Source organism: Lissotriton vulgaris, chromosome 3_1 (assembly GCF_964263255.1).
Source record: "Lissotriton vulgaris chromosome 3_1, aLisVul1.2, whole genome shotgun sequence".
NCBI classification, from domain to species: Eukaryota; Metazoa; Chordata; class Amphibia; order Caudata; family Salamandridae; genus Lissotriton; species Lissotriton vulgaris.
In genome coordinates this window covers 454625215-454697303 of record NC_141689.1, presented here as the reverse complement: position 1 = coordinate 454697303, position 72089 = coordinate 454625215, and positions in this window count along the sequence as shown.

Here is a 72089-nt window from a genome sequence, read left to right as displayed (position 1 = left end):
ATTTTACCTGCTGCAACTCAATGACCACTGTGTATTCCACGCAGTTGCTAGCTTCTTGAAATGTGTTTTAGCCAAAAGAAGAATCATGTTGTTTTGATGAAAAAGTTGTTATTTTACATTTTATAAAGTGTTGTAGGTCTTGTATTGTAAAGTGTAAGTTTGTCCCTCGCATCTTACTTTTTATCCATCTTGTTGTCATTTTTAGTTTTGATGCCCTTGGATTCAAAACGTATTCTATAATTTTTTGTCTTTTTGCATATGTGTTTTATATTGCATGATTATTTCTTATTGTATGCATTTTTCATGATCTGCCTTTGGGAGATGAAATAAAGACGAATGCGGTGCAAGTCTTCCACTCATTACTGAGCTTTACAAGTACTCATTGGTCCATTCATTGATTCACACTTTCAACTAAGTTACAGAAAGGAAAACTGTAATCGAGTCTTGGCTTGCACCACATTTGAAATGGAAAGGGTGTTCTCTGTTGACTGTGCTATATGGACAAATGAAAACAAAAACCATGAACAGGTAAAACCAAAGGTAGCATAATAATGCCAAACAGCTAAAACCAAGGCTTGCTTAAAGGTTTGAAACATAAATAAGCAATCTGTCCAACGAAAAATTATATTTTCTTACACTTTCAGCTCTTTTACTTTGGCTTTATCATTTACTTCCTTCCTTTCCATTCTTTTAAACCTATGCATTAACTTAAAAAGAAAATGCACTTTTTTTGCTCTAAACTGGGTGCCGCAGCTGCTCTATTTAATCTGTACACCTAGAATAACAATGTTTTACATTGTTTTTACTGTGTAGCAGCTGCAGAAATGTGCAAAGGTATTAGGGCAGCCTCAATTCAGATCAGTAATCATTCCTTTGTATATCTAATCCTAATTTATACCATTCTCATTCAGGTGGAAAATAAGTGGAGCTGGCAGTACAAGAAAGAATCTTGAAGGTGGAGCAGGTGCTATAGAATGGCAACGTGTGGGTTAATCACAGGGAGACAGTAGAGTGCAAGACAGCAAATGCTATGGACCAGGGGGCAGATTTACTAATATTTGAAGCAATGTAATGCAGCAAGACAACTGCACTGCATTAAATGGAGAGGACAACAATGTGTCTTTCCTTCTCTTCTACTGCACTGGCGCACATGTGGCTGCCAAGTGAAAATGCAGCACCTGTGCACAATGGGGCAAGAGAGTCTGTGTTACAGCCATGATTGTTTTTAAGCAGGAAGGGGCCCCTTTCTACACGAAAACAATCCTCATAGGCTTTTACCTTTCTCTAGCAGGTGTAGAAAGAGGAAAAACAAGGAGAAATACATATATTGTTTTCCTTGTCTCGCCTCCCCTGGGAAGGTGTAGCATTTTGACACATTCCCAGATTTACTGTTGTTAGTCAATCTGGAAATGCACCAGAAACCTTGGGTGGATGTGTGGAAACACCCACGTTGAACTCATAGAACTCCTTGCCAGAGCAGAGAAATGCAAGACAGCAGATTTACTATGCCACTCAATGTGGCTCTGAATGGCAAAGCAAATTTAACTTTAGGATTAGCTTTGCCCTTGCATCACCTTGCGTGATGCAAGGGCAGAGCAAGCCCTTGAAAATGTAGCCTCAGATGCATTAACCACTGATCACAAAATACCAGTTGCTAATAGTGACCAGTATTTTTTCGACCAATGTGGAATTTTGTGAGCCAACCTGTGTACTCAGTTCAAAAGAATTTTATTGAGGTATATAATATGAAAGAATGCAAGGTACAATATTAACGATGGTATGATGAACATAAAATAAAAGATATGAGATGTAGAAGGGATAAATAAGTCAAATATAATAAGACAATATGCAGTTAAAATCAAGAATCAATAGGATAATAAACAAGTAGGTATAAAACATACTATACATGCAAGTCAATATTCATAGGGAGTAAAAGAAATATAGCAACCAAAAGGAAGTTATGGAGGCTTTGCAACTTCTTGTTGTAAAGGAGTTAGAGACAAGGAACGCCTAGCATTCAAATCAAAGAAGGATGTAATGGGGTCCCATAATTGTCTTCTTTTTGTGGCTAAAGCTAGTGGGTACACAAATGTTGTGTCTTCTATGGTTATAACAGACAGCATGCCACCATGCCTGATACGAAAGTTTAGTGTGATCTTTCCAAAGTTTAGTGATTTGCTGGAAGGCTACCGCTAATAGTAAGTCATTTATCTTGACGTTAGGTGTGTGATGGACCCAAATCGGAGATATGCTTACTAAGAAAATGTGAGTAATAGAAAAAGGGTGATTGGAGGAAAGAATAGTATTCATTTGGGACCAAACCTTATTCCAAAATATATGGACTGGAGCACATTTGAAGAGTAAATGCACCAAGTCAGCATGTGGTGAGGAGCATGTCCAACACGCATCAGAAGAATCCGAATGATATCTGCTAAGGGCAAGTGGCTATTATTAGGAGTCTATTATAAATAAAAAATAAAGTCTGAGTGGTGTTTGCAGCCCTAGAAGATTTGCGTAATTTTGGCCAAATTTTATCCCATATCTCAATAGACCATGAAACATCAAAATCCTCTTCCCATAATGTTTCTGTCCTTGTTTTGGCACGGGGTAGTGGTGGAGCGTGAAGAAATGCGTAAATCTTGGAAGCTCTGCTACCCTTAGTCAATAAGGTCCGTGCCAACCTGTGTACTAATAGTTCACTTGTCAATATTCTGAAATGCATTGGGTTGCAATCCAACCTACTTGATCAATATTTTTGAGTTAGTTTCCCAACTGCAACTCATTTGATTTGATGCCAACACTGGGATTGTGGCCTGTTAGGGTCAGCTGAAAACCATGTCTTATATCCCATTTTAATAAAGTGCATTAATTTCTAACACTGCCCGTTGTCATTAGAGGAAAATGGGATGTTTAAAAAACAAAACGAAAAGTTTCATGAACTTTTTTTTAAGGGTAAACAGGGAGGACCACTGCCTATCCCTAAAACATATTTTGTCAACATTAACGAAGAAGAAGGGGATTTGCGAATGGGCGTGTAGCTTGTGAAATATTAATGTTTTAAGACCGGAGTTCAATACTAGTTGTAATATGTTACTGACTTACTATTTGGATTTCGAACACACCAAAAAGTTATTTTATGACCACTAGGGCTCCGACTTAGCGAATCTGAACCTTTGCAACCACAACATCACTTACTACATCTATCACCCTATATGACAAAATAGCTAGCTGTTAGAGATGAATGAAGGACTGCTTGGACCCTGCAGAAGAGAGCACGCACATGGGATTGAAAAACAAAATGCACCATTAAAAAACTACTAGGTAAAGAGATTTAAACAGTAATATGCGCAAGTGGGACAGAATAAAAGTAGCCTCCGGGGCATATTTTGCATTATGTTCAAGACCATGCACTTCAAGAGTTCTCCTACCTCAAAGCTAAAACAACGTTTTTACTTCGGTTATAAAACACTTATTGCAGGTGGGACCTGATCAACGAGAGACAAGAAAGCTTTCTGCCACCTTCTGTAGTCAAGGTGGAGATTACATAAATTGTGCCATGTGATGGTAATTTCCTAATCTGTTTTAAAGCAATCCATGTTCATGTTTTGTTCCTTCATCCTTCTTTTTTTCTCCGCATTTGGAGTTCTATGTCTTATTGCTCTTGTGACATTTGCGCATGTGGCAATTTCTCCTAGCGCCATAAGGCTTTTCCCTAATTATTACAGGTTTAGTTATAATTTAAGATTGCCACTAGAAAAGGGCAAACCATATCCAAGTGTATGGTAGATCACTGGTACAATGAAGAATTTGTGTTAAACAAAATCCTCCCTTTAGTGGCCTGAATGTCTTTTATGAAGATGCTGGGACCTTGAAGTAATGCAGGCGTGAGTCTCAGGCACTACCACTCCACCTGCCCTCCCAAATCCCCCTTTTCTGCATTTAACTTATATCCCTTTGTCAACAGTGCATTGAGGGTAGTGATCGATTTGTGTATGGGGAATCGAAGTGCAAGTGTATGAAATCCCCATAGACATTTTCTTAAGCCCAGGCAGGAGTGTTTTGTCTAGATCATGTTGTACTACCCTAATTTGCCACCAAGCTGTTTCCCCAACTTTAGTTGGCTGCTGTTTTTCAGAGCTGTACCCATGACTTTCTCTCTCACTCCAGCCAACTGACCCACTTACTGTATCTTTTCTTTTCAGATGGATAGTTATTTTCAATGAGTAATTAGGTGCTGAGAGTAGTGCTTCTATCGACAAAGGCAGAATTATGACATTATATGAGTTTATCATTTTAAAACCGCATATCCTCTTACGCCATTTTTGCCTGCAATATTGTAATATTATAATGTTTATACTTGATAGCACTGTGTGTAGTCCACTAAATGTTATGCGGGTTTATTTGGAGCACTCTCAACCTATGTGCATGAAAACCAAGGTGCCTCACACTACTTTCAATGTGATTAAACCCGATATATCCACAATCCACTCCCTCATTTGGAATATATTTTGTCTGATGTTGTTTTTTGATCTCTTCTATGTCATCCCAAGTCCTTAGGATATGGATAACCATTTGGCCCAACTCCCAGCTCTGGAAGGGAGATTGGCAAGGAAGGGACATTTTGGGAGGTGATGTCATTGTCAAACTAGGTGATGCCATGTTTGTGTTTGGTATCTTCAAACCCGGGTCCTAGCTCTTTAGGCAAATAAGTATAGCTTGACTATAAAAGTAGGGCTCAGAATGGTTAATATCAGACATGATGTACTAGAACAAAGATGTTTGTTGATGGGACTTCCCATGCTCATCAACCATTTCCTGGTTGCAATTCCAGTTTTGTTCTCTGTGCAGAATCATGCAAGTGGAGTCACATCATTTTCCAAAGTTCCCATTTCTGCTTCCAGAAGATTCTTCCCTGCAGGGTTCTAAGTATCTCCCTTACACCCATGTGGTATAGCCAGCTATCCCTTCCACAGACCTAAGTTGTTATTGAGTGTGAGGCTGTTTTAAACATTGTCCTCCAACATCCCTACTTACCACCAGCCTTCTCAAAAACATGGTGTTGTTGAGTGCCCCATATGAGTTTATGTGCTAAGTCATGTGGAGTACATGACGTGACTAGAATGTGAATAAGACCAAATTCTACCAGTGGCTCTTATGAGGCATCATAGGGGAAGGAGAGGAAGCTTCAGGTTGACAATAGACTCTAAGGTCCCGGCATGCAGAAGCTACAACACGCAGCGGTCTTGCTTTCCCTTGCAGGGTATCCAACTTAAGACCAAGAAAGGGGGCCTTCGTTCTTTCCCATCAGGTAATGAAGTTGGCTCTTTCCTAGGGGATTCTTGGCTTTACACCCACATACATGCTAGGTACAACTAGGTAGGGTTTGCATCATAGGAGTTTGCTTGATTACCGGCATGTATCTATATGTTGCATATATTCACTCTTTTAGCACCATAGTAGAATTCTACCTTTTGATTACTCTATTGGTGCTTGTTATCTTTTTTGTTTCTGTCTAATGATTGTTCCAGCAAACATGTTTTATACTAGAATGACGCTGGTTCAATAAATACTTATTGAAAATGCCCCCATTGTTTATTATGTGTATCTCTCTGAGACTAAGTGTGTCCTATTGACTGAGCGAAAAGTACTGCACTGTTTCCACGATCCCTTCAGGATGAAGTGTTGTCATATTCGAAAGTTGCCAGAAAATATTCGCTCCTAGGTAAGGTTAGGGAGCTTATGGTAGCACTGTGAGGTAGTTGGTCTAAAGGCTGACACATCCTTTGAGGGTGTCTGGGATCAGTGTGGACACCAATCCCTCTGTTTATGTTGTCTAAACGCGCGGATCATATGTATGTTTAGGAACTACATAACATGACATCAAGCCCCACAGCTCTGACTGGCTGCTACATCTTCATCCTAAACCTACCTGAACAGCTGCATCACCTTCGAGCAACCACCCAGACACCTCCATTCCGTAAACATAACATAACATAACAGAACCCTGGTAGCCCTGCGCACGGATACATTCCTGGTGTTGGGTGATCTCAACCTACACCTGGACGACCCTGTGGATAAGATGGCTGGGGACCTCTGCAAAGCGATGAGTGCGCTTCAGCTTGAGCTGATAGGCAAACTTCCCACCCACATGCGAGTCCACTTATTGGACCCCATCTTTGCTAATTGGGAACAGGTGGAGGTTGCAGCCCCCGTACCCATTCCCTGGTCGGACCACTACCTGGTGCCCTTCTTGATCTACACTCCGGGAGCTAGAATACCGGAAAAGGTAGTATTACATCACCCAAGACAGAGATGGGCTAACTTCTCCCAAGTCAGGTTTAATGAGGCACTTATGACGGGGTGACCCGGGGGGTGAGGATGTGGAGAAAGCTAACAATAACTTGAACCAGCGCATTTTGGCTGCCCTGGACCAGGTTGCCCCGCTCGCCCTGATTAGAACGGAGGGACGTGCCCTGAAAACGGCATCTTGGTATACAGAAGAGGTGCGAATGGCCAAGAGCGCATGTAAATGCACAGAAAGGCAGTGGAGATTAGATTTTGCTGCTCAAACTAGGATGGACTATGTTGTAAGTAGGCGCAACTACCATGTATTTTGACACCAGGATCAAGGAAGCAGAAAATTCCACAAAGGAACTGTTTTTAATTTACAAATCTCTCTCGGTCGGGAAGCCTGCAGCAGTCCCAGAAGAATTCTGTACGGTGGATAGCTGTAACCGAGTAGCAGAGTTTTTTGCTAACAAAGTCGCAACTATTTATTCGGCCTTTCCTAGTCAAGCCACCATAGACTCCGAGACTGTAGAAGAATGTGGGGTAAGGGGAGGGCACCAGATGTTAACTACATTTGTCACCCCGCCTACTGAAAAACTTATTCAGATCTGTGGTTCGATAAAATCAGGCTCCCCAAGAGATCCCACTACTCCTAGGCGCCTGATGGGCAGTTTGCATATTTTGGAGCCGTACATCCACCACCTCCTGAACATCTCTTTTGGGACCCATACTGTCCCTGAGGCCTGGAAGCGGGCGGTAGTCCTTCCTCTTCAAAAGAAGCCCAATATCAGCTATGATAGGCTGGACAATCTTCGCCCTATTTCTCTTTTGCTATATATGGCAAAGGTTGCTGAAAAAATTGCAAACATCCAGCTGATGGGCTTTGTAGAGGAAGCCTCCCTACTCCATGACTCTCAGTTTGGCTTCCGCCCACGGCATTCGACGGAGTCAGTGCTGCTAATGGCAGTAGAGTCCTTTTGTCAGGGAGTGGATGAGGGCCAGACTATGGCTATGATCCTCTTGGACCTAAGCGCAGCATTCGACACTGTAGCTCATTCAGCCTTGCTACAGTGTCTGAATGATGGATGAGTTTCAGGGGCTGCGCTTGGGTGGATCCAGTCTTTCCTGACAGGCAGATGCTTTCAGGTCCGCCAGGGAGAGTGTTACTCTAGGGAGATTGAGTTGGGCCAGGGCGTGCCGCAGGGCTCGTCCCTGAGCCCGACTCTGTTTAATCTATATGTCTCCCCGCTGGCGGCCATAGTTGAAAGCTATGGACTACGCCTGGTGTCCTACGCCGACGACACGCAGCTGGTCATCTCCCTCTCACGCGTACCTGGTCTGATGGCCGACAATTTCAGAGTGTGCATGCAAGAACTGGCAACCTGGATGTCCGCCAACTGCCTGAAACTTAATGGCTGTAAGACCGAGGTGCTCGTGGTTGGGGGATGCCCATCTGTATGGACGTCGGCTTGGTGGCCGCCCTGCCTAGGAGAGACACCTGTTCCCTGCCAGGAAGTAAGGAATCTTCGGGTGTGGTTGGACGTTGACCTTGCCTTTGGCCCCCAGATTGGTCGAGTGGTGGGGGCATACTTCGGAGTTTTAAGAACTCTGAGAAAGGTCTTGGATTTTCTGCCCATTACTGCTCGCCGGACGCTGGTGCATGCCTTAGTCACCTCACGCCTGGATTACGGCAATTTGCTGTATCTGGGGGCCATGGGAAAGGTTCTCAATCACCTCCAGGTGCTGAAAAATGCTGCCGCTCGCCTTATTCTGAGGCTTCCAAGAAGATCATCCTCAAAGGCAGCACTCCAGGCCTTGCACTGGCTTCCTGTTAGGAGCAGGGTGAAATTCAGAGCTCTTGCCACGTGTCACCGCATTCTGGGTGGCAAAGCCCCTGCCCCGTTACAGAGTCTGATCACCAGGTATGAGCCCACAAGGACTCTGCGCTCCTCCTGCACAGACCTCCTGAAAATTCCAAAAATTAAGAAAGTGCTTATGGGGGGAAGGTCTTTCAGATATCTGGTAGCAAAGCAGTGGAATGACCTTTCGTCAGAGTTACGCCTGGAGTCCTCTGAATCCATGTTTAGAAGAAAACTTAAGACTCACTTATTCAGACGTAGACGGTTGTGCAGGCTGCTTGGACTGCTTACCCCATTTTTCATAGCGCGGGGACACGCCTGTAGGCGTAAACCAGGCGCTTTACAAATTTCCCTAATAATAATAATAATAATAATAATAATAACAGTTTAGGAGGAGGGCCCAGCAGAGGACTTGTATGTCCCAGAAGAAAATAGAAAGCCCAAGTTTACTCTTGGATATATGTAATAAACTGTACACAAAAGAGGGGTTATTAGAACATGTTAAGGAGTGGGCTACCGCCTTGACCATTCCAACTGATGTTTGAGCATGCCTAAAGGAATGTATGAGTAGAGCATTTTGCTATATCTGATTAGAAGAAATATGGTCCCTGAAGTGTGTACCACTCTCACTTACATTTATTACTCAACTAGGCCTTTGAAACCATAGATTAAGCCATGTTGTTGATGGAAGCGGACCAATTAGGGTCGCCCAGGTCACTCACGACCACCTCTCAGCCTTCTAAACCAAATGAAGAGTCGGTCAGACAGTCAAGAATACAAACCAATATCAATATTATTTGAGAATAATAGGGATAGTACTTCTGTGGGGGTAGTCTGGGATGCATTTAAGTCGGGGGTACGGGGAGAGACTTTAAGCTTTAGCTTATATAGGAGAAAGCAAGAGCAAAGGAAGAATGCGGAAATAGCCGAGACAGTACTAAAGGCTGAGGAGGGTTTAGAGGAATGTATTCTGAGTGGAATCCCTGTAGAAAATGCATATTTGAAATTGTTAAAAGTGAAAAGTGAAGCCGAAGGAGACATTGCTAGAAAAGCTGCAAAACTTTATACTAGCAAAAGAGAAAAATGTCACGAGCTTAGTGAAACAGTAGGAAGAACTTTAGCAGTTCGTACAAGACAACAGGAAGCATTAGGTAGTGTAAGGGAGATTAAGGATTCCTCTGGTACGATACATACAGAGACGGAAAAAATCAGGGAAGTCTTTAGATCTTTTTATGAAGAGCTATATGAGGAGCTGATAAGGACCGATCTCGGGAAAATCAGGGACTATTCACATGATATTCCGGTGGCTAGATTCATGGATGAGGAAGCAGATGGGTTAGATGAGATTTTTGTGGAGGAAGAAATAAAAAATGCTATAGCAAACCTCCCATCTGGAAAGGCAGCTGGCCCGGACACGATCCCAATAGAGTTCTATAAAATATTTTGGGATGTTTTAAAAATAGATATGCTTCTGACAATGCTAAAAGCACAAAGTGGGGATTCAATACCTAAGACTTGGGGTGGTGCCGAGATAGTCATAATTTAAAAAAAAGGGAAACCACCAGAAGAACCTGGCTCATACAGGCCTATCACGTTAATGAATACGGACACAAAAATCTTCTCCAAAGCATTAGCGACAAGATATGCTAGGATAAAAGATAGGGTGGTGAGCAAAAATCAACATGGTTTCATACCAGGGAGAGGTACCACCCACCACACGCGCAAAGTGATTACATTGCTTGATGCCGCAGCAGTCTCAGGGGATCCGATAGCAATTATGTTATTAGATGCAGAAAAAGCATTCGATCGGGTCTCCTGGGGCTATCTGTGGTTTACATTGGAAAGGGTAGGAGTCAAAAAGGGCTTCCTTAAGGCAGTGCAAGCGCTATACGTAAAACCTGTGGCTTCGGTTAGGGTGAATGCGGGGGTCACTACCCAATTTGCGATAATGAGAGGTACAAGGCAGGGCTGCCCTTGCTCCCCATTGTTATTCGCAATGTATATGGACCCTCTAATCCGAAGAATAGAAGCGAGTCCTTTAATAAAACCATTACTCACTCGGATATGCCGATGATGTTGCAGTTATTACACCAGATCCAATGGAGGCTATACCCCAAGTAGAAGCGGAAGCCCTGAAGTTTGGAAGAATTTCAGGTTATAAACTCAATACTGCTAAGACGCAGATTATTAAGAACTGCCATACCCCCTGTACAGATGGGCGAGTAATTAAGTCTGGAATATATTTGGGGGTGAGCATATCGGCTGAGTTAGATAGCTTAGTAGAAACAAACATAAATCCTTTAATAAATAAAGTACGAAAGGACCTAGATAGGATAGATAATTTGCACTTAACAATTTTGGGGCGGACTAATGTGATAAAAATGCTGGTGTTGCCAAAGTTTTTGTATTTTTTCAGAGCAATCCCTTTATTATTTGAGAACAATTTGTTTAAGAGAATAGAAAATATGATTAATAGGTTTATATGGGCAAAGGGGAAAACCGGGAGAGCTCTCAGATTCATGGTGTTACCAAGGGAAAGGGGAGGTTGGGCATTGCCAGATATAAGGTTTTATTATTGGGCAGCAGTTTTTCAGAATATGGTGGGTCTGGTGGGTGGGGGAGAAGATGAAGGAGGGAATGAGTTAGGCTCACTGGCAATATATGGTTTGTTACTAGGACCAGAAGTGGAAAATGTTTTTTTGAAGTTCACTGAACCCAGTTACTACAAAAGGACACGCTTTAAGACACTCATTGCCGCATATACTGTATGGAAAGCTTTTACAAAAAAGTTTGGGTTAGGGCGATATAATGCCTATACAAGATTGAAAGGAAATCCGAATCTATCCGAGGAAATCACTTCAGGGACTATATTGGGAGAATGGGAACGAAAAGGGCTTAGAAAGATGGGAGACATCTTGGGACAACAGGGAGTCTACCAGTTTTCTGAACTACAAACTAAATTTGCATTAGATAGAAGACAATTTTTCAAATATTTACAAATCAGGAGTTTTTTACATAATAAGAAGGGTGGTCCGCTAGGATTTAATAAAAATGCAATTATGGAAGTGATACAAGCAGGAGAGGATTGTACCATTAAGAGATTCTATGCAGAACTACTAGCCTCAAGAGAGGATGATATAGAGAAATGGGCAAGTAAGTGGAAACATAGCTTGAACATTAGTGAGGAAACTTTTGATATCTCCTTAGAAATGGGATGCACATTGTTATGCTCAGCGCCCTTACAGGCACAACATTATAAAACATTATTTCATTTATATCATACGCCTGCAAAAATAGCTCAATGGGGTGGCATAACGGGAATTAATTGTTTCAGATGTGGGGACTCCGAAGCAGATTTACTACATATTTTTGCAATATGCCCATATTTACAGCCATTGATAAAAAGTATTGAGGGTTTTTTCCAAAGCTTAGGAATAGATGTGACTCTTACAGCGTCAATTATTCTCTTGGGGGTAAAAGAAGAAGGAGATGATCAACAACAGAGTAACTTCAGAGTAGGTGAGAGATGGGAATACTTTTTGTTTATGGCTATGGCAGTATTAAGACTTACTATTGCATCGGCATGGCTGGACCCTAAAGTTCCATCATACCACCAATGGCTGGCAAAACTGCTTTCAATTTATAATTTGGAGATAGAGATCTACGCAAGAAAGGGGAAAAAGGGTAGGAAAACTGGTAGGCAGATTGGGGACCTGTTACTCGCTGGAAGGAAGAGAGTCTGGATTGAAGATGTGATTTAAGCATTCACTTGGTTAGAAGGAATCGGATAGGAAATGTTATTACTGTTTGCTATGTATTGAGTTTACAAAACATTGTATTTCTTGTTTCATCTTTTTTTTTCTTCTCTTTTCTGTTTGTCAACATGATTAGATATTTGTAAAGTAAATGCTATTGTCGTGCCCTGTATGTACGGAAAAATATGGGAAAAATTTGCTAATAAAAAAAGTTTAAAAAAAAAAAGAAGAAAATATGGTCCCTGAAGTGTGTACCACTCTCACTTACATTTATTACTCAACTAGGCCTTTGAAACCATAGATTAAGCCATGTTGTTGATGGAAGCGGACCAATTAGGGTCGCCCAGGTCACTCACGACCACCTCTCAGCCTTCTAAACCAAATGAAGAGTCGGTCAGACAGTCAAGAATACAAACCAATATCTGTTTTTTCAGGTACACTCAGAGTGGAACCCAGTCTGCCCAGTCGCTAGGAGTGCTGGGGAGGGACTGACATCAGCAAGCATAAAGAACAATTATATACATTTTAGAACCAATGAAAACACGCTCACAAGGGACTTTTTCAAGCAGTGCAGAAAATACGTTTTGATTCTTAGGCCGGGCACACACTATCTGCTACTTAAGTCGCTGTGCCCGTGCCCGCAACTAGACAAGTGGGAGAAGGCCTCTATCTAAAGGGAAAGGTATGCGCTAATAAGAACAGTGCATTGGTTAGTGAAGCAAAACTTAGCCTTGGAGAAACACAACTCAAGAGAGGCATTTTCTAGGAAATAGCGAAGAATAAGCTTCGATTATAACTCAAAATATGCCGACAAAGAAAATGGCGCTGCGAATGCTAACATATGTAAAACATTTCGCAAGCATGAATTTTCCATTCTAACAGACCCTCCTTTAGCATGACCTAAACATTTTCTAATAATAGCAAAAGACACATAAATCAATAAAGAGAAAGTCATAGGTAAACTTCTTAGGAGCACTCCATATTGTCAGCATTAGGAAGGCAGACCTTAAGGAGGGAAGAAGCCTCGAAAATGCCCTCATCTATCTGCATGAGGTCATGGACTTCTTTCTGGACCATAATTGCAGCATTGGTGAATTGAAACAATATTTACCTCTTAGGAGTGAGAAGAGTTGTGCAATAAGAACAGAAGGGAAGGCACAGAACAAAGACACAGCAAGAGACCAAGATCACAATAAAATAAATCACCTTTTCAAGGATTCAACCCCAGCTGCCAAAAAGAGACCAACTGCAGTTCCCACTTTCCAATCCTTTAACATTTTCTGGGATGTCTAAAATGTTTTGGGTAATATTCTTTTCCATATTTGTGATCCTGACTACACACTGGTCTCCAGCTCATGCTACAGCGCACACACCACCACTCTTAGCTAGGATGAAATCGACTGCATATCTAGTCTTCTCAGAATATATTTGCATACTTTACAATTGAGTGGTGATGTCACGCAAAGCTGCTACTGTGGAGTTAGACAATATTTGCAATGTACATCTTAAATATTCTCTAGCCTTCTCACCCCTGACCATAGCAGTACCACCAAATGTAATTATGGAGGAAAGAATGTATCCAAAAGTAATACCATTACTATAATTATTGTCTTCGAGATATGTCACTCCTTCGCAGAATTCTTTGGCAAATGTACTTTTGACTAATCTTAGTTTAGGCTTTGCATGTTTGCAAGGTACACCCAAAGGCAGTACCATCCCAAGTGCCACATCATTCATACCATTATAAATATAAGAATATATCCCATTGGGCAAAAAGAAAAACCCAGGATGTGCATAAATCAGTCTATCATAATTCACTGCGGAATACCTGGAATTCTTCCCAAAGGTACTGGGGTCCTTTGCATTTCCCAAAGAGTATGTGCCCTTATCCCATACCAATTTACATAGAATATAGTGTTCGTAAAATTGATAATTGGACAACAAGCAGGGTAATAACCAGCTTCCTTATACTGGTAACCCACCAGCGTTACATTCTGTTTTTTCATATAGAAGTTGTTGCAATATGTTGTTGTCGCACCCCAGATAAACCATGCCTTATGGCTTACTATGAAATAGACACGGACCAGGATATCCAAATCCAAATACTCCTTGCACTTCTTTGAAGTCAAGCGGCAGATTATAGGTATAATTGACAATTGACAATGAATATGCTGTCCATAGACTAGTGGCAGAATCAATGGGGTAACAAGCAGTGGAGCTCGCTCTGTCCTAAGCTTGTATCTCATGTCGGCCAGGATAATATACCCCCAAAGGTTACTTCGATTTATCCTGTCCAATGTTCAAACAGTGCACAGAACTCTCATCACCCTGAACTAACTCCATTAGTACTATAGCAAAGTATGTCCTGACGTACACAATCCATCCCTAACTAATCTTTCTTCTCTTTTGGTGCACTGTCCCCCGGCCAAGGGTACAAATTGCACCTAGTGGCCCCAGGCATAGAATGGTCAAAACACAGGGGCTCCTGGATAGTTAGTAGTTACGGAGGAACAGCCGCATTCAGCACATGTTTATTCTCCTTAACAGTTCATGTCCAGGTCAGTTTGGCATCACTGAAGGGGACAAACTGTCTCGCACTCAGAGTCTCCGGTCCTATCCCTCACCCACTGGTCTTAGGGCAGGGGCATATGAATTCTACGACAATGAGTTGCATGAATCCAATTCTTAAAGCCAGCAACCTTTACTGCGATGCGCATTGCCAACAGGACTTGCTCTGGCCCCCTCCACTGCAGCTCCAAACTCTTCTTTCACTGAAAATTCCTAATCAAGATAAAATTACCAGGCTGAATCTCATGGCTGGGTCCCTCTGGCATAGGAGGGAGGGAATACCGGACCTGTTGTTGAATAGAACATAAACCTTCGGTTAACTGGCCAAGATAGGCAAGTAACAGTGGGTACTCATTATCAGAAAACTGTCTAAGGTGCGGGACGCCCCAGACATTTGCTGGGCATCCGAACACGACCTCACACGGTGACAATCCTGTTCTAGAATGTGCTGTCCTTCTTGTTGACAAAAGAGCTAACGGTAAAGCATCGGTGTACTTTAAGCCTGTGGTCTCCTGAATTTTCGCCAGTCTGAGCTTGAGATTACCATTGTATTTCTTAACCAAACTGCTGACTGTGGATGATCAGCATGGAACTTTTGCTTTATGTGTAAACCATTACAAAGCAATTGGATCACTTTTGCCTTAAAAAGACTTCCGCTATCACTCCAAATCAATTGGGGCAAGCTGAAACGAGGAAAGAACTCCTTCAGGAGTACCTTTGCAGTCATAACGGCTGTATTGTCCGGAGTGGGGTGAGCCTCAACCCATTGACTGAATGCACATACAACCACCAAAACATACTTCAAATTGTGGTAACGCACTAATTCTATATGATACATTTGAAGGACCTCAAAAGGAAAGGTGGGCGGTGCAAAATTACCAGGCCGTGTAGGGGTACCATTTCCAGGACTGCGCATCATGCACACCATGCAGTACTTCACTAAATGTGCAGCTGTCTTAGGGATAATGTAATTCTGCCATACAGGATCCAACAACTTAAAAACACCCTTAGCACTAATATGAGCTGGACCATGGGCCATCATAACCACAGGGAGAACATATGCATCGGGCAACATCCAGCTCTGCTTCCCTTACTTATCGGTCCAACATCCCTCATCGTTCAATTGTGCTGTTCTTTCCTGCCATACTGCTAACTCTTGTACCGTGCCTTTGCTTTGTATCTCTTTTACATTCTCAAGGGTGTCCTCAAACATGACAATCTCAGGCACCTACCTATTATTTATTATTTATTCATTATTTATCCCCAAATTTTTATGTGGGGAAAGAAAGCACACAACCAGCCATCTCATGGACATACAACACAAACGGTTTAATGTAATTAGGGATGCCAAGTACGGGAGCCAAACAAAGCACAGTTTTAAATTTCTCAAAAGACTGCTGACTTTCAAACGTCCAAGGCAACGGCTCATGCACTTCTTTTGTTGTTAGTGTAAGCAAGGGCTTGATTAGTACGGAATAATTAGGTATCCACTGCCGACAGTAGGAAGTGATACCTATAAAAGCACACACATCTTTCTGAGTTTGTGGAACGGGCATTTTAACAATGACACTGATACTCTCCGAGGTCAGTCTCCTACCCTCAATAAACATTAGGTGACCTAAATAGGTAACCTACTGTCGACAATACTGAAATTTAGAAAGGCAAACTTTATGTCCAGGCTGAGCCAAATGCAACAATGATTTAATTGTACTATCTTTACACCCCTGCTCTGTATCAGAAGCAATAAGGAGGTCATCAACATACTGAACAGATACATTACCTGCAGGAAGCAAAATGGAATCCAACTGACTTTATAATGCTTTGCTAAAGATGCTCGGACTCTCTGTATAGCCCTGAGGTGCTCGACATAACCTTAAGCTCCAACCAGCTAGGTTGAACCCCAACAGATATCTGCAATCTGGATGAATAGGAATACTGAAGAACGCGTTTTTCAAATCAACGACAGAAATGAATTTAGCAGTGGAAGGAATCATGGTCAAAAGTGTAGTAATATCCGGAAGTACTGGAAACTGTGGAACCACTATTTTGTTAACTTCGCGCAAGTCAATCACAAAATGGTAAACATCTTCGTGATCTTCAAGAGAATCTGAGGGTGTCCGTTTAAGAATCGAGAGAATGGGTATATTACAAGTATTTGCAGAGGTCTCCTCAACTACTCCTTTCTTGATCAAATCCTGAATAATTTGTAAAAGGGCCCGTTCTCTCACCTGTGGTATTTTATAGTGAGGAATACAAGGCAAAACGGCATTAGCTTCAACCTGAATCGAAACTGGCGGTATACGCAGCAGTCCCACATCTGTATCACCCATCGCCCATAAAGTGGATGGTATGTCAGCAAATTCAGCAGGAAGAGGGAGAGACAGGCATTGTCTAGTAATCACATTTGGGCCCATTGTCATATAAACACCTTCCAGGAACAATAAATAGTAGCATGCAATTTCTTCAACAAGTCCAAACCCATCAAATTTTCACCACAATTGGATGTCAACAAAAATGGAGAATCCATAGTGCACAAAAGTCAGTGCAAGGGGTGTTGAAATGGGGCTCACAATCGGTACACCTGAAAAACCTACAAAAACATTATTATGGCCAGACAGAGCTGCCCCAGGGACCATATTTCGAAAAACAGAACTTTTTGTCGCATCTGTGTCCACCGAACATTCCTGAGCCGAAACTTGCAGTTTCGCTGTTACATAAGGACCACACTAGTCTACAGGTATCGGAACTGGTCCCTCACTCTATCCCTGACTGTCCTAGCTATAAGATATTCCTGTTGCCTCATCCATATCATAATCGTCATGATAATATTGTCCATCACGAGGGTCATCAAAGTAATTATTATCCGAATGACCTTGTGACGCTGCAGCAGATTGAGCCCAATCTGTCCCTCGACGTTGCCCTCATGGAACCGCTACCATCTGCAGAAGCACAAGACACTCGCAATGCCAATGACCCTCTTCCTTACTGTAGGTAAGCAGGATCTGCTTCTTATGATTACGCCCACTTTTTGCTTCATCTTGCACTGTTTTTGACTAGTCTGACTGGGATCCTGCTAATCAGGACAGCAGTCTATCTGTTTTCTCCCTAAAATGTTATGTTATGTGCTTAGCTACACTCCAGATTGTATTCTGGGGTAACCTTGTCAGTCTGTAGTTTATGGTACCCATGTACCCAGGGCATAGGTACTCCCATGGGCTGAAGCACATATTTACCACCCATGAGAGGCCATGCAAAATGAATCTACATGCCTGTCATTGCAGTCTGTTTAAGTTGATGTATGCACCACTTACTTAAGATATAGGTTTACTATATCTAATGGTCACTACACTTAAAACCTATAAGTCACCCCTATAGCAGGTCTTGACAATCCTGAAAGCAGGGTTCTTGGTTCTAAGTGAGAGGGCGCCACTTCATGAGCTGAACACCCCTGCAGCCTACGGTGCCCATTCTCCTGGGTTGTTAGTACTGCAGCAATTTACAGCATATAGATTGGCATTATGCGACTGCGTGGTGATCAACTCTAAAACGGCTGAAAGTAATGCTGTCATGTTTGGTATCAAACCAGTGTACTGGGCTCCGAGTAGCCCGGACCTCTGGCACCATTTCCATCAAAGCACTTTGGGCTCCTCGCAATGAGTGCTCCGTGGGCTGTTGCTTTGTAATTCTGCTCGAGGTCCCCTCGTGACTCCGGTGAATCCCATGCCTCCGGCCTGTGGGTCCTCTTGAGGGTCAACACTGCTTTTCTTGGGCTCCTTGACCTGCCTCTCCTTTGTTTGGTGAGTCTCCTGGATCTTGCTGGTATGAACCATAACTTGGCTTGACCATCTTTGTGGGTTGCTGCTGCCAAGGCTTGTTGCTACTCCAGCCGGACACTACCCTTCAGCACTCAACATCCTTCATGAGACAGCTCCTACCCAGCTTCTGGTTGTCCTCGATGCCTCCTGGTCCCGGTGGCTGCAGAGTCAAGAACCTCCTCAATGTACCTGAAGCACCCGACCTCGGGCCCCTGGTCACTCCTGAGTGACCCAGACTCTGTCCCCTCTGCTTTCAGGCACTGTTCATCAAGAATCCACCTTTGGATTCCTTTGAACACTTTTCTTCTTTCTCACAGTGGCGTTTCCTTGAAGGCCCCTATTGAAATCAACGGCGGGTTTCTGATACAACCTCTGCCCTATGCACCTTGCTTGCCTGGGATAGGTAACTCTGGTACTACGGTATCCACGGGTGGGATGGCTCTTCAACCTCCTGTGATCCAAAGGGCTTCATCATAATCCACTGGGAAGAGTGCTTACACTTTAAAACTGCAACTGCAACTCTCTCTTAGAATTGTTTGCGCCCATGGTTGTCTTCTGCAGTGGATTCATCCTCCGTGGGGTCCTTACTTACTCACATTGGGTGATTCCTTGGGGCCCCAGCTATTTTACAAACTCTAGACACTGTCTTGACTTGCTATAGCTTGGTCCCCCTGGAGCCCACTGTGTATTAATGCTACTTACAATTGTTTCTGTGCTACACTATTCTGTGCCTTGTGTTTATCTGTGTGTTGAAGATACTGTGAAGAATTTAGAGTGTATTATAACAATACATACATATTTTTTTAAATTACTGTTTGGTTCTCCTTTCATTTAACCAATTCAATAAGGTTGCATTCTGGTAAAACAAGCTGCTTACATTCCTTGTAGACTAAGACTGAAGGCTGCTCTCCACAACTACCACTTGGATAGCTTTCTAAGGTTATCTTTGACCTCTTAAAACACCTACAACACCTTTGTCTTTAAATCCTTATTCCTCTTATCTATCTTTTCTTTCTCTTCTTGATCACAATTCTCATATTATTGAGCCATATCAAAAATAACAAAGGGAGAAGAGATGTTCCAAGTACTCTCAGACGGTTTCAAATGAGTCGTAATTTCAGGAAGCAAATTAGAAACAAACCTGTCAACATACAATCAAAAACCTCCCTCAATAGACATATCCTGCCTACTATAATCCAGAAACAAATCTTTAAATCGAGTAGAAAAATTAGACACACTTTCATCCTTCTTCTTTTGACAAGCTGTCAGCTTGTCCCAACTTACTTTCTTTGGGGGTGTAAGAGAATGCATGTATGTAATAATGCAAAAATAATATTATACAAACCTCCCACTTGACCTCTGTTTCTTTATCATATGATCTAAATCTGCTCCACTGGGCTATCCATATGTATTTTGAGACATTAAATATAAAACACCATCTTTTTATTCTGAAATATTTTTTATTGATTTTTCTAGAAATTTGTACTTACCTAAAATTTATAATATCCCAAAAGCTATATATTTTTTTTAAAGATGCATATTAGTAAGAAATCTTTTTATCATATTTTTCGTAGTTTGATGTTTTGGCCGCTTCAAACTACGTGGTCCCTATCCAGGAAATCTATTGTGATGAAATAAACAATGAAAGATCAAGTTTAAAAAAATCTTCTGTGATCTTCGCTCATGGAAATATAATAACAGATTTTAACAGTAGACATGCCCAGTGTCCGTGGGTCAAATTCATATAAAAGGCAGCCCATTAACAGAGGTGCAAACCCTTCGATAATACTTGGATGAATACTCACAGTTTTTAAAAAAGAAGTATTAGTGGTGTGGTTCTCCCTTGTAAGGTATAATTGAACCTGTTTGGAAATGAGAAAATCCTATTTGATAGAGAGAATTCAATAGAAGTTGGGCAGCGGCCAAGTAGAACCATAAAATAACCCCATATTGAATTCTATTGAACCCCTACCACTAGATAAAAATGTATGACTTTGGAAGGTTCTGAAGAAGGTGGTCAACACAAGGCTCTTTCCACCGAAACGCATGTCGACCTAGTTTTATGCGCTTAGCCCACAACATCGTCATGGAGACCCAAAACATCTTTGTCTCCTTCTGACCAGGATATGAATGTGTTTTAAGATTGAGTGCCAGTTTCAATGGTTTGATTGAGTATGAATGTGGATCCAATAGAGTGGTTTGATTGTATGGTATAAATATGGGGGTTCAGTAAAGATAATCACATATAAAGAAATATAGAATTGTTTGTCTATCAATAAAATGTATAAAAAGGAAAAATATGATAAAAAGATTTCTTAGTAATGTGTATGTTTAAAAAATAGCTTTTTGGATATTATAAATGGTTAATAAGTACAAATTTCCAGAAAAATCAATACAAATGTTACTAAATAAAAATATGGTGTTGTATATATAATGTCTCAAAGGATATATGGATAGCCCAGTGGAGCAGATTTCGCTCATATGTTAAAGAAATAGAGGTCAAGTGGGAGGTTTGTATAATATTATGTTTGCTGTGGTTGTCCCCCTTTTCTCCCAGATCAAATTGACCCTTAGAGGGGGGCTCCCTTTAATTGGAGTTTATGTAATAATGTGGCCTGGTAAAGCAAGTATCTTGGCTCAGGGATTATTGGCTGGATTCCTTTCCTGATCCCATCCCACAATCACATCCCATGTACCACCCAGTTCTGCAACATGGTCTTAAGTATGAACCTGTCTCCAAATATCAACCGAAACGAGGAGACCAAAGAACAATTCAATATCAGCCATTGTCATTACAGTAGAAGAGGCAGCTTCAATCAGTTCTTTATAATAAGCAGTAGGATTTTTCCTAGGGTCGGGCCTTAAGGGACAGAACCTTACTCCTCTTGTACGGAGTATAAACCCACTTTCAGGTCGCTACACCCGCTCGAGTGACTTTACCCCACTGATCCGTGAAAACTCTGGTATGTCTGGGTGATATATGGGATGAACTTCTCGCATCAGAAACTGGGATACCAGGGTAGGACTCTTTTCATGCAACCTGCCCCTATAAGTAACCACCGTGGTGATATTCTCAAAAACTTGGCCTGGGTCCATACCAATGGCATATACGCGGTCTCTAATATCAAATACAATTTGTGGATCATCATCCCCAAAATGTTGCTGCCAAAGGCCAATCAACATAGAGGATATATATTTAAGAGTATGCTGCCATACAAAAGGCTCATAATCTTTCATCACATCCCAAACATCCTCCACACCATAAATAGTATTACAACACCACTGCGCAGCTTGATTAGCTACTACCATCTTCTCCTCATCCCCCACCATGGACAATACAAAAGGGCCCATACACTCACTAAATTTTGCAAAATCTCTATCCTCAAATTCACGTGTTGGCATCTTAGCACCCAATAATGCTGGGAAATGAACCATCAAAGATGGAAAAGCAACAGAAACACCGGGTAAGATAGTCGCAGGTGGGTGCGCCGGGGGTGAGAGAGCTGGAGATAGAGATGCCGAAACAACAGGTGTGTTTGGTGTGCTAACAGTCTTAGTTGCCACAGATGACAAAGGCAAAGAAGGAGGAGCCAAAGCCACAGCCATCAAAAGGACAGAGGTAGATGCAGGGACCGTGGAAACGGCTGTAACAGGCAGCTGTGATGGCAAAGGGACAGTGGGATATATCCGTTGCGGGGTCTATGGGGGAGGGGGGCGGGTGTCTAACAATTCTACCACAAACTTATCAGTTTCTTCCTCAGCCATATATGATTTATCAACATGCAATTGAAATCTCCTATCTTCACATTCAACTCCCTTCTCCTGTCTTTTTCTATTATATGCTACAGCTTTAGGAGTCAGAGTCTACATCTTCCCTTTCCGTGCCTCCTTCTTCGTCTTCAATTGTCTCTGCCTAGCAGCTTTCTGCCACGTTCTGAGGGAATCAAACAGAGACTGTCTACTTCGTTTCTTGAACAACTATTCCTTTAAATACCCAATCTTTTGTTCATCAAAAGTGCCTGTCAACAGCCATTTCAACTCGGCATTGTCCCTCATATATTTGTGCCATAATGTACTAAACATAATAGGGCCAAGACCATGCTTCACATACATATCAAAATTAGTAGTGACTTCTGGAGGTGCCTGCTGCACTTCTGCTGCAGAACAACAGTGACAGCACAAGAAAACAGTTCATATTTGCTTTATTCGACTATATTAGTCATCAAAGCAGATGTACAAAACTTAAGAAGGCACATGACCGTTAATTACTAGCACATTAAAATAGATTGCACTAAGAGGTATAAAATCAGTCAAAACATTTAAAAAAATTAAGTCTGTGGGCATTTGGCACTTTAAACACATCTTGGTAATAGTTAAATACATTATATCTTGTTGCTACTTGTTGTACAAGAACAAAATTCATTAATATTAACCTTTGCCATGCCATGATATTCTTATAATCCACTGTTATCTAAATCAGATGGACCATGGAGATCAAAAATGTTGATCAAAGATTTAAAGGCATTTGGGAATGAGTACATATACACATAGCATACCCGCTACACAATTGAAATTATTTAAGATCTAATAGACTATGCCCAGCCTAAAAACTGTGCTAAAGCGATGATGATAGATGTTGTTGTTTCTGCGCAAACATGTCATCCGCGAACATTAGGATAGGTATTCTCACACCAGCTAGAACAGGAGCATCAGTGGGGTAGCTTCCATACATTTTGCGATCCGGTTAAAAAACAGGGAGAAAAGTGTAGGTGCCATTACGGAACCTTGTCGCACTCCTCTTTCTACTGGAAGGTGTTAGTAGTCTGACCTTGTGTGCCCATCTGATTCTTGCATAATTTCCCTCATGAAGTCTAACTATCAGTGATAATAATTCATGGGGTGTGCCTAGCTCTTGTAGTACGGTTCACAATTTAGCACAGGAGACAAGGCCAAAAGCTGCCTTGAGATCCACAAAGGCAGCATATAACCTGCCCTTGTAAAGGACCTTCATCTTCCAGTATAACATTGTGAAACGAAATATCTGGTCAACAGTACTTGTACGTGCCCGAAACCCCGCCTGAAGAGGTGATAATATACCCTGTATACACAAAACCAAGGAGTATCATATATTTAGAAAAACATATTTTCAGAAAGTCATGTGTAGACAAAGTTCATATTCAAAGAAAACTCTTTAAAGCAGGCTTTGCTTCTTCTTTTCGATTTGTATTTGTTCTTTTTTTCTCACTTCAAGTATGATTTTTCAAAGATGCTTCAAAACAAAAGATTTTCCAATACAGCCACTTCAATTGGTGATCACATGTATTATCTTACTGTAAGATAATACATGTGATCACCAATTGAAGTGGCTGTATTATCTTACTGTAAGATAATACATGTGATCACCAATGGAGAGTTTGGAGAGGTATACCTGCTAGGTAATTGTGTGGCACACACAAACAGTAGTATGAAATGTCTGAACTTGCAGAATCTCACTAAACATCAACATACTTTTTTCCCTGCAGGAGACAGTGCGTATGCTGTGCGGGACTACATCCTCACACCCTACCTCAATCCAACCACAGCTGCTGAGCGGAGGTACAACACTGCCCACAGAGCCACAAGAGCCACCATTGAGAGGACCTTTGGAATCCTCAACAGCTGTTTCCGGTGTCTCCAGAAGAGTGGAGGTACCCTACAGTACAGCCCGGAGACGTGTTGCAAGATTGTGGTGGCCTGCTCAATGCTACACAACATGGCTACCAAGAAGGGCACCCCAGTGGATCTGACAGATTGAGACACATCAGATGAGGAGGATTCAGCTCCCCAACGCAGACGTGCATGTGGAGTCGGGTCAGCTGCTGGGTGCCTGAGACTTGATGACATCACAAAGAACTACTTCTAGGTGAGAAAATAGACCACAATGACCAATGTTGATGAAAAGAAAATAGGTTTATTCCCTTGAATGGAGGATGTTAAAAGTCACACAGTGTGACTGTAACTTTGTTGTTAGCACATGTTATTGTCCTCACAGTGCCACAATGTCAGTGAGTTAGGTAGTCCTCATGGCAACTGTTGCCTCACAACATTCCATTGTGCATGCCGCTCCTTCACCTCTGGCGTGCACGCCCTGATGCACCTCCTTCAGCCTGTGCACTTGCCTCGCTGTTGTCATCCACAGCTCTGCCCTGACGGCCACTCCTACGCCTTTCAGCAGGAATAGGGGAAGTCGGTGTGCTCCTGCTGAATTGCCCATCTGTGTCTATGTTCCCTGGCATTACAATTCCCCCAGTGACAGTAGCCTGCAGTTGGTCTAGTGAATGGGTCACCTGTACCAGGCCCCTGGCAACGTCCTGGCAGCAGTGTGCCATCTCATGTTGCATGCTTACTGTTCTCTGTGCTAGCATGGATATTGCTGTAGAATGCCGGCTGACAGCCCTTGTGAACTGGTCCAGGCGGGTGTGTAGCCGATGTTGTTACCTGCGCCGGGCCTCACTATCCCTTCTGTTTTCCCTCAGATTTGCCTCTGAAGCTTGTGCAATTGCTGTCACCCCAAGTCTCAGCTCTGGCATGTGCCGGTTGTGTTGTGCTAGAAGGCGCTGTATTGATGTGATCCCTTTACTTTGCAGGCGCTGCACATGCAACATGTTGCCCTCCAGCCCTGCGAAGACGGAGTCTGTACCTGAGGAGGCATTGCAGGTGTTGGCCCGTGCAGTCTGTCTTGCACCACTGCCAGTTGTGTTTGATGCGCAGGTTTGTGAGTTGCTGCAGCCTGTGTGTCTTCCTCGGTATCCGTAGACTCTGATGCCATTAGTATCAGTGCAGGAACAATTCTGCACAGTTTGGTTTGTGCTGCTGGTGTGTCCCGTGTGGCACCCTGGCTCTCCTGCCCTGCCTGGTCCACATCTGTTGCTGTCTCCCCCACTGCAACCACAGTGGCCTGTGTTGTTGGGCCAGCTGCAAAAAAATAGCACACATGAGTTGTGTCATTTCTTTTTCATTACAATAAAACTCTTGATACTACAAATGACACTACTTGCCTATTTTGCTATTTTGTACATTGCTAGTGTGACTGTTCCCTATGTACCCTTCGTATGTGTAACAGGACCAACTTTCAGTGCATGGGACTACATTTCCCATAATGCAATACTGGGTGACCCTCAAAACATGGACCGGATTCCTATTGTTGAGGCTACCATCAAGAGGAGGAAACATGTCCCAACTACTTAATAAAAAAGAATTGAAATGCATAATTTTGCTGGACACAATTCAGAATGGCCTAAATCGGACCGAGGATTGGGCTGGACTTCTTTAAAAAAATTTCTGGATAAGACAGTAATTTCCGAAACCTGAATTTGACTGCAGTTCTGTACTATGATTAGTAAATTAATTTGTTGTTTTTTCCTAAAATGCCAGGTGTTAACCTATTTTTAAACAACTGTGAGAATAATTGAACCCTTTTTTGTAACAATGTACCAATTTGTATCCATGTCACTCACTTGTTCACCGGATTTTCACTGGTTGTTAATGCATGTCTTCTAACTCGACCCCATTCCAATATGGCCGCCGTGGCAACCAGTAGTCCCTTTTCACCCTCATCTGCCTCATAAATCGACTGAAAACCTCAGGCTCCCATCCAACTTGGGTCGGGTGTATTGGCCATTGAGCCGTCCAACTCCCGGTTCACTGCTCGACCCTGGAGCAACATTGATGCGGTTAATACAAAAATAAGGTAAGCCCCCGAGCTCTGGAATACGGGGTCCCCGTAAGGAAAGGTGTATTGTACTAGCTATACTAGCACTTAACAAAATTCAAGAAACAAAGTTCACATTTTTATGAAACTTGCAAGTATTGCAATTTATTAACAACACTGAGCACCTATACTGGTGACAATCCCTTTATATTAATTGATATTGAATAAGAAGCCCCAAGGTGAGGGGAGAAAGGAAAAGAAGGGGGGTGCTTAAAGATGTGAAGTTCAAAAAGAAATAGGCATATTTAGTCAGAAAAACCCAATGTTGATACCACAATCAATACTGGATCAAACATTTCAAATGCAACAAACCGAAATTTGTGGCCAAAATTAATAAAACATTGAAAGGAGACATTCTACGGTCACAGCCTATAAATGGAAATGTCAGGGACTTGAACCGGATGTCCGAAGAAACAAAAGCCGTCGACGTTTCGACCCCTGTGTTATAGGTCAGATTATGTCCTTAAGCGGGGTCTTCATCAGGACAAAACAAGGAAAGAGGTAGTGGGGCAATAATATCTGAAAAGTTAAAAGCAGAGAATCAAACATTCAAAGTGGTACAACTAAATTACAGCTTAATTTAAAATGTCGTAGGCACGACGCCGTCATTTTTTTTAATGACAATTACCATGGTCAACAGGCCTCAGAGGGCTCTGATGTGGGAGCTCGGATGAGCCATTCAAATGTAGTGGACAGCCGCCGCGAAGCAAAAGAAGGATCTGTTATCAGACACATTTCAGTTCCAAATGATCCTTTCAAATATACAGCTAAATAAATCAGTTCACAGAGGGTAATCCTCATACATCAGAAAGATGAGATTGCGTGCGAACAGAGTGGACGTTGGTCATTAGAGGAAAAATCACAACATACAAAAGGTATGGTTACAACTAATAGAGTGGAAATTAGAGTGGTCTCAGAAAGGCTAGTGACAAATAGATGTAATTGCATCATAAATCATGATAACCCAGCTAATTATGAAATTTAACGAAATAAAACATCAACTGCAATCAATTTGTAAACCGACCGGTATGATGTTTTCTTGGAGATACCTAGTGAAGGGGTGCCCATGCAAGCGTGTTCTAATTAATTTTTTCTCTAGTCTCTTTAATCTGGATATTTTGTCATTTAGAGAGAAATCAATAGTTGGAACAGTTGTGGATAAAAAAGTTGTGGACAGATCTTTAGTCAGCTGATTAATATACTCCTCTGTATATGATAATAACTCCTGTTCCCCCAAGGTCTATTAGAACTTAATTCAATAACGAAACCTCGCAGGTCAGCACCTGCTCAGAAGACATTACACTAAAGGGGGTTTTACCCATGCAGTCACGGGGACCTGGGCGCTATGTGGTACATATAAATACGGGGTCCCCGTAAGGAAAGGTGTATTGTACTAGCTATACTAGCACTTAACAAAATTCAAGAAACAAAGTTCACATTTTTATGAAACTTGCAAGTATTGCAATTTATTAACAACACTGAGCACCTATACTGGTGACAATCACTTTATATTAATTGATATTGAATAAGAAGCCCCAAGGTGAGGAGAGAAAGGAAAAGAAGGGGGGTGCTTAAAGATGTGAAGTTCAAAAAGAAATAGGCATATTTAGTCAGAAAAACCCAATGTTGATACCACAATCAATACAGGATCAAACATTTCAAATGCAACAAACCGAAATTTGTGGCCAAAATTATTAAAACATTGAAAGGAGACATTCTACGGTCACAGCCTATAAATGGAAATGTCAGGGACTTGAATCGGATGTCCAAAGAAACAAAAGCCGTCCATGTTTCGACCCCTGTGTTATAGGTCAGATTAGGTCCTTAAGCGGGGTCTTCATCAGGACAAAACAAGGAAAGAGGTAGTGGGGCAATAATATCTGAAAAGTTAAAAGCAGAGAATCAAACATTCAAAGTGGTACAACTAAATTACAGCTTAATTTAAAACGTCGTAGGCACGACGCCGTAATTTATTTTAATGACAATTACCATGGTCAACAGGCCTCAGAGGGCTCTGATGTGGGAGCTCGGATGAAACACTCAAATGTAGTGGACAGCCGCCGGTTCAAGTCCCTGACATTTCTTTTTGAACTTCACATCTTTAAGCACCCCCCTTCTTTTCCTTTCTCGTCTCACCTTGGGGCTTCTTATTCAATATCAATTAATATAAAGTGATTGTCACGCGTATAGGTGCTCAGTGTTGTTAATAAATTGCAATACTTGCAAGTTTCATAAAAATTTGAACTTTGTTTCTTGAATTTTGTTAAGTGCTAGTATAGCTAGTACAATACACCTTTCCTTACGGGGACCCCGTATTTATATGTACCACATAGCGCCCAGGTCCCCATGACAGCATGGGTAAAACCCCCTTTAGTGTAATGCCCGAGCTCTGGAAAGCATTATTCTGCATTATACACTCCTTATAGATTATAGATCTCCTTCAAACCAAACCAGAGGACCCTACATTTGAATATCCGAGCTCTTCAATTTCTTTGAATAACTTGAAGCCTGAGGTAAATATTGAAACCCGATCTAGGCACTTCACCAGCACAAATGCGTACGCTTGGTTCACTAACCGGAAATCCTAATTCCTGCAGGTAATCATCACCAAACCGGGCTGCGCCCACACCACATTCCTTGATTCCATGCTATGAAACGGATTCCGACAGGTCAGTTCCCTCTTTCGCGCTCCCCACTGCGGCATCACAGCTTTTTCAGTCAGCCTCCGTCCACATTAGGCACTGTTTCACTACCGGAAACTCCAACAGGCACTTATTATTATTATTTATTATTTTTTCGGTTACCTTACATGCAATTCCACAGACCAGCATGTTCACGTTCATTTAATATGCACTCGCCAATAGAGACCCTAAGTTCACCGGAGCCTTCACTAGCAATCCTTTAGGCTAGCATGCTTTCGTCTAAATAATCAGAGAAAGGAGGGGTTTGGCCCTGTGGGAAAGAGGGTAGGTAGGGCCTGTTAAAATACCAAAAGGGGGAATTTTACATATGCCTCTATTAACAATTATGAAACAACACTTAATGCCAAACAGAGGGAAAACCACTATTAGTTAGTTCACCCAGACATTTAATTTATGTCATTTACTTTTTTTGAATTATGTGTTTAACATTTAGAGACAAGGAAAGTACATTATCAACTTCACATTGAGCCAACCATGATTATTTGAAAGGAAACAGCGAAAAACAATATATGCAATTAATGTGTAGAAACAAATAAACATACAATACAAATGTGCATTTAAAAGTATTTTCAGTTGTCATTGAACAGTTACCAAAAAAAAGTACAAAAAAACACTGTCATCAAGTCATATATTGAATTACAGGAGGTAAAGCTTATTCACTATCACCCCACATTCCTGTCACAATGTTACTAAAGTTCATGTTATTTGACAACAGGAATGGAATGAAAGCCGATTTTTTTGCACAAGCGAAATAACTTAATGCCGCGCGTATCGGATTCTCATCAGGGCGGGGAATTTTATCCGCAGGTACTGTTTGAAGAAAAAGAAGGGGAATTATTTAGAGAGGGTCCACCTCTCTTGAAAAGTGAAACAACTTTTTCAAATAAAACGCATCCGAGGATGCAGCATACCTGGTATGACCAATGATTTTTGGTCTTAAAGTCTCTTTATTGGAATGTCATCAACAACCGTGGATGTCAACCTGCAGGAGAGCGAGATTGTTGTGATCAGTTATTAAATCGTGGGTAAAGACTGCCACGAACTGCATGGGCGGAGTGCAAAGTGGTGGATTTACCTTCAAATCTGGTACATCCGCACAAAACTCAAAAAGCAAAAAGAATTGAATTGAAGAGTTCTGATCCCAATGTCATGTCCTTTTTATGAATCTACAAAAAGAATTTAAGAATAGTCTTAACGCGGGGACTGTCTTGATGAATACCAGAAGCCCAAAAAAGAGAAACGGTAAATGGCTTACTTGTTTGGTGGCTTGATTTTAGAAAGGTGATTGTATCTGTCAAGTGTCCTGTGAGAGGAAACGAGGAAAACACCAGCAATTGTTGATGTTTTTTAAAAGTCAGAGTACTGCCGGAATTTAGCTTGCTACAGAACCGCTGAGCGTCTTACCGTTAAGTGGGACACTTGGTGCAGTGTATTTTTGTTTCGCGCCAGGTATGAAGAAAAAACTTTTTTTCAATTTCCCGGATTCAATCCTGAAACAGACCAACGTCAGTGAGTCAATTCATTTGGCCCATTATTCAGACTAGAAATGCGTCTGTGTTCGTGGTGACGAAAAGAGGTCTTACCGTAAGTTACCCATCTTGCGCGGTGTAATCCGGCAGCGGTGTGAAGCAGCAGAAAGTAACCGCGAGTGAATTGCAAAAAAGTTTACCATTCTGTCACATGAAATCAGGCGCCAATCAAGGCATACCAGAAACATGGACCGTGGCGGCTCTGAATTATGGGAATTGTAGTTTGCATTGAAAAAAGAACGTATTTTTTGGACAGACGACACTGGGATTATAGTGAGCTTTGCAAGGAAATTATATTCTATTTACTTCACTTAACACATTCAACCCGTTATGTACACTATTGAATCTCATGATGAGATACGCCTCTTTACGCAAAAGTGCAGCCTCAATGTTTTGTGATTGGTGTTTGGAGTCAACCCATGTAAGGACTGTCCACTTGAAATCATTTTCCCCATGGTTGTTACTCACAAAATGTTCAACCATGGGTGCAGATACCACTTTTTTCTTTATTCTTGAGCGGTGTTGCGTGATCCGCACATTTACTGGTTGACAAGTTTTGCCAATGTACACTCTATTGCAGGGACATACCATGGCATAGATGACATTCTTGGTCCTGCAATTTGTGAACATCTCATGCTTCCATTTGACCCCGTCATGGTCAAACACGTTTCCTTCCACTGTAGTAGAACATGATACACAATTGCCACACTTGTGGAAATTGTTGGCCAATGCTCATATTTTTGCGCATGGCGAAGATGTTTTTTTTTAAAGGATGTTCCAAATCCTCCAATAAATGCCAACTATTAAAAATGATGCGTTTGAACTGATTTGTGTGTGATCCATAAGTTGTGACACACACAAATTCATTGAATTCACCTTTTTCTTTTTTTCTGAAGGAGATTTTCCCTCGGGGTGAATCTTGCACGTTTTTTTGAGTGGTTCAAGAGTTTTTTTGGGTAACCCCTTTTCGCCATTTCAGCACAAAAATGTGTTGCATGTTGTTCAAAGTCTGCCACATCCGTGCAGTTTCGCCTTATCCTTAACATTTGTCCAAAAGGAAGATTTTCTTTTAGGCACTGTGGATGCGAGCTTTTGTAATGGAGGATGGTATTCCTATCAGTTGCTTTTTTGTGTAAGGTTGTTGTTAGAATATCGTCGCGGATGCCTACTGTGATGTCAAGGAAAGTCATTTCGCTTTTACTAGACTCTATTGAGAAACTGATGTCAATATGCCTTGAGTTTAGCCAATTGTAGAACTGGTCAATTTGGTCTGGCTCCCCTGCCACAGGAGCCAGATGTCGTCAATGTATCTTAACCATTGATTTATATGGCCAGCAAATGGATTAATATTATATATGAATCTTTGTTCATACTGTGCCATATAGAGTACCGCCTTCTCAGGTGCGTATGGACACCCCATGGCGATGCCTTTTATTTGGACAAAAAACGCACTTTCAAACTTAAAATAGTTGCTGCGTAACGTGATCTCAGCTAATGATAGAATAAATGAGGTGGGCAACCTGTGCAGTCTCTTCCGTTGGTCAAGGTATAATTCTAAGACCTGCAACGCCTCATCTTGAAGGATTTGGGTGTAGAGTGAAGCGACATCTAGGGTCACCATCATTTGTCTTGCTTCATCTAATGATTGTCCTTCTATTCTGGTGATGAAATCAGTTGTGTCCGTGAGGTATGACTTAACTTGCGGTAAAAAAGGTTTTAAGAAAAAATCAATGTATTTAGAGACCGGTTCTAGTGCAGAATCGCATCCCGACACAATTGGTCGTCCTGGTGGTGTTTGATCGTTCTTGTGAATTTTTGGTAAAAAATAAAGAACTGGCGTGCTTGGTGATTTTTTATTCAAATATTCAAATTCCTTGGGACCTAAGAACCCCTCCTCAAGTCCTGCCTTGGTGATATTTGCAATCTTGTCCTGTATGGCATGGACAGGGTCTTCCTTTACTGGTCTGTACCAATCTGGATTATTAACGTGTGTTGTGCCTTCCTCTAGATGCGAGAAAAACAAGGACCCCCTGGGTATCAATACAGACTCCTAGGGCAGGGTAATCACCTATGTGGGTAAAAAATCCTAGGCCATCAGCTAAGAAAATGACCAATTATTCCAGAACCAGTGGCGTGAAGAAAGAAGGAATATGAACTGTATACAAATATATATTTAATAGGTATAAATGAAAATCATATAGAAATCAAACTATATGATAGGGTAAAAATATAATTCATAAAAAAACATCAACAGGTTTTATAAATAAATAAATATCATGTAAATCATACAAGTTACAAAAAACAATACATTCACAAAGGTTAATGACATGAAAAATACTAAAGAATTAATCATTAAAACTCGACGCGCGTTTCGGCAGAAAAAAACGCCTTCTTCAGGAGTCTCTGCTGATACTCTGGAAATACATTTACAAAAAAGACATATATCAGGTCAGTGGGTTTGTTTGTATATAACTAGCACAATTTATTAACAGTACATGAAGAGATTAACTAAAAAAGACACATAAAAACAAGTTCATATTATATAGATCAGATTCGTCGGCAGAATTGTACAGTACTTAACTTGCAAAAATCTGATCATACTATATATAAGATATATTCCTCTTAGCTTTTCTCATGTTAGCTTTTCTCATGTTAGGCTGTGTAAACATAGACCTCATGTCGAGAAGATAGAAACAATGAATTTCTCTTAGTCTAAAAATAATATTCCATGGTGTATAAACATAAACTTACATTAAACATGATGTTTTCCTATATGGTATATTTTGAAAGCTGGTGATATCTTCATACATTCGAATAGTCTGAGCCACTTGATAAAGGCTAACTTAAACAGGTGAGTCCTTTGAACACAATGGTTGCCACTTTAGCACCAATGATATGTGGAATTGTAAAACGGCTAACTGCATCTACTTCATTTTGGGTCCATGCCAACTTGGCTATGTTGGTGAAACCTCTAGACCAATACAAACTAGACTTACGGAACATCGGTCAGCCATCCGTACAAACAAGAACTTGGCACCTCTAGTTAAACATTTCTAAGAGAAGCATCATGGGCCCAATGATTTCAAATGGCGCATTCTGGAAAAAATTAGACTCCCAGACAGTAAAGGTGGTGACAAAGTTAGGAGAAAAAGGGAGGTTTTTTGGATCTTTGCCTTGGGAACCTTTAAGAAAGGACTTAATGCTGAAATCCCTTGGGAGAATGCCAAAACTTAAATTTTTAATGTACACTGCGTTAGTTTTCATTCTAGACTCAAGTTACCTTAGTTGGAATTAATTAAATTAGGATCCTGTATAGATTGGACTAAACCTGTATTTTTTCTTGTAATATATATACATCAACTCGATCTATCCAGATCATTGGGAGTATGATATATTCATTTGAGGAATAGAACCCCTTTCGATGACTGTTTGCATCTGGTCTTTATTATAGAACTTTCAACTGTGTCCATTTTTTGACATATATATCTTTGTGCTTTTTCCATAATCTAAAACATGTTGCCTTGTCTATATGTTTGGTTTTTCGTCATTGATTAGATTTATCTATAATTTTACATGGGCTTTTATTCCCTATATGATACCTACTGACCTATATAAACTCTAGCTCAAGAGATAAATGCGAGCTCAAGAGCATACTCTTCTCTGTCTATATGGACATATAATTTATCTTTTATCACGCGTTGTTTCCATCCATGAACGCCATTTTGGAATAGGTTATTTTCCCTTTTATGTTTGGAGTAATCTGTTACCATTCTTTATACCAATAATTAACCAATATATCATTTAGCTCTATATGTAATTGCCCACTCGAGAGCTATATCTTTGCCTATTCAAGCAACTCCCTCCTTTGTCCATGTAAATCACATTATTTACCTATTACGCGCAGTTTCCATCTACGAGCGCCATCTTGGAATAGGTTCATTTCACCTTTATGTGTTGATTAGTCTGTTATCACTTTCCATAACCTTATCATTCACGTTTGGATTTTCGCGCCGTTTTTGGGGCTTTAAATGTCAGCCCCTAACCGCAGCGTTTACTTTCTCGGCTGGAGGTATCTAAGTTACGTCTCGTCCCCTGGAACAGCACCATCCTGCTGCTCATGAGATTCTTATCCATTCTAGGTAAGAACCTACAAGTGTTTTTGAACCCACGCTGTCGTTAGACATACAACCTGTGTACTGGCGTTTTTAACTTAGCCCATACCAGTTCTCAGATCACTCACTTAGAATATCTTTCTTTTTTTCTTTGCAGTCATGACATACCTGGTGCCGTCAGACGCCGCCTTTATCTAACTGTAACTCATAGAGTACGAACCAAGAAGCCTCTTTTAAACACACCAGGTACTTGTTCACTTTGTCTCTGTTGCGATGCTAATTTTTGACGTTACTCGTATACTCGTATAAGCCTTCTGCTGATGAGTGACCTCTAGCCAGCATCGATTATTTAGCATTCTTTTTATTTGATGGTATTCCTTGTGTCTTTCTCTAACTTTAGTCACGAACTATTGGCCAAACGCAGACGTCTAAATCTACTGACATGGTATATACCATATGAATTTAAAAACCCGCATCTGAACTCTAAAGGTATTCCCTTTTTTTGTTGTAAAATATTATCTACTCGCTAGTCACGCACGCCTTAATGCTAATATGTTATTGTTCAAATCTTATTTTTCGCTAACTGGTAACACATTACCCACTTGGTCCTTTTTTAATCCTCCTCCTATCCTCCCGTTCTCTATTGGTGTAGTTCCTTCGTTTATGCTGCTATCTTTGACATCATTCAATAACTTCGGCTAAACCTTCCTTGCAGCTGTACAAGATAATCGTGTATGAAATTAAGAACATTACAGTTTTAACCAGGTATTTTCAGTACTAGAACTTTATTTATATATTTTTTCATGTGTTATTTACCATGACTATCTTAGTGACGCTATACGGCACAGACACTTCTTTTAAATAGGGCTGGCATCCTCCACTAGATAGGCGGGTGTGACCCTATATCATCGCTACTCCCCTATATAATTCCATCCTTCTTTAGTTTCCATATTCTACCCATAGAGAGTATGTAGACCACGTTTGTTTCACAATCCATGTGGCGCTATGTGTTCAAAGCGACTTAGTATGTAACTCTTTCCTAAATTACTTAGCCATATCTTTTAAATAATAGTATATTTTGTCATTTTGATCAGGAATTAGCCTTTATCAAGTGGCTCTGACTATTCGAATGTATGAAGATATCACCAGCTTTCAAAATATACCATATAGGAAAACATCATGTTTAATGTAAGTTTATGTTTATACACCATGGAATATTATTTTTAGACTAAGAGAAATTCATTGTTTCTATCTTCTCGACATGAGGTCTATGTTTACAAAGCCTAACATGAGAAAAGCTAACATGAGAAAAGCTAAGAGGAATATATCTTATATATAGTATGATCAGATTTTTGCAAGTTAAGTACTGTACAATTCTGCCGATAACTTTTGTCTATCATATGACAATAAGTGACCAAATTTAGTGTCTAAACCTGAGAGGTAGCGAAGAATGACGAATCTGATCTATATAATATGAACTTGTTTTTATGTGTCTTTTTTAGTTAATCTCTTCATGTACTGTTAATAAATTGTGCTAGTTATATACAAACAAACCCACTGACCTGATATATGTCTTTTTTGTAAATGTATTTCCAGAGTATCAGCAGAGACTCCTGAAGAAGGCGTTTTTTCTGCCGAAATGCGCGTCGAGTTTTAATGATTAATTCTTTAGTATTTTTCATGTCATTAACCTTTGTGAAGGTATTGTTTTTTGTAACTTGTATGATTTACATGATATGTATTTATTTATAAAACCTGTTGATGTTTTTTTATGAATTATATTTTTACCCTATCATATAGTTTGATTTCTATATGACTTTTTATTTATACCTATATATTTGTATACAGTTCATATTCGTTCTTTCTTCACGCCACTGGTTCTGGAATAATTGGTCTTTTTCTTAGCTGATGGCCTAGGATTTTTTACCCACATAGGTGCCTTCCTCTAGATACATGGTGCGGGGCCAAATAACTACTGCCCCGCCTTTGTGCGCTTGTTTGATTAAAATGGACGTATCTGATTTGAGATCTTGAACGGCAGATGTTAAACCTTTAGTGATGTTTTTATGTACAAAACTTTTTTGCTTTTTGAGTTTGGAAAGGGAGGAAAGGACCGCTTGCTCAAAGGCCATCACTTGTTTTGGGATATTTTGGGTCGGAGTGAACCTGGATTTGACCCTCAATCCTGTAGTTTCCTGATTAGACATCACTTCGGCATCAGCGAAGAAAACCTTCAACCTTATCTTACGACAAAAATCTAATGCCTCCAATTTGAGTTGGGTGAAATCCGTTCTTTTGTTAGGGACAAACTTGAGGCCCAGGGACAAAAGTGTTTCTTCATCCTTAGTAAGTTGTCTGTTTGAAAGATTGACTATGGTTGATTTGTCTAACTCTTGTAGGTTTTGTTGTGAGTTCGCATCTCCCATGGCTGCTTGAAGCGGGCTTGTGACTGCCCGCCTCTTCCTAAAAAAGGAGAGGATACTCTGGGGTACTCTGTGGGAAAGAGGGTAGGTAGGGCTTGTTAAAGTACCAAAAGGGGGAATTTTACCTATGCCTCTATTAACAATTATGAAACAACACTTAATGCCGAACAGAGGGAAAACCACTATTAGTTAGTTCACCCAGACATTTAATTTATGTCATTTACTTTTTTTGAATTATGTGTTTAACATTCTTTCCCACAGGGCCAAACCCCTCCTTTCTCTGATTTCAAGTGCGGGTTGTTACAACGGGAGAGACCGCACAGGGTGCCCACCTCATTTATTCTATCATTAGCTGACATCACGTTACGCAGCAACTATTTTAAGTTTAAAAATGCGTTTTTTGTCCAAATAAAAGGCATCGCCATGGGGTGTCCATAAGCACCTGAGATGGCGGTACTCTATATGGCACAGTTTGAACAAAGATTCATATATAATATTAATCCATATGCTGGCCATATAAATCAATGGTTAATATACATTGACAACATCTGGCTCCTGTGGCAGGGGAGCCAGACCGAACTCGACCAGTTCTACAATTGGCTAAACTCAAGGCATATTGACATCAGTTTCTCAATAGAGTCTAGTAAAAGCGAAATGACTTTACTTGACATCACAGTAGGCATCCGCGACGATATTCTAACAACAACCTTACACAAAAAAGCAACTGATAGGAATACCATCCTCCATTACAAAAGCTCGCATCCACAGTGCTTAAAAGAAAATCTTCCTTTTGGACAAATGTTAAGGATAAGGCGAAACTGCACAGATGTGGCAGACTTTGAACAACATGCAACCCATTTTTGTGCTAAAATGGCGAAAAGGGGTTACCCAAAAAAACTCTTGAACCACTCAAAAAAACGTGCAAGATTCACCCCGAGGGAAAATCTCCTTCAGAAAAAAAAAAAGGTGAATTCAATGAATTGGTGTGTGTCACAACTTATGGATCACACACAAATCAGTTCAAACGCATCATTTTGAATAATTGGCATTTATTGGAGGATTTGGAACATCCTTTAAAAAAAAACATCTTTGCCATGCGCAAAAAAATGAGCATTGGCCAACAATTGATAAAAGCAGACAGCTATATTCCAAACAGAGGAGTGATTTGATAACACAGTGGAACCTTAAACCAATATGCGGGCACCACAAGTGTGGCAATTGTGTATCATGTTCTACTACAGTGGAAGGAATCGTGTTTGACCATGACGGGGTCAAATGGAAGCATGAGATGTTCACAAATTGCAGGACCAAGAATGTCATCTATGCCGTGGTATGTCCCTGCAATAGAGTGTACATTGGCAAAACTTGTCAACCAGTAAATGTGGGGATCACGCAACACCGCTCAAGAATAAAGAAAAAAGTGGTATCTGCACCCATGGTTGAACATTTTGTGAGTAACAACCATGGGGAAAATGATTTCAAGTGGACAGTCCTTACATGGGTTGACCCCAAACACCAATCACAAAACATTGAGGCTGCACTTTTGCGTAAAGAGGCGTATCTCATCATGAGATTCAATAGTGTAAATAACGGGTTGAATGTGTTAAGTGAAGTAAATGGAATATAATTTCCTTGCAAAGCTCACTAAAATCCCAGTGTCGTCTGTCCAAAAAATAAGTTCTTTTTTCAATGCAAACTACAATTCCCATAATTCAGAGCCGCCACGGTCCATGTTTCTGGTATGCCTTGATTGGCGCCTGATATCATGTGACAGAATGGTAAACTTTTTTGCAATTCACTCGCGGTTACTTTCCGCTGCTTCACACCGCTGCCGGATTACACCGCGCAAGATGGGTAACTAATGGTAAGACCTCTTTTCGTCACCACGAACACAGACGCATTTCTAGTCGGAATATTGGGCCAAATGAATTGACTCACTGACGTTGGTCTGTTTCAGGATTGAATCCGGGAAATTGAAAAAAAGTTTTTTCTTCATACCTGGCGCGAAACAGAAATACACCGCACCAAGGGTCCCACTTAACGGTAAGACGCTCAGCGGTTCTGTAGCAAGCTAAATTCCGGCAGTACTCTGATTTTTAAAAAACATCGACAATTACAGGTGTTTTCCTCGTTTCCTCTCACAGGACACTTGACGGATACAATCACCTTTCTTAAATCAAGCCAACAAACAAGTAAGCCATTTACCGTTTCTCTTTTTTGGGCTTCTGGTATTCATCAAGATAGTCCCCGCGTTAAGACTATTCTTAAATTCTTTTTGTAGATTCATAAAAAGGACATGACATTGGGATCAGAAATTTTCAATTCAATTCTTTTTGCTTTTGGAGTTTTGTGCAGATGTACCAGATTTGAAGGTAAATCCACCACTTTGCACTCCGCCCATGCAGTTCGTGGCAGTCTTTACCCACGATTTAAAAACTGATCACAACAATCTCGCTCTCCTGCAGGTTGACACCCACGGTTATTGATGACAATAAAGAGACTTTAAGACCAAAAATCATTGGTCATACAAGCTATGCTGCATCCTCCGATGCGTTTTATTTGAAAAAGTTATTTCACTTTTCAAGAGAGGTGGACTCTCTCTAAATAATTCCCCTTCTTTTTCTTTAAACAGTACCTGCGGATAAAATTCCCCGCCCTGATGAGAATCCGATGATAAAGACATTGGGATTCGAAACGCGTCGGCATTAAGTTATTTCGCTTGTGCAAAAAAATCGGCTTTCATTTCATTCCTGTTGTCAAATTACATGAACTTTAGTAACATTGTGACAGGAATGTGGGGTGATAGTGAATAAGGTTTACCCCCTGTAATTCAATATATGACTTGATGACAGTGTTTTTTTGTAATTTCTTTTGGTAACTGTTCAATGACAACTGTAAATACTTTTAAATGCACATTTGTATTGTATGTTTATTTGTTTCTACACATTAATTGTATATATTGTTTTTCGCTTTTTCCTTTCAAATAATCATGGTTGGCTCAATGTGAAGTTGATAATGTACTTTCCTTGTCTCTAAATGTTAAACACATAATTCAAAAAAAGTAAATGACATAAATCAAATGTCTGGGTGAACTAACTAATAGTGGTTTTCCCTCTGTTCGGCATTAAGTGGTGTTTCATAATTGTTAATAGAGGCATAGGTAAAATTCCCCCTTTTGGTACTTCGTCTAAATAATAGCACACTCAGTATTAGGACTTCGACCAAACTGGAACCCACCATCAGTTGTGTTGTCTGTGCACTCTTCCAAAAATTGTTGACCCTTTAAAAAACTATTGGAGATTAAGACTAAATGCGTGCAGTTGCCTCCTGGATACCGTTGTACATAATAATGAAGAGAAGCATGCGAAACTCTGTAATAATCGTCTGACAGACTAATGACGTTGTTTTCACTTGTAAATAAGTTTTATTATCTTCGTTTCTGTTTTCTCCCTTTATTCTTATTTTTTACAGGCGCTTCAATAACAAAACAGGCAACTTAAAATCAAGTCCTGATGATGATCCCGGTTCATTAGGAGCCAGGGGATCGAAACGTTGTCGACAGTCTAGGCAATTCTGTAGTATTCCCATTGTGACTATTTTATTGCAGTAATTGTATGTCCAAACTTGCTTCACTTTCGATTCAAATGCAAGGGACAGTTGGCTCCACGTCTTTCTTGCCTGATATTGTTTGTCTTTCTCTATCTTCTTTCTTTTTCTGGAATTGTTTGTTAGCTATTCTCGGATAGGTACAGGCTTGTACCCTATCAAATGTTGAATCTGACCCTCTCCGTGGTCTTCCCTATTCTTGTATATATTGAATAAAAATTTCCAGGCCCGGCTGGGTACTGGAACTACCAGATATAGTACTGATTCAAGTCTATATATTCCATTGTATATGTCATTACGCTTATCCTAAGGACCTTTGTTCTCTAGAATAGATTGTCTGCCCATGGTCCGAAGGTATCAATTGGGTTCCCTTGTTATAATTTAAAAAAACGATTCCTATTCATGCATGGGTATTTTGGGGTATGAGTGGGATGGGTATGTTTTGGGGATATTGGCATGCATCGTACCCTCTGTGGTGTCTCTGGTGTCGAAGCTGTCAAGATCAGCCACGCCCGTCACCCCCTTTGGAATGAGTGTGCCCTCCACCAACTTCCCCATGGGCGTCGGATCTGGTGCAGTGGAGGTCCTACCTCCAGTTGCCTTTGCCTCTGCCAATATGGTGGCCACCCTCTCCTTTGATCTCTGCCTCATGTCGTACCACCTCTTCCTTAAGTTCTCGGTGGTACGATGGGTTACGCCTATGGCATTTACCTTCTCTTGGATGCCAGTCCATATTTTTCTTTTCCTGGCCTCAGGAACACGAAGTGAGGCTTTCCCAAACAGGAGGTCATGATGCCTCACTACCTCCTCAGTCAATACCTCAAGCTCCCTCTCTGAGAATTTTTGTTTTCTCTTCCTGCTGTGTTCCATAGCCTGCTTGTCCCCACCCTGCTTTTACTCACCCTGGGATTCCATTTCAGCTACTTTGGTTTCAGAGTCAAATGCACCTTCCCTCCTCACTGTCTCTCAGGCAGCAACTGACTCAGGAATAGGTGCAGACAATCAGGTGCAGCATGAGCAGTCACACTTCCTGGTTGTGATGTCATCATTCTGCACCTGAATTGCTTTTTCCTGCTTTTGCGATTCTTTATTAGCGAATTCGCTAATAAAGAATCTCTATTTGAGTAATCGCACAATAATTCTGCGATTTTTTGATAATCGCTTTTTAATTGCGATTTTTATCTACATCCCGTTTCCCGATTCCGAAAGTGCGATTCGCAGAAAATCGCATTTTCCGAATCGCAAAAATTGATTTACCTACATATGCCCCATAAGCCTTAATCATGAGCTACTGAAAGAAGTAATGAGTCTGGACCATATGCTTGATATCCCATGACTTAAATATATAAAGGGTTGTTCTGGTGATTTGGGGCGCCCAAACTTGTTTTTCTACAAATGTTAAAGCCTGAATGCATCCCATTTGTGGTTGGATTTTTGAAATGTTCATTTAAATATAGAAAATGTATGGAAAACTCATTTTTAATTGATGACTGTTTTTTTCTGTAATACAGTGTTGAGGTCACATGGCCCTTTTAACTAGTTAATTAATTCATCTGTAATGCTGGTATCTTGTTTTATTACCTGGATGGCCCATCCACCTTGAAATAATAATGTGTTTTTAAATAATTTTTATATACGGCAATTATATATTTCATTATGTATACAATGGGATTGTCGCTTAATATGTATAGGATTTGGAAATGCCCTGTTGTTTTATGCGATCTGTTATCTTTTATGTTTTTCTATTTTGTAAACCGGATAAAGTCTTTGAACTGAACACTGATGACATCTCAAATTACATCACTGATGATATCACTGATGACATCATACAGTGAATGTGTGTTTTTCTGAAAATTAAATATGTTTTATATATGTATATCTCAAGGTCAGTGGAAGAATAAATGGTATATAAGTTTCTAAATGGATGATTCTTTTTGTAAAATTGATTGTATAACTGACTGATTAGGTGTATCTTAGTGAATACATGGGTTAGTGAGTAATGTTTAAATATGTAAATATCTGTATCAGTCTCTCACTTTGTGTGTAAGTGGTAGCATGGGTTGGTGAGTAGCTACATGAGTGTCTATATGGGTTATTAGTTGTTTTTTGAGTATCAGTATGACTGTCTGTATGGTTCGGTGGGGGTATTACTTAGTACATAGATGCATGAATGAGTAACTCTGTTTGTATGTGTTGAAGACAGCATGTGTGCAGGACTGTGTGGGTGGATGAGTGTGTGTATGGGTGTGTTAGTGAGTGAATGACTGTCTCAATAGTGTCTTTATGAGTAATTAAATATCTTTTAAACTAGTATATGTGAGTATTGGTGTATGTGAGAGATTTGAAGAGTTCCTGTATGAATATGTATGTGTTTCTATAAGTGATTGTTTAAGAGAGTAAGTGTGTGTATGTTTCTGTAGAAGTAAGTGTGGTGGTGTGTGTATAACTACATATGCAAGTAAATGGATGTTTGATACTTTGTTTGCATGTGCAACTACGTGTTTGAGTAACTCTATGGAAGAGTGTTGGTGTGTAACAGGATATATCGGTGTATGAGTACATATGATGAGTGAGTACATGTATGAGTGACTGTATAGGACTGTTGGTGAATGAGTGGATGTGTGTGTAGATCTTGAAATTACTGAATAGGTTGTTGTAACTAGTATTGGTATGTCCATTGCTTTGAACACGTTAATTTCTATTTTTGAGTGTGTGTTTCAAAGGTTATATTAGGGTCAGAGGAGGTCTACCACTGTATCACAAGGATGATGATGTCATCAGTGATGTCATGAGTGATGTCATTTGAGATGTCATCAGTGATGTCATGAGTGATGTCACTGACCATGTCATGAGTGATGTAATATGTGACATCATCAGCAGTTCATTGCGGGCGCGCAAGTTATAGTTAGCTGAACTAACTATAACGGGGGAATTTCTATGGTTTTGCACAAGTGAAATGTCCAACTAACTATAACACCCCTTAGAACCGATGGTTTTTTCAGTGAATTTCTACGTTTTTTTAAATGCTAATTTCTAACTATAGCGTGCCTGAAACACATGTTTTTTTCAGTGAATTTCAAAGGTTTTTTTTTAAATGCTAATTTTGAACTATAACGTGCCTGAAACCTATGGTTTTTAGGTGAATATCTAAGGTTTTTTTAAATGCTAGTTTCTAACTATGCCTATAGAGGTAGGACATATGAAGAAAGAAGAAAAAACGCACAGAAGGAAGCAAAAGAAATTCAGAAGAAGTTTGGCTCAATTGTTAAAGCGGCAGACCCTGATGCAGAGGTCTGGCCCGGGACCAGGATTCAATTCCCGCCTCGGCGGTTCGTGGGCTCAATTTCCGCGGACCTGATAATTCTTGCCCTGGTGCTTATTCTAATCATGGGTCCCACTCTGCAACTCTGGGCAATAGCTTGCTTAATCTCCACAATGGCCCCAACAGCGCTGGGATGCCTGGCTTCACCTTGGGGGTGCCCAGGAGTGGGCATTTCACAGGGAAAAGCCAGAAAGGGTTCCACAGCGGTATGCGTACAGTGCCAAGACGCCTCAGGGTATAAGTGCGCTATACAAGTACAAATTCATTTCATATATATATGTGGACCGGGAGGGGGCCGCATGCGCCCCCCTCCCATGACAAATTCCAGCCTTGGGGACCCCAACCCCTGGTGCATGGCCACATAAATGTAATGTTTTTCTTATTGAGAGGGGATGCGTGGCCCCCTTCCTGAGGCCTCTATTGGCCCTAGGGACCTCATCCCCCGGGGCCGGCCTTTATTTATTTATTTACTTATTTTTTTGAGGAGGTGAGCCACGTGGCCCCCCTCCCGGGCCACTTCTAGCCCCGGGGACCCCATTCCCCGGGGCTGGCCCTCTCCGTTGGGGACCATGGGGGTAGGGCCCAATGCCAGCTCCCCGCGTCCTGCGGGAGCCGGCATTGCTTTTCCACAGCACAGCTGATATGCAGCTCCCCGTGTGGAAAAGCAATCTGATTTGCATTTTGCTATGGCAGGGCGGGAGCTGCGAGGCTCCCGCCCTGCAATAGTAAACAGCAGTATCCCGCGGGGGGCACCCCGGGACACTGCAGGAGCCAGCCCTAGGGGGTGGCGGTCCCCAGGCCCATCACAGGCTCCAGGAAGGGGCCACGCAGCCCCCCTCCCAACATCTACAAAGCCCCACACACTTTTTTTTGTCTCTGCCCCCGGGACCTGGCCCACCCGTTGGCTAAATAAGCCCACGCTTCATTTTTTTTTATTTTCTCTGCCATTTTGCCAATTTTCTTTTTTAAAAAATGCTTTTTTGGACCTGGGGTTCCTTGTGGGACCCCCTAAGCAGGCCTAGGGGGTCAGGGTGTTTCTACCCTGCCCTCTTTTCTTGTTTTACACCATTGTTTTTCTGTTTTCTTGTGCCTAAGTCATCATTGATGTCATTTGAGATGTCATCAGTGATGTCACTGACCATGTCATGAATGATGTTATATGTGACATCATCTGCAGTGGATTGAGGGTGCGCGAAATATAGTTAGTACAACTAACTATATAGGAGCAATTTCAATGGTTTTGTATTAGTGAAATGTCCAGCTAACTATACCACCCCTAAAACTTATAGTTTTTTGAGTAAATTTCAAAGGTTTTTTAAAAGCTAATTCCTAACTATATAAGGCCTGAAACCCATGGTTGTTTCAGTGAATTTGCAAGGTTTTTTAAATGCTAATTCCTAACTATATAAGGCCAGAAACCTATGTTTTTTTCGGTGAATTTGCAAGGTTTTTTAAATGCTAATTCCTAACTATATAAGGCCTGAAACCTATGTTTTTTTAATTGAATGTGCAAGGTTTTTTATATGCTAATTCCTAACTATATAAGGCCTGAAACCTATGGTTTTTTCATTGAATTTCGACTGTATTTTAAATGACAATTTTTATATGTATTAATTTTTTTTTTTTATACTGATTTACTACACTTTTGCAGGCAGGTGTTCAGAGGGCAAGCCCCCTTTTTAAAACACTCTGTAGACAACCCCTGGCGTGTTTGCAGAGGAGGAACTAATTGCCCTTGCATACTGGGGGTCCCTGGGGGTAAGCGTGGGTGGAAAATCCGTTCTGCTCGTGGATTTTGTGGATTTTCGGTAAATTTGCAATCCGCGAGATTCACGAATTTCCCGCAAAATCCGCGAGCGGAACGGATTGGGTCAAAAGTTCAAGCTGACTTCTGTAACTCTTTTAGAATGGCGCCGGGAAGCTGCCAGAGCCATTCTAAAATAGTTACACAAGTCAGCTTCAACAGGAAGCTCTAATAGATAAAGTAAAGCAGGTGCTGCTCAAATTCAGTTACACAATCATTAATCACCCCAAACTTGGTGTGATTAATGATTGTGTAACTTAATTTGACCTTCAACTGGAGCACCTGCTTTACTTTATCTATTAGTGCTTCCTGTTGAAGCTATTTCTAGCTATTTTAGAATGGCGCTGGCTGCTTGCCGGCGCCATTATAAGTGGGACTGAGGGCAGAAGGGCACAAAAGTGGGACAGAGGGCAGAAGGGGACAAAAAATGAGTGGGGCAGAGGGCAGAAGGGCACAGAAACGAGTGGTACAGAGGACAGATGGGCATAAAAAACGAGAGGGTGGCAGTGATTAAGCAGGCAAAAAAAACCCCAGCGAAATTGCAAAGCGCCTCGCGAACACCCACGAACTCGCAAAGCGCCTCGCGAACACCCGCGAACACGCAAAAATTAAAAAATCTGCAAATTCGCAAATTTTGCGGATTGCGAATTTGCAAATCCGCAAATTCGCGAATTACGAATTCGCAAAATTCGCCCATGCTTACCTGGGGGCCAACTAGCCCACCAGGAGCTTCCAGTATGCGCCATGGGGCTGCATTGCTTTGCCCCGGGGCGGCAGTGCCCGGGGAAGTGTGGGCGGATTGTGGACTCCCCACACTTCTTTATCACTATGCCCCCGCAATTTGGTCCCCCCGTGGGGTAATTTTTTAAAAAACAGACCAAGTTTAAAAAAAAAATGGTCCTTTTTTGTCCTTGTGGGACAACCTGGGCAGGCCTAGGGTGTCAGGGTGTATCTACCCTGTTCCCTTTTTGTGTTCTTCACATTTGTTTTTTTGCTTTCTTTTGCCTTTGTCTATCGAGCACAAGATGGATGCCAACACTTCCTGGTTAGAAGTGTTGACAGCCAATGAGCATGCAGCTTTCTCAGGAAGGCATGCTGATTGGCTGCCACTGTCTGTCAACACTAACACAAGATGGATGCCAACACTTCCTGGTTAGAAGTGTTGACAGCCAATGAGCATGCAGCTTTCTCGGGAAGGCATGCTGATTGGCTGCCACTTTCTGTCAACACTCCAAACCAGGAAGTGTTGGCAGCTATCTTGTGCCTCAGTAGAGCGAAGGCACAAGAAAGCAGTGAAACAAAGGTGCAAAACACGCAAAGGTAGCAGCGTAGAAGCACCCTGACCCCCTAAGCCTGCTCAGAGGGTCCTACAAGGACCCCCCAGGCCCCAAAATCGCGATATTCCGAACAATTGAAATTGACTTTTCTTGAGAAACATTTGGATTTGGATTATCTTGTCCTATACTTTGGAATTCTTGAAAGACTGACTTTGAGGATGCTATAAATTACTCAAGTCTGCCCGAATTGTGTGGGTAAAATTGATACCTAGTCACTTTGAATAAGATTGTACTTACGTCTCGTCTAACATTTGGAAGAAATATCTAGTTATATGACAACAGGATACCGACATAACTTGAAGGCAATAAGAACACCCTGAAGAAGTTCTGTTGTACAGAACAAAACGCGTCGGCTGGCTGTGGTACATCAACTTAAGGAAAATAAAAGCATTTGAATATACACCAAGATTCAGCGCTTCAATAAGGACTCGAAGTGATATGATTTGATTGGACTTGTTGTGCAAGTGGTGCTGTGCCAAACTTTGGAATATTCTCCACTACTCTCTAGTACTCACTCTCTACTACTCCACTACTCCACTACTCTCTAATACTCACTTTCTACTACTTATTCTCTACTACTCTACTACTCTCTACTACTCGCTCTCTACTACTCACTCCCTACTACTCACTATCTACTACTCTCTACTACTCACTCTCTACCACTCTCTACTCTATACTTCTCACTCTCTTCTACTCTCTCTCTACTACTCACTCTCTTCTACTCTCTCTACTACTCTATACTACTCACTCTCTACTACTCACTCTACTACTCACTCTCTACTACTCTCTCTCTACTACTCTCTCTCTACTACTCTCTACTACTCACTCTACTACTCACTCTCTACTACTCTCTACTATTCTCTCTCTCTGCTACTCACTCTCTACTACTCACTCTCTACTACTCACTCTCTACTACTCTCTACTACTCACTCTTTACTACTCTCTACTACTCACTCTCTACTACTCACTCTACTACTTACTCTCTACTACTCTCTACTACTCACTCTCTACTACTCACTCTCTACTACTCTCTACTACTCACTCTACTACTCTCTACTACTCACGATCTGCTACTCTCTCTACTGCTCTCTACTACTCTCTACTACTCACTCTCTACTCTCTATTACTCACTCTCTACTCTCTAACTCTCTACGTCTCTCTACCAGTCTCTACCTCTCTACCTCTACCTCTCTACCTCTCTTTACACGCACACATATACACATATATATATGCATATGCATATATATATATGTATGTGTCTATATATATATACATACATATATAAACATATATAATCTGCATATCTATATAAATACAAATATAAATGCATGCATACATATACATATATGCATACATATGTGTGTTATTTACATGAAAGTATGAAAAACACTAATAAAAGCAAAGCTAAAAAGCCACCTCATTACAAACAGAATGGCTTTAACTTAAACGAGGCCGAGATCTATTGCATTTTCAATGCTTGTTTACTTTGGTTCCATCAAAAAGGCATTCAGATGTGTGACACATTTGCCATAAATTTTGAATGTTAGCACTCTAGTTGCTCATTAGATCACTGTAGTAAAGCTACTGCTCACCAGGGAAATCTGCTGCTGGTATTCAAAGTGCATGTTTCAGTCTGCATGTCAGAATTTTTTTAATGAAATAGAAGAGGATTTGAGAAGTCACTCAAAATGTGACCTAATTTTTCTTTCTGAAGCACTAATCATACTTTCTCTGGCAAAATGAACCCCCTCATTTTGTTCCTTTTTAAATTAAATGTTTTCAGACTTACCACTTCATTCCAATCAAGATGGTTTCTGGTGTGCCATACTTTTGTCATAAGTAAGACTGTTAGCGCTCTAGTTGTTCTTTAGAACACTCTGGGACATTCTGTCATTGGGCTATACTTGGGGTACATCTGGGTGATATTTGGGCTACATTTGGGCTCTTTTGTCTCTGGTGGCCATCTTGGGAGACTGCATGTCAGATTTGTTTATGAAATAGAAGAGGATTTGAGAAGTCACTCAAAATGTGCCCTAATTTTTCTTTCTGCAGCACTAATCATACTTTTTATGGCAAAATGAACCACCTCATTTTGTTCCTTTTTAAATTAAATGTTTTCAGACTTACAACTTCACTCCAATCAGGATGGCTTCTGGTGTGCCATACTTTTGTCATAATTAAGACTGTTAGCGCTCTAGTTGCTCTTTAGAACACTCTGGGACATTCTGTCATTGGGCTATAGTTGGGCTACATCTGGCTGATATTTGGGCTACATTTGTTTTTTTTTGTCTCTGGTGGCCATTTTTGGCTACATTGGGCTACATTGGGCTACATTTGGGCTCTAACATATTTATAGCCCAATGTAGCCCAATATATATTTTTTCAAAGTTAATTTTCGTAAAAACCACTGGAGCACATATCTTGAGACATAGCAAAGGCACATCGGGCTACCAGTCCCTACAATTTTGCCAAGTTTGGTGGAAATCCATTCAGCCGTTCGGGCTAAAAGTGAGTTCGACCGCCCTATGGAAATTAACATGGAGAAAACACGTTTTGGAACCCCCTTTTATCTCGGCCCCCGCTTGACAAATCCCCCCACATTTTCAGGGAAGGAGCGGAGCGGGCCACCTACTTTGAGAAATTCGCGAAGATTCGTCCACCGGCGCCAAAGTTATTCCCAATAGAATGTTGCGGATTTCCTATGGAAAGTAGATCCTAACTATAACTACCTACTGGCGCCCGCCAGTAGGTAATATATATATATATATATATATATATATATATATATATATATATTTATAAAACAAACAGAAGCCAGCACTCACAGGGTAGTTACAGAAAATGCTATTGCCTCAAAACAACAAACAAATGTGTTTCGGCGTAGTGCCTTCGTAGGTGGTACTGACACAAACGCCGTGGCTAGATTTAAAACCAGAGTAAATTAATTGTCATTGAGAAAGGACAAAAGTCAAACCCAATTCATGGTTACAGAATCGTAAATCTCTGAGTAGGAGACGCCGCGGCAGCCCCCGGGCGGGGAGAACAACCCTTGAGTCGGATCGGACTCGCCATCGCTTTTCGGAGGACGAGCGAGACGGAGAAGCGACGACCAGGTAGGGTGACTTCAATCGCCCGGTGAGGGAGTGTGAGCTATCGTTGTCCAGGCATTTAACTACGGACCCAATAGCTAAGGAATAAACAAACAATCAAGCCCAAACAAGCACCATGACAGCCGACGCAGTGAGGAGTCGAGAGGCTGCGTACATCGACATGTTCAGTGACTGCCCCAGCGAGGAAACACCACTAGCACCCAACCCAAACCTGACCCCTTCACCCGGTCAAAACATCAGAGATTTATTTAAAAAACTTGAGAAATTAAGCAAAGCGGAACAAAGCAAGTGGTGGGAACACAAATCTTTAACAAGATATCTGGAGGTTGGGAGGGTCCCGAGGGGGCTAAGAATTATGTTGGCCCCAAGCTACGAGCACCCGGACCCCCAAATGCTTGCAGAGTGGGCAGAAACCAACTTAGACTCATCCAAACGACTGCTGCAAATTTTGGTGAAATATGCTGAAAGTGATCGCTTAAAGCTCCTAAAAGAAATGGATGAAGTGAATAGCGAAATCACCAAACTGGATCAAACTGATCAAATAGAAAAAATGCGCAGTGAAATGACTCTAAGATTACAAAAGAAGAGGAAGTCATAAAGAAAAGGAAAACATTCAAATTTCAAAGGGACAAGTGTGATTACGAGCAAGGACGCATTTTCACATTTGCTAAGAGATATGATAATGTGAGAGTGCCTGAAGCAGCTGGAAGTGTCCCAAAGGCAAAACGGCAGAGGCAACAGCCAAACACAATGCCGCAAACATCTGCGTCTGATTGGAGTTCTGCAATCAGCAGTGGGTTGGACTTGGACCAAGCAGAACTTCCGACGAGATCGGGTTTTCCAACACGGTCCCTAGCGCAAGAAGTGAATGTCTGCGTCAGGAACGAAAACAGACATTGAGGTCCAATGTAAGAAATGCGGGAGCGCAGCAAACAGGAACCGCAAGGGCAGGGCAAAACGCAGATGCCACCGTGTCAAATACAAACAAAAAGAAAAAATTAACCAAGAGGTGGCAGCGCAGATAGGGCAAATGCCCAGCAATACAACCACAGTGATCAATCTCTCTAACATTGTCCTCAGTGAAAAAGAAACATCTACATTATCTTTGGGACTTTTATTCTGCCCACGCACTAACTTTGATTATGCCAACACCAGAATCGACATGTACAAATATGTCAGAAAATTAAAACTTCAAAAATACCATGCTATGAGGGGAACAAATGCCATAGTGGAAGGGTCCGATAAAACAGCTATACCGGACACCCAGGTAGGCATTATGACACAGGAATTACCACTGCTTGAAGATTTGGAGGGCCTGTATGAAGAAGGAATAACGCCATCTCAGGAGTTGCTACAGATGGGGACGAAAAAACAAGGAAAGGTACATACTCCTTTCAAACCGAAATCAACCTTCTGTCCCCTGATGTTAAGGAATAATCTGGATCAATTCAGTGAAAGAGTCACAAAGGACTTGAAAACCCTATACTATCAAACAATGCACTCGACCAACAAGTTCAAACATCAGAACAATGAATATCATACATTGGTCAAGAAATTACAAGCCCAACAAAAAATCATAATTCGCCAGTCAGATAAGGGGGGCAACATTGTCCTCTGGCTGAGAGAAATGTACATATCTGAAGCCCTGAATCAACTTAACAACAGAGACTGCTACAGGAGAAGTGACCAAGTTTAGGTCAATACAGCAAGGAACAACTTCTTTGGGAAACTGCTTGCTTGGAAATCGGCAGGATTACTGTCAAATGATGAATTAAAATTTCTAAAAAATTATCACCCAAAACTCCCGGCCTTATATTTTATACCTAAGGTTCATAAGGACAGACTCCCCCAGGCAGACCAATAATTTCAGCAAGGGGAGGGTTACTAGAGAACACATCTCGCTATGTGGATTATTTTCTACAGGACCATGTCAAAGCACTCCCATCCTATATAAAAGACACAAGTGACTTTTTGAGAAAATTAGGGGAAATATCATGGGAGGTTGGTTGTCTTTTAGTAACACTGGATGTCAACACATTGTATACTAGTATAAATCATCATGATGGTATCCGTGCAGTGGAGTACTATTTAAATACTAGGCCTGACGATATGAACCAGCACAGTAAGATGTTGTCAACCATGATTTTAACTTGTCTCGAGAATAACTTCTTCCTTTTTAATAGCCAGATTTTTAATCATGTTAGGGGAGTAGCTATGGGGGCCTGTTTCTCCCCTAGTTATGCCTGCCTGCACATGGGCTATTGGGAGAAACAGGTCCTCAGCACTGAATACACTGAAGTTTTAAAGAGTCAGGTTTTATGTTGGTATAGATATATTGACGACATCTTTTTAATTTGGCGGGGATGAGAATCAACTGCTCAGAAATTTGTAGATAATATCAATTGCAATGTTTTTAATTTGGGTTTTACTGCTCAAATGAGCCGATCTACTATTCATTTTCTAGATGTTGACATTTATATTGTAGATAACATCATAAACACCAAATTACACCGAAAGGCCACAGCAGGAAATACCATGTTACATGCCACCAGCCACCACCCTGTCCATCTTATCCATAGCATCCCTTACGGGGAGATGCTCCGGATATGCAGGATTTGTAGCGACAATCAGGAGTGTAGAAAGGCGCAGGAGGCTAGTAAACAGAGATTCCTGGAGAGGGGGTACTAAGAAAGTGTCTTAAACACAGCAATCAAAAGAACATCTAACTTACAACAAGCAGAGGCATTGGTGGAGCGCAGCAAACCTGAAACCAATAAGGCTGAAGCCCCTACCAGATTAATCCTCTCTTACAGTATTCAGCATAAGGCCATGCGTAAAATAATAACTTAAAACTGGCCTTTGATAAGTAGTGATCCAGTCCTGAACACTCAAACTATAAAGTCACTGACACTAACATTCAGAAAAGCCCCCTCCATGAGCAATGCCCTGGTAAAAAGCAGTCCGGAGGTGATAGTTCCAACCAATCGGTTAAGTCCTAAAGGGGGTTTTAGGAAATGCAAAACATGCAGAGCCTGTAAATACGGCAAAAACATGAGGGAATATAATACTCCATTCAAGCCCAAACCAGTACCTATAATGAAGAACCTAGACTGCAAGACTGAATTTGCAGTATATGTACTGGAGTGTACATGCAAGCTAAGGTATGTAGGAAGCACTAAGCTTCAAGTACATAAGCGAGTTCTACAACATCTTAGAGCGATCACAAACAGCGACGCAACCTACCCGGTGGCCCGCCACTTCAAGGAGTGTCATGGCAATAACTTAGAGGATTTAAACTATTATGTCATTGACAGTATCCTACCTCAGAAAAGAGGCGGACACCGGGAAGCATTACTGCGTTGATTAGAAACTCGCTACATCCTTGAGCTGGACAGCAAAATCCCACAAGGCTTAAATTTTCGCTCATGTTTATGATGATTGTATGAAGATTCAGGTGACATCAGTGATGTCATCAGTGATGTCACTGATCATGTCATGAATGATGTAATATGTGACATGATCAGCAGTGGATTGCGGGTGCACGATATATAGTTAGTGCAACTAACTATATATGAAATTTCAATGGTTTTGTGTGAGTAAAATAAGGTTTTGTAAATGCTAATTCCTAACTATATATGGTCTATAACCTATGGTTTTTTCAGTGAATTTCAATGGTTTTTTAATAGCAAATATCAAAAGCTGTAAAATGTCAAGTACGTGGTAGGTAAAAACATTTTCGTGTTTATGCACGTTGATGTGCTTTGAACGCTGCCCCCCCCTCTTTTCTTTTAGGAGTATTCTCTCTTTGCAGATAGTGAAGGGAAGGTAACACAGGCCTTTGCCCCCGTTGTAATCCGTCGTGCCTGCTTCCCACTCCATTTGATTGATTGTTATCCTAGCATTTATTGTTTTGGAATTGGTTCTCTTTGGTTCATTCTCTATTTACAAACAAGCACAGAGTCGCAATACTCTGTTTAGTCTTTGCAGATAGTGAAAAATCGTTAGGAAAACAAAAGGAATCAAGCAAAATCAGTAGGCCACTAATGGGATCTCTTTTTGACCTCGCTAAAATAGAAACATTATGAACAACCCCTCATGAGAAATACGAAACTAGTGAGAGGAACTGAGCTCGACACCATGATGGCTGCAAGACAGCCTGGCTCCGCCGCCCACCCCACCCAAAATAACGACAAACCCTATGCAAATATTATAAATATATACAACACACCAGCAAAGTAACAGGGTAAAACGTTTTATTAAATAACTATTTACATGGCAGCCTGCTGCAACATCGATCCAAACAAGCCTTTATATTTGGGACTCAAAATCAACAAGTAACAGGGTAAAACGTTTTATAAAAAATCTATTTACATGGCAGCCTGCTGCAACATCGATCCAAACAAGCCTTTGTATTTGGAGCTCAAAATCAACCATCACTAGTAAGATTTTCATAGGTGAGTGTAGGTTCATGGTTTTCCATCCACAGACTAAAAGCCTGGAGTGGGAGTGAAAGAACAATAACTAGGTAAGAAGGAAGGCAGAGGTTGTGGTAAGCTCTCTGGATATAGTATGTTGCTTGGTCCCTGAGATGCTTCGATGTCACTGCCTTGCACAAATGGCATAAGTCCTGGATGTTGGGTGCCATAGTTGAGGGTTCCAAGCAGCGCTTGTAACACTGTCTGAAGCTTATTTGCACCTGCTGCAGCTTCACTATTCTCAAAGTAAGTGGGGGCTGTTTGTGGACCTGACTGCATTGGAAAACAATGTGATGCGGTGCCTCCCTGAACCGCTTGATGGAGGCCCCCGAGATAATTGCGCCTGCTCCACACCTTGTCCCACAATCCGTTTGACCTGAAGACACGTCCTGTGGTGCCCTGGTCCGACCATCACATATACCTGCACCAGGAGACGGCGTGGGGTGCACTAGAAGGGAGAGGCGGCGCGAACGAGACTCCCCCACCTCCCCAGGTGGAGGTTTCTCTGCTACACCCCAGCGCTTCACTCGACCAGCTGACTTGCGCCCGCTCTGGCGACACAGTGCCTCGCTCGGCCAGCTGAATTGCGCCAGCTCTTGCTATTACAACGGCTCACCCGCCATCCAACGGAATTGCACCCAATCTTGCGGTACAGCGACAGGCGGCTGCTACGGAGCTCGCGAAATGGCGGTTGGCTCCACAGACTTGGGCCTGGCCTGCAAAGATGGCTCTGGGCAACCGTGGAACTCGGACGCTTGACTGCTAGGGCATGGGCCCCATTCCCAAAAGAGTCCCCTCAGCCTTGAAGATTCTACAACAGTTACCGGGACCCCCGACTCCCGTAGACTTCCGGTGGGGAGCGACTGCCATCATTGCTCGCGGAATGGCCACGACGTAGCCACGAGATGGTGGTGCTCTCATGCTGACGCCTGCGTCAGTCTGAAACATCCAGAAACACTGTAGACTACCAATTCGATCACTTCCGGTGGAGCCCCAACGTGACCCGGTAGAGAAGAACTTGCCCTCCCCTCTTTGACTGATGGTTCTTGTTGCCTGTCCCTTCTGTTGTAATTTAACAGACCTTTTTTGACTACTGAAAGGGGTTGTGTTCCAACCGCTGGTTGGTGGAGACATTTTGACTATATTCTGGACCTGCGTTGTCGCGTAATGCGTCATATGACGCGCCGCGTTAGCGCACCCGGAAGTGCTCCGGTGCACGAGGCGCAGCTTCCCGGAAGCGATCCAGAGCGCGGCGCGCAGCGCGTAATGTAAGCATAACAGGTCATGTGACTTGTTAATAAAACTTTTCATTGGTTCATTTTACTTTTGTTATTCTAATGATGGAAGGCTTGGTCATATGACCTAAAAATAAGACTTTTCATTGCTTTCGAACATTTTTTTTCCCAAATGATGAAAGCCCCACCTTTTTTTTTCTCACTCTGACTTGTAAAGCAAAGGACCCAGATGCATTTACAGTTTATCACTAACAATGTTCCAGGCTAATGTATTTTCCCGGGAAATTTACAACTGTCCTGCAAGTAAAATATTCCTATTTCGAGAAAAAGGGCGTTTCTTCGTCCCATGAGGGAGCCGTTGAACAAAAGAGGCTCGGCCTGCTGTCTTAGTCGCTGATAGGCATGAATATCGGATTCTTATCGATCACTTTATGTTGCAGGAGTAGAAAACACAACAGCCCTTGACCATTTATCTTTACTGCATTCCTGCGTATTATACCTTTTAACCGTCATGTAATCGGGCTGCTTTATTTCACTTGCCTTTTACTGATTCGAAAACAGTGGCTATTATTCAAAACTTTACCAATCTAGGTACTACTACCATGTTTTGTTTTAAAAACCTTTATTGTGCAAATGTCAGTATACAAATACGGCCCTATAACCACGTGGGCCGGCCACGGAGCAAACCGGAATCGTATATGATGAGGGAACACTTACACTGTAGAAGAACGTAACGGGCGGGCCATTAGGTTGCAAGAACTAAGGTGTCTAACAGTTGCAGAATCGGTGGACGTACATTTTATAATTAAAGTACGACAGGGCCAGTTACAATAAAATTATCTAGATATACATTTGCGGGCAAGTACCATGGGTGACGTTAATTCGAACTTTCAATAGTACAGTAATCAATAACACATCAGAACTTAATATCAATAGGGATGTCCAAATGTTCAATCAGTACTCGTCCCCGCCCGCCATGTGCTTCAAAACTGCATACGTATCTCGTGATATCAAGGTTGGGCAACCAGTACACAACAAGGAGTTACGAGTCCCATTTATACCGGCGCAATTTTGGGCGAGGCCGGGCAGGTCCAGGATATAGTCAAAATGTCTCCACCAACCAGCGGTCGGACAGAACCCCTTTCGGCAGTCCAAAAAGGGTCCGTTAAATGACAACAGAAGAGATAGGCAACAAGAACAATCAGTCAAAAGAGGGGACGCTTTCGTGAATGGGGCCCATGCCCTAGCAGGCAAGCGTCCGAGTTCCAAGGTGTCCCAGGGCCATTTTAGTGGACAAGGCCCAAATCCAAAGAGCTGGCCGCCATTTTGAGAGTCCTGTTGCAGCCGGCTATCGCTGCACCGCAAGAGTGGGCGCAATTCAGCTGGATGGTGGGCGAGACGCTGTAGCCGCAAGAGCGGGCGCAACTCAGCTGGATGGCCGGTGAGGCACTGTACCGCAAGAGCGGACAGAACTCAGCTGGATGGGGGGTGAGGCACTGTGCCGCAAGAGCGGGTGGAACTCAGCTGGAAGGCGAGTGAAACGCTAAGAGGCGCCCCACTGCAGATGAGGTGCCTCCACCTGGGGAGGAGGGAGAGGCCCGTTTGCGCCGCCTCCCCCCCCGTACACCCCACGCCGTCTTTCGGCGCAGCATTGTAGGATGGCCACACCAGTGAAACTTGCTGGACACCACCTCGGTGCCATCCGGATCTCGGCGCGTTGTGCTGCCTTCGGCCTACTGTAGCAGCAAGTGCGGGCGCAACTCTGCTGGACGGCGAGTAGAAACGCTAAGGGGCGCCCCACTGCAGATTAGGTGCCTCCACCTGGGGAGGCGGGAGAGGCCCGTTTGCACCGCCTCCCCCCCCGGGCACCCCACGCCGTCTTTCGGCGCAGCATTGTAGGATGGCCACACCAGTGAAACTTGCTGGACACCACCTCGGTGCCATCCGGATCTCGGCGCGTTGTGCTACCTTCGGCCTACTGTAGCAGCAAGTGCGGGCACAACTCTGCTGGACGGCGAGTGAAATGGTAAGGGGCGCCGCACTGCAGATGAGGTGCCTCCACCTGGGGAGGCGGTAGAGGCCAGTTCGCACCGCCTCCCCCCCCCCCCGGGCACCCCACGCCGTCTTTCAGCGCAGCATTGTAGGATGGCCACACCAGTGCGGCAACTTGCTAGACACCACCTCGGTGCCATCCGGATCTCGGCGCGTTGTGCTGCCTTCGGCCTATTCGCACATCGGTCCGCTACTAACGCCGCCTCACAGGCCAACGGATTTTGTAGGCTTTTTATAGCCGAAAGCCGCATCATGTGACTTGTTTATAAAACTTTTCATTGGTTCATTTTACTTTTGGTTTCCTAATGATGAAATGCTTGATCATATGACCTAAAAATAACACTTTTCATTGGATTGAAACATTTTTTTTTCCCAAATGATGAAAGCCCCACCTTTTTTTTTCTCACTCAGCAATCCAAAAAGGTTGTGTTAGATGACAACAGAGGGGACAGGCAACAAGAACCATCAGTCAAAAGAGGGGAGGGCAAGTTCTTCCCTACCGGGTCACGTTGGGGCTCCACCGGAAGTCATCGAATTGATAGTCTACAGTGTTTCTGGATGTTTCAGACTGAAGCTGGCGTCAGCATGAGAGCACCACCATCTCGTAGCTCCGTCGTGGCCATTCCGCAAGCAATCATGGCATGGCAGCATGGCTCCCCACCGGAAGCCTGCGGGAGTCGGGGGCCCGATGACTTTTGTAGAATCTTCAAGGCTGAGGGGACGCTTTCGAGAATGGGGCCCAAGCCCTAGCAGGCAAATGTCCGAGTTCAAATGTGTCCCTGGGCCATTTTAGTGGACCAGGCCCAAATCCGAAGAGCCGGCCGCCATTTTAAGAGTCCTGTGGCAACCGCCTATCACTGCACAGCAAGAGTGGGCGCAATTCAACTGGATGGTGGGCGAGACACTGTAGCCGCAAGAACGGGCGCAATTCAACTGGATGGTGGGCGAGACGCTGTAGCCGCAAGAGCGGGCGCAACTCAGCTGAATGGCGGATGAGGCACAGTGCAGCAAAAGCGGGCGGTAAACAGCTGAATGGCGACTGAAACGCTAAAGGGGCGCCCCACTGCAGCAGAGGAGCCTCCACCTGGGGAGGCGGGGGAGGCCTGTTCACGCCGCCTCCCCCCCCCCCCGGGGCACCCCACGCCGTTTTTCGTCGCAGCATTGTAGGATGCCAATACCAGTGCGGCAACTTACTGGACATCACCTGGGTGCCGTGCGGATCTTGGCGCGTTGTGCTGCCTTCGGCCTATTCGCACAATGGACCACTACTGACGCCACCTCACAGGCAGACGGATTTTGCCGACGAAAAGACAGACCAATGCAGCCCATTGTTGCTTTGTTTAAATTTTTTTTTTTAACGTGTTTACTTTGTTGGAGCGTTGTATATATTTATAAGTTATTAAACTGTTATAATCCTAGTACTTTGTTGGAGTGCTATATATTTTTAATGTGACACATAATTGTGAAGACTTTGATGTACAAAAAGGCATCCCTGGAATCTTCCGCTTCAGGCTCGGTCCCACACACCCTCACAGTGAGAATCCCCTCCCCAATCACAATACAGGATCGTTATCAGATAGTAGGAAAGCGTGTGGTGTGACGGATCTCATGGGGTGGGGGCCTTGATCTACTGTAACTCCTTTGAAGAGGGGTGATTCTTTACAGTTGGGGCCATAAACTACATCCACAGGGCTAGGTGATAGCCTGGGACCGGCCTGGACAATCAGACACAGAGGAAGAGGAGTGTCAGAGGGTGAGGTAGTGAATAGGGTGAAAGGGAGGTGTCGGGCGGGCACAGGGTGTGATTCTCAGGGAAGAGCAGCGCAGATGGGGGGAGGTTTATGGCCCATGCATGAGAGAGAGAGCGGGGGTGACCAGTGCGTGGGGGAGATGCTTGCGAGGGTGGGGAGCCATGCTGAGGATCGGCGGCATGCAGAGAGTGGGTCTGGTCAAGGCATCTAAAATGGCTGCCGTGCACGACAAAAGTGTGGCATTGGAAAAAAGGCAAGATGGCGCAGACAATGTTTATCAATACGGATTAATTTATAACAATTATTTTTAACAATATATTTACTCGCAGTGTCAAAATGGCGGTCAACACTTCCTGATTTCCTTCGAATCGAACGTTAACAGACGTCACACAGCATAAAAAAATTAAAAAACGCTCACGCGCAGCCGCTGGAAGACATGTATCAACATATATGAGCATCCTCAGCCACCCTCAGAAAACATAGGGGGTCAGGATATGTCTCCCGTACCCCCTTATACCCATTTCTCACATTGTTTTTCCTCCATCTTGTAATTTAATTAAAACGAAACACAAAATGGCGAATTCCCGTTTCGCGACCCGGTTCGCTAACCGGTTCGCGAACCGGAAAGCGCTTCTACCGCGAAAAATCAATTTTTTTTTATTTGCCCCACGGGACCCTTTAATAACCCCAACATCATTCCTAGCGGGTCAAGAAGGGTCTACCTTGCCCCCTTTCATTAAATTCCGCCTTCGTTTTTCTCCTCCTCTTGTCTCTCGATCCTACCGAGAGACAAGATGGCGGCCGTTCCGGACTGTTTAGAATGTTGACAGACACCGGAGAGCCAATGAGCTTCGCTTCGCAAAGTTCCGTAACGCGAAAAGTACGCGAACCGGAGCGCTAACCGGGACGCTGTCACTGATATATCTGTTTTTTAAAACATTAATTTCTCAAAATCCACTGGAGCACATATATTGAGACCTAGCAAAGGCACATCGGGCTAACAGTCCCTACAATTTTGCCAAGTTTCGTGCAAATCCATTCAGCCGTTCGAGCTAAAAGTGAGGCCAAACGCCCTATGGAAAAATGAATGGGAAAAACGCGTTTTGGGACCCCCCTTTTTTCTCGGCCCCCCCTTGACGAAACCCCCCCAAATTTTCAGGAGCTGCTCAGAAACAAAATGTGCCATTTTCCTGAAGATTTCAGCCGATTCTGTCCACAAACGCCAAAGTCTAATAACGTTGGCGTTTGTGGACGGAATCGGAATAAAAAAAAATATATATATATATATATATATATATTTATAAAACAAACAGAAGCCAGCACTCACAGGGTAGTTACAGAAAATGCTATTGCCTCAAAACAACAAACAAATGTGATTCGGGGTAGCGCCTTCGTAGGTGGTACTGACACAAACGCTGTGGCTGGATTTAAAACCAGAGTAAATTAATTGTCATTGAGTAAGGACCAAAGTCAAACCCAATTCATGGGTGCCATTGTAATGTGTACATAGTAACATTGCACATAGAGCTAAGATCACAATTTGTTGCTTGTATTCATGCATCTCATGACACAGATTGTTTTAAACAGATGTTAAGCATTGTTTTATCTGATCTGATCAAAATCACTTATGCATTTACATATTTAGCCGTGCATCTGCTTTAAATTGCATAATTATTTCAAAAGACAATCCCCGAGAAATGCAATTATGCCGTGCATCAGCAGCAAAAATTGTGATACATTCAGCCGTGTATCAGCTTTCACAAAACTAGTGCAATATAATGAAAAGATCCTAATTCAAATCCGATTTCATCTACTGGCATCATGTCATCTTTACATATTTCACACTTTTATTAAGCTGTGTATCGGCTTACAGTACAGTTCAATCTCATAAATGCACTGCCAACTCTTCCCCGCTATTCAAACCTTTTGATATTTGGTTTGCAAATCAATTATATAGCGGGCTTCTTATCTACGTAATTTCAGGATTCTATCGCCATCACATACATTTGTTGAAACACAATCCAGGCCAAAGTATTGCAACAGGTCTCTGTTGCTCTTATGCATAGTGGCAAAATGCCTTGCTACTGGATAGGATTAGTCTTTTTACGCAATTGCCCGCATATGTTCAAAATATAGACATTGACTGGATAAATGGTGCTGCCTATGTATCTTAACCCGCAAGTACACAATAAGCAATATACTACGTGTGAGATATGGCAACTTATGAATTTCATTATTTTTCTCTTTTTTTTAATGTCTAGAATATCATAACCTAAAACTCTTTTGCTTTTACTGTAAGCTTTGCACTTCCCACATGGAAAGAACACTCTCATCTCTCTGATAGTGACCAATTTTTGTGTGTCCTTCCTCTGATGGCTTTAAACTAGCATATCTCTTATAGATATCTAGTTTTTCTGAATGTCACCAAATGGAACCTTAGTATATCATTACAAATGACCATGTCCGTTTTAAAGATATGCCAGTTCTTCTTCAAAATTCCTCTCAGGGCATTTGTACCATCTGAGAATGTAGTAATCATTCTGAATTCTGATTTTTCCTTCTTGGTTATCCTGTTTATGATTCTTAGTTTTACAGTCACCAATTCGTTTTTGTCTGGAAATAGCCCTGACCTTATTAGGAGTACTTTCCAAAAGCAGGGTATCATATCCTCTTTTGGTGAACCTTATAATGCATTCATTAGCTGCAGTTTCAAAATCGCAGTTCCTTGAGCTATTTCTTTTAAGCCTCAAGAGTTCACCCTATGGGATACTTTGTATTAGCTTTGGCGGATGGCTGCTCAAAGCGTGAAGTGTGGAATTACCTGCGGTAGGTTTTCTGTACAGTGCTGTGTTGATTTTACCATCTGCTATAAATATCCTCAGGTCAAGATAGTTTACTGCCACTGAGCAAACTTCCATAGAAAAATGTAAATTCAAGGTGTTATCATTTAAATATTTTATATATTCCAAAGCAGATGTCGCAGGGCCCTTCTACACTAAAAATAGGTAATCTATATACCTGTGCCAGGCTACAACTTCGCCCTGACCTTTGTCCCCCTGGAAAGACTGGGGTACCTGCCCCCCCCACCAACCCATGAATACATTTGCGTAACTGGGGACTAAGCAGGTGCCACTGGCCATTCCAGAGATCTGTTTATAGTAGTCATCCTGAAAGAGAAAAATGTTGTTTGTTAAACAGATTTCTGTAAGCTCTAATAACATTAAGTTGTGCCCCCAGGTTGTCCTTGGGGGCCAAGAAACCCTCCTGGTATCTCCTGTAAGTCCTACGCAGCAGAATTCTTGAGTGCTGGTCAGAGGCCCAGCCCCCTTTCTGCACCTTTTTGCAAACGTGACTACCAGTAAAAGAAACATTTGTACTGTAATAGGTCTCGCATGTGTGAGAGTAAGAGCTATTGATGTTGTAAATGTAAAAGTTTTTTACTAATGTTTTTAGGAATGCAGTGAATGTACGTTGTGTGTAGTGGAATTATGTGGTATGTTGTGCAGTGAAATTATGTCAATAGACAGGATGTGGTATTGAGTGTATAGGAATTATGTGGAGTGGGATTATGTGTTTTGGAGAGTAATTATGTGGTATGGTCGTCTGTGTTGTGGAGTGGTAACCGCAGGTTTAGTCTTCCTCGTTTCCATGGAAGCCAAACTATAATGTCAGGAGCGTGGCCAGGCTACCGACCAAGATGGACGTGTAGCTCTTGAGCTCTGCCGATCCGCCTGACATCCTGTCTCTTAAGCCTGATAATAGCAAGCCTTCATGCCCATCGGAGGTTACTCCATCATCACGTAGATCTCGTCGACCTGCAGAGCTGATTACGGTGCTGCGGTGTCCCGGATTCAAGAGAAACATTGTGGTGGAGATTGCAACTGCAGTGACGGCACTGGGAGCAACCGGATGGCACCACAAATGCTAGGGGTTGCCGATCACGGGGGATGCCTGGCATTCTGATTCCCAGAGGAGCTGTCCCCAATTGACATCCCAAAGACCCTCTGAGCCCCGGAGGCTCCAGACACGACTGGCGGCTTTGAAGAGCCCGGGGTGCGTCCCAAGTAATTGCAGCCAGCGCCGACCGCGCCTGAGCTTTTGCACACCCTGGCACGGTAGGAGCGAGCAGCCTCTGGCCTTCCGCACACCTCCCTCTTCCAGCCACAATCTGCACGCTCTACCTCTGGAGGCCCCCCAGTGACAGGGGCCACGGGTGAGCCTGGGGGCCGATCTCCCGGCTGGGCGATACTACGGCATAAGTGAGGGGGAGGCTGGTGGGCCACTGATTCTTGTCCCTGTTGCAGGCGGGAACACCATATAAGAGCGGCTGCATTGCCTGATTGTGATGTGGCCGGCCACAAACATATTGCCCCCGCAGTATATACCAGGACTTTACTTGACTGTCTGCAACATTTCTTGGAAACTTTGCTACCCCTGATTAACCCCTTCGATGCTTGTGACGGAACCATTCCGTCATCAGTCACGGTTGAGCTGTGCTGATGACGGAATGGTTCCGTCACGACCACACCCAGTTAAGGAATGTTCAGCACGGGAGGGAAATCGAGGCAGCACGCAAGGTGATAATTACACAGAGCAAGGGCTGCGCACTTGAGGTGCATGTGAGCTACAACAGGTAGTGGCTATGTCTGACTTCCCCACACAGTGTATTACACGCTGCTACCAGCTAGTTTGGGATTATTGCTAAAAATGTTTGCTGATGGACCAGCCATATTGGAGGGGATGGTAAAAAAAGAACCTAAGCAGAAGTTACTGCAGTTTCCCAAGTTTGGCACCCCTACAGCGACGGCTGACTCCAACATAGCAGAGGGTGGTGGAAAGGGGGTCACGAACAGCGGAGGATCCCCACAGCTCAGACGCTATTATGGCCGAATTGAGAGCTGGTTTTCGCTCCCTAGATGGTTGGTTTGACTCACTGGAAAAGAGATTGGACACTATGTGAACCAGACTGGATGTACATGAATGCCGCCTAGACACATCTGAGGGAAGGGTCTCTGATCTGGAAGACGGAGCCGCGCAATCTGTGAAAAAACTCAACCGCATGGAAAAAAATCTTAAAGTCCATAGCAATGAAAAACAAAGACTTGGAAGCAAGAAGTCGACGTAATAATCTGCGCATGCTTGGGATTGCTGATTCCACAAATACTGGCAGAATGGACCATTTTGCAGAAACAATGCTCACGGATGTGTTTGGTAAGGAAGCATTCACTCCCATGTTCCTTATTGAGAGAGCGCGCCACTCCCTGGGTCCCCGTCCTAATCCGGGCTCTCATCCCAGACCGATCATTGCTAGAATGTTGAACTATTGAGACCGTGCTACGACTATCGTGTGAGTTGGGAACATTGTCCTGGCAGGGCTCCATAGTATCGATTTTCCCTGACTTTACCACAATGGTAAAGAGGCTCGAAAGAAGTCTGCGGGAGTGAAGGCCACGTTGAGAAACTTGGGACTCAGGTACGGAATGCTTTACCCTGCCCATTTGAGAGTTGATGTGGATGATAAGACTCAAGTGTTCGATACACTTACAGCTGTCCAAGAATTCTTTCATGACTTTAAAAGAGTGGGGACTTCCCATGCGGGATGTCTAGCTGGCTCCTTTCTGCCGCAGAGTGGTTCAGCGGCCAGTGTGGAATTGTTTACATCGGACTGAGTTGTGCAAAGCTATGTTCAACTGGTTGGCTATTATATTGTGTTTGTTATATGGCTAAGAGCACATAGATCTACGGTTCAACCATTGTTGGATAGTCTACAAGTCAGGTGGATCGGCGAGGTGGTGCCTCTCTCCCTAGTCTTTATCACCTTTGATTGGTTCATTATTAGATCCCATATGTGTGTCCGCTTTTTGTCATTGAGTTGGGAGAATAATGCTGCATGTTCCTTATTTGGTGAGGGGTTATGTCCCGGCATTGGGGTTAGCAGGGATGTGTGAGGGGAGGGTTAGGGGGTTTGTACACTGCTATTTCAATTGATTGCCATGCCTATTATGTTATTTGTTCATATGGTACGCAGATTTTTGCAATGCACACTTACACACATGGATAGACACTTTCCCTGATGGCGGGTGATGGCCATGCACACCGCCCAGTCACTCCTTACTGGCTCGAGCCTTAAACAATACCAGAAAATGTAGACAAGTTTTATTATTTGCAGAGACACCAGGCAGGATTGACAATCCTCCAGGAAACACACTTGCCCAAAGCTGCGGCAAGTTCGCTCGCTACAGCGTGGGGCCCCCATAGATACTTTGCTAATTTTAGCTCTTACGCTAGGGGTGCAGCTGTGCTCATCCATAAACAACTTCCATTTCAGCACGCAATGACACGAGTTGACAGTGAGGGCCGTTACGTGATAGTAACAGGACATCTTATGAGGCACAAAATTCGTTTGTTTGTCTATATGCCCGTAATGTGGACGATCCAGACTTGTTTAGGGCGCTCCACTCACAACTCCTTCAAGCTGGTGCAGATCACATATGCATGGGTGGGGACTTCGATATCCTCTTAGTTCCACTTAGGGATGGCACATCCACATCAACTGATGCCAAACCTCGTATTGCCCTGTTGGCGCCATGTGAGGACTTGGGCTTATTAGATGTGTGGAGTCACTGCAGCCCGGGTTAGCAGGCCTACACACACTACTCCGCTCCGCACCATACCTGGACCTGTCTAGACTATTGGTTAGTGACCTCTTCATTAGCCGCCTGGTTTAGAGCGACCCTACATCTGCCCAGTACCCTCTCAGATCATTCGCCTGTGATCCTGACCCACCGAATCCCCAGACCTGAGGGACATGAAAGCCAGTGGATGTTCCCTGATAGTGTATTTAAAGACGAGCTTCGAGAAGCAATAATCAAATATTTTGACATTAATACTGGATTGGTCTCATCATGGGCAACATTTTGGGAAGCCTTCAATGCTTACCCGAGAGTGGTTTGCATCTCTAAACACGCCAGAGTTTTGTGAGATCTCATAACAACACTCAAACAGAATGAGACACGGGTGAGCACACTAGACCAGGAATCACTCTTGAACCCCAGACCAGGACACACGAAATAGGCGGTTAATATTACTAACAGAGTTAATGGAGACCACAGAGCATGAAACACACTGAGTAAATACGTCACAGTTCGCCGCTACGGCAAGGGTGAGCGCCCAGGCCACAAGCTTGCGAGAATGCTTCTCCCCTTGATTTGGCGGTCATGTATTACGGCGCTACGATCCACGCGGGAGCACCTGCTCACTGGTACCCCGGAGATTCGTGACGAGTTTCTGAGATATTACACGCAATTGTAGACATAGCGACTAACGCTCGACAATGAAGTAGCCGTAGTGTGGTTAGAAAAAGCAATGCAACAATTTCTTGCAGAACCTTTTTCTAAGGATGATATTATTGGTGCCATAGAAGCCATCAACTGCTCCACAGCTCCAGGTCTAGATGGGTTCACTGATCGGCACCCATGGATTATTTGTGAGTGGGATAGCCAATGAGTATAACTTGCGGCCCTGGTGACTGTAGCTAGCTTGCGCCAGGTCTGGAGGTTACCAGTAATATAGAGGAAAACAAATCACTGTTAGTGTTGCAGTAAAGCAGGCTACTTAACCACGCCTTAACAGTGGGGATATGCTTGTTCCTGCAAGCCCCAGCTATTTCCCTTTTTGCTGATAATAATGCTATTTCCATCAAAAAGAATTTGCACCAAAATCCTGTGCCTCCCCGACGCAAGCCTTCCAAGTAGAATTTTTTTATTTTTCAGCTTTGTTTTTCTGTGTGCATGTGTGTAACATTCTACAGCATTCAAAATGAAAATGTCTTTCAGAATATTTTTTTTCCTGCAGGAAAGGATTCCTTTCTGAACAAAAACTATGCTTACCACACTATGGTGCAAGTGTGTCTGCATTGGCTCATGGCAGCTTAAAGTTCACCAGAGCAAGGAGAGAGCAGTACACACCACAGGATGGATTTACAAACATTTTGCACTGGGTTAGCATCACAAATATTATGCTATCCAGCACATAATTTTTTTTTCTAATTTACTTTCCAGTGCAAAACTTTGCTGGAACGTACCCTAAAAGTAATGCAAAGCAGCGCTAAGCATTCCTTTGCATTAATTAGCACCAAGGGGGAGTTACATGGGTGATACATGTGCATTCCCATACAACCACCCAATGCTTTTGACACAAAACCCTATCTACAAAAAATAGTACACAGGGTTTAGCACTCGTTAAAAGGAGAAATGTTTCTATTTCTACTTTCTTCTCTCACTTTACCATGTGTGCTGCACTTTTCATCACACATACAAAGTAGAAAAAGCATTAAAGTAAGTCTAAGCATAGGATTTTTTACTGGAAGGGCACCATTCCAGTGCTAAACCTATGGTAGACTCAGGCACGTACCCAAGCACTATGGCGCTAAGCTGTGTGCCTGGCACATATCAGCTGAAATCTGCACTGGCCCTGAGGAGAAGAAAGGAGAGAGCCATATCTCTGTAGATATGGTGCTGTCCTGCTCCCTCCCTGTCTCGCAAGGCAGCATAGCATGTATGGCTGCTGGCACATATCAGCTGAAATCTGCACTGGCCCTGAGGAGAAGAAAGGAGAGAGCCATATCTCTGTAGATATGGTGCTGTCCTGCTCCCTCCCTGTCTCGCAAGGCAGCATAGCATGTATGGCTGCTGTGCTGCATTCTGTGACTGTTTTAAAAATCTGGCCCCACCGCTTAGATGTGGTGCTGTTCTGCCCTCTCCCTTTCATGCACGCAACGCAACAAGTTTACTTGCTGAGCTGTGTGGCACCATTTCTTTGTAAATGTGCCCTTCATTATTTTAGGAGGTTTTACCACACCTGATAAATACTGATACCATTGTATATGGTGTTTGCCAGTTTAGTACTTTTTTCCACTTCTGATTTCCAGCACTCGAAATGAGCAATAAGATAACAAGGTAATACTGTAGTGTTTCCCCTTTCCTGGTTGCAAAGTGGACCTGTATACATTTTTCAGGAGAAAAAGTGCAGTATGAGGCAATAAATTGGTGCAGAATTCTTGCAGCTATCTGTGGAAGAGGATATGCAGCTCGTGCAAACATTCTTACATTATTAGAAGAGAGCATACTGTACAAAAGATGTCACAACGACATGCCTGTTCCAAGTAACTATGCATTAAATACGTCTCTGGTATGCAGAGTTCCTTTCTTAAGTTAATTTGTAGATGCAATACGTTTGTGTAGATTGCAAAAGCTGTACACACATACTTAATGTTGATAGTTTATTGTGGTCCATTATCCATGCGCTGTGTTTCCTATATGCTTCTATAATTCTAAACTGCTGTTAAATTGTGTATGAAATCGTGATCATTCCTCCATGGGCATTTAATCCTAAAATAAATCTGCATTTCATTTTTAACTGCTGAATGTAAGCACTTCTCCAACATTCCTTAATATCGTATTTTAACCTAGTTGGATCTGACGAGGCTTGCAACCGACTCACATTCGAAATTATTACAATTATTGATTGCCGGCAACAAATTACACCATTGTATAACCGGTGGGCAGTATAGAAGACTGTTTCATAAAAACACCCAAAGTTGTACAATGAATCAAAAATCAAACCAATTTTTCCAAAAGTGGATACCAGCATAATCATCCTTGTATCCAATGTCACTCGCACTCTGCGAACATTTTAGGAATGTCATTCATAGCACCCACCTACTGGCATGATGTCTTCTTGGCATTATGCAGCACTTTGATTCATTTTCCCTGTCAGAACTCTCAATCTTAAAAGGCTCAATTGTACTATGTGTCGTCCAGCCCTGGACACATCTCTCCTCTCACGTGCTGTATTAATTTACATTTCTCAAATGACTGTTCCTGTTTAGGAGGCATACACGTTTCATGCCATTACTTATGGATGGATATAAGATGACGAAGAGTATCATTTACATTAAGGGAATGCTTTAGATTAGAAAGTATTGAAAGTGTCACAAGTGAGGGGCAGGAACACAGTGCATCCTCTGTTTCTACTTTTGATCCATCGTGGAAAATTAAACTAGACATAATAAATAAGACGGGAAGATTGGTCTAAAACCCATCAAGGGCCACATTGTAGCAACACATATTTGTGAAATAGTTGTCGCAAACATTGATAAAAAGGGGGCATATTATCAAGGGGGTTTATCTCTGCTTTTTTGGCTTTAAAAGCCAAGAAAGGGGAGATAAAATTATCTCCCTATTACCAAGCTGTCGCTAACACCAGTTAGTGACAGCTAATAGGAGATAGCGACCAACTTGGGCCCCACTTTGCATGTCAGTGATATTTATCACTAATGACATGCAAAGTGGGCGTGCCAAGATGTTAGCGACTGGAAACAGTCCCTAACATCGCTATCTCCTATTACCAACTTTTGGAGATATTCGCGCTAAGCGTGAATATCTCCAAAAGCTAACACCTGCCCTGAGCAGTTCTTAGCCATGTTATCCAATGGGAGGTGGATAACATGGCTAAGAGCATTTGCTCGATAATGCATGAATATCACTGACTTTTCAGCGATATTCATGCATTGCGGCCGTTTTTTATCGCATTTGCGATAAACCTTGCTAATAGCAAGGTTTATCTGCGATAAAAATCGCCGATGTGCGGCGATATATTTTGTCTCTAAACAAGTTAGAGACAAAAATTATCGCTAGTTGTTGGTAATATGCCCCAATGTTTGCAAATTTGTCGAGATGGATTCTGCACTCCAGTGTTTAAACTGAAAAACGTATACATAAAAATAGACAAAACACTTTAAAGACTTAAATCATTAGTAGTCAACATTTGCAAGCAAATTGCCGTTTGGAGAAATAGAGCGGAATAATAACATATTTCCTTGTTCTAAATTAAGCTTATTCCGAAGTTGGGCGCAAACAGTGATTACACTCAATGTCAGATTGTGTGACTTTATTGAACTTTTCAGTTTTTCCAAGCACAGGTTTCTACACTTACTAGTGAAGGAAATTGCACAGGTCAAATAGGGCAGAAGTGGAAAATGTTTGGAAATTAGGTTTGTTAAATTGAATTATCCAGTTTACTGGCGTAACGAAAAGTGACGGGGCCTCCCTGCACGGTACTTAGGGGGGCAACCTCCGGGCTCAATCAGGAGGTCTCCCGGCCAGAGTTCAGAGTCGAGGGGGCCCATTGGAGCCAGGGCCCCGGTACCGCATGGGCTGCGGGGGGCCTGTGCTAAGCCCCTGGGCACCGCATAGGCTGCGGGGGCCTGTGTTATGCCCCTGTGCATCGCATGGGCTGCGGGGGCCTGTGTTATGCCCCCGATCCAGTTTATCCCTCATTCTGACTTATAGAACTCAGAACATGTTATAAAGTTCCTATCTGTGGTTCTGTCTGTCTTTCTGTGGTTGGCATTACGGCACTAGAATTTCAAGAACACCGGAAGCATCACAGAGCCCAAGGAACAGTTAAAGATCTAAAACAAAATACAAATTCTTCTCAATCCATGTAGAAGAAGATGACGATTTACAGAATATAGAAATTAACCCATTCCTTACCAGAAATCTTGTTACCCTTACTATGGTCGTCCATGTCATGGTTCTTGGTGTAATCACTGAGATAAGTTGGCACCTTCCTAACACGTGAACTTGTTCTTCTTGAAGATACCACTGTGCCACTAGTAGAGATGGTCCGACTGGCACAAACATCCATATCAGGATTACGTTTCTTTACAACTGCAACACGATTCAAATTCCATATTTTACCATGTTCCAACTTCACAGAATTATTGAAACATTTGATTACTTTCATGGGATGAGGGTGTTATGAATAAACCTGACTTTAATCTACAACATATATCTATGTTTATTTACGACTTTTCAGTTCTCACCTTTGAGACACCCCCGCATCAGACAGGGACCACATACACAAGCCAGTGAGACCTGGAAATAAAAGCAATGAGCACATAATAGGCCTTCTCATCCAACTCCCTTCCTGATTGTAACCAAGCCGGTATAATTGTGTCACAGGAAATGGAAGGTAGGAGAGGAACTTACTATGATGAGGTGGACCATCTTATGGGTAATGGAAATTACTGGTAAGTAAAGGGTGCATGACCCCACGTATTGTCCTCACATTAGTCCTTACCTATGATGATGTACCAAACCTAGTAAAAGACTGAAACAATAAAATGCTGCTAAAAAAACTGTATTGAACAATTGCTTCATTGCAGACGACAAAACCGAAGCACCAAAATTAACAGTCATGTGAAAATCATTGCACTTTATAATGTGAAAAAAAATGTTAGGGTTGGCCCATGTTACTGCACCATATATCCGTTCTAGAGAGACTCCTGCTGTCTCAGTCGGAGAGGTGGCCATGGCGTGAGTTGATCTAGCCAGGATGGAGCCTGCTCCCCATTGAGGTGTAAGTGAGGATTATAACTTGTTTGGTCCACCTACTGATCGTAGCTACTGCAGGTTTTTTTGCCTGCATTGCCAGAACTTTAAGACACAAAATGGGCTGAGTTTTTCTGAAATCCTTAGATTTTTCTAAGCATATCAGTATCCTTACATCAAGAGCGGACGAATCATTATCTG